The sequence below is a fragment of the Lathamus discolor genome, chromosome 3 (genome assembly GCF_037157495.1).
Source record: "Lathamus discolor isolate bLatDis1 chromosome 3, bLatDis1.hap1, whole genome shotgun sequence".
In the NCBI taxonomy this organism is placed as follows: Eukaryota; Metazoa; Chordata; class Aves; order Psittaciformes; family Psittacidae; genus Lathamus; species Lathamus discolor.
This window is the reverse complement of record NC_088886.1, coordinates 118,343,098-118,410,398: the sequence shown is the minus strand read 5'-3', so window position 1 is coordinate 118,410,398 and position 67,301 is coordinate 118,343,098. Positions and strand designations below refer to the sequence as shown.

Sequence of the window (67,301 nt, the reverse complement as noted above, 5' to 3'; positions counted from 1 at the left end):
GGGGCCAAATCACTTTTCAAGACCAGGCAGGGGTACAGTAACCTTTGGTGAATCAGTTTAGGATGCAGAGTGCATCCAGTACAAGCCATGAACAGTCCCTCAAAACTGCTGCAATAGGCAGAATGCTCCTGAATGCAATTATTGCAAATTCTTTCTTCTTCTAGGGAAATAAGTCTGTACCCAGTCCATTCCAGAAGGAACTTTCTTATTCCTTGCATAATTGAAAAATTGACTAGTGACTCTTAATGAACACTACCTCCTTTCTGTAAGTCTCTCTACACTATTGTGTATTCTTAAAACTCAGAAATCAACCCAAGAGTAAAGTGCCTGGAGATCCCTAATTCCTTTCTTTAAAAGGAGGTGAAAGGGGTAGGTTTGCAAATTATTTGAAAGAAAACAGCAACTAGGAACTGCAAACCACAAGTTTTAAACTTTAGTATGTTCCTTTTTCTTTCTTTTGGTTGTTCTCAATTGCTATTCTTACATAAAACTCTGTCTGGCAGAGGCTGCAGCTGTGTCTATTTGTATAAATGCTATAGTGTTCAGTCTATAGCAAAGAATATGAGGCTTGCAAAGAGTATTATAGTTTCTTTAAATGACTCTTCAGTGCTTTCAAACATGGCCTCATGTGAGAAGGAATATACTCTCCATTTAGCAAATACAAATTCAAAACATTAAGCAGATCCACAATGAAGGGCCTTTCAGACCCGACCATTATTCGTATAAGCTAGCTACTAAAAGCAGAAAGACTGCCATATCATAGCAGCTGGAAGCTGCTTTCCAGCATCACCTCTTATTTCTCATGACATGTCTTTAACTCAAAGTATATTACTTTGGATAAAGATACAGGACTAGGGTTTTAAAGACATGGATCCTGTTTTCCAGCTCTGTTGGACTTCTTGTGTAGGAAGCCTGCAGGCAAAGTCAATGGAAAGAAAAAGGCCTGATCCTAATAGCTATGTTACTGTATGATTCTATTTCTTGGCCCCTCAAAATCCTCTTTGTTAGATATGAATGACAATCTGAAATGCATTTAAAAAAAAAAAAAAAGGAAGGAGCCACAACTCTGCATTCAACCTAAATAGACTGATGCCATCCAGTATTCTGGCTGCTGCAGAATTAATACACACATGCAAAATTTTGTTCTTGGTTGGAACTGCCTGTAATTTCCATAATATTTTGGCTTCCAGAGAGAGGTGATTCCAGAAAGGATGGAGGTTGTTTGCACCACAGCAACCAGCAACAACAAAGAGAACTTATCTTGGTTTTCTTCACCTGTATTTTTTCTGTGGTATCGTTTAGCTGTGGTTATTTGTGGTGGTTCTTTTCTCTTTTTTTTTTTTTTTTTTTTGTGCTCTTCCTTCTTCCTTCTATTGAATGAATGAAAAATATTAATCAGATTTGAGATTCTTCCTCCAGGCCACCCTAACTGTCAGCAATGTCAGAGAAAGAACTTCAATTACATTTGATGAAAATTCGATTAGGTCCGTAATTTTATTCTTTTCCAAGGTAGACCTTTTCCTGAGGTAATAAGCAATATCTGGGCAGTAGGTTGGGCTACTTTCCTAAGTTACAGTCCCTTTGTTTCACTTAAAGGTTATTCCTGTTTATTCACCATCATGGAATGGCAAAGAGTAGTATGTTGCAAAGTAGAGCCAGTGGGCGAGAGTGGCAAAACAGGTCCTGGTCCATCAGTGAGGGAGTGGTCACTGTATGAAAGTAGAACATTGGTTGTTCCTCTTCAGTTTATGTGGAATAGAAATAAATCCATTTTCATTGGGTGGGATGGTTTAGTGTGAGGTGTCCCTGCCTATGGCAGGGGGGTTGGAACTAGATAATCTTGAGGTCCTTTCCAACCCTAACTATTGTATTGTATTATATTGTATTGTATTGTAAGCAAGTTTGGATATGTTGGCATTAGATGTTCATTTGTCATTCTGAATATGAGAGCTGCCTCTATTCTGGACTTTCTGGTTTTCCTTTTTAGCACTACTGACTCGAATGTTTTCCCTTGAATTAGCAGAACACAGTGGTGTATTCAGAGGCTCCTGATGCTTTATTTCATTGATGTTAACTAGTCAATGTTCCGTATTGACCATCATCGTTAAGTGCAGCACTTAATTTAAGAGAAGTGTTGCATATTTGGAAAGAGTTGATCAGCTGGCCCAGCAATCATTTTTTAGTAAGTTTAGAGGCATAACAGCAAGATAATGATACTGTCACCAGTCACACAAAACTGCCTTTTTCTGGCAACAAAATGCTATATTTGTCTCTGGCACTGTATTGCAGTATCAGGGAGTGCTAGTGTAAGACGGCATGGTTTATTAGTTTGGCCTATCAGATGTCTCATGCCTGACAGAAGAAAATGCTTACTTCTTACTTTTATCAGTATGCCTTTCATGGAAATACAGAAGGAGGTAATGGCATCCCCGTTCAGTTTTACAGGAGATACATCCAAAACAAAACCAAGTACCAATCCAATTTTAAATGCATAGGCAGCCATCAGTCATGTAAAGGTTATCATTATAGATAATCTTCAGCGTTAATCCTCTAGGACCAAAGTCTGAGATTGATTCAGAGTGTTATTTTGAAAAAAGAATATGATAATTCAGTATCTTCTCCTTCAGGCTATGAAAAAGTGCCTATAATATGATTCCCAGAGAATACAGCATGAGGTGACCTTGGTGAGTAATTGATGACACCTCAAATAAGCACCTACTCTTCCTCTGTATGATGTTGTTCTAGAATCATATCTGCAAAGAATACCAAACCTGGTAAGAGCCACAAGCATTAATAAACTCCATTGTGACAACAAAGGAGGAGTAAAATCATAGAATGCAAAATATGTAATTTTAAAGTGAGGAGAAGATCTTGAAAAAGATTCTTCACAGTGAGCACTTTCCATCTTGAAAGTATTTTAAAGGCTGGTTTTGTTTCCCATATTTACATGACAATTTTTACTCAAAAAGTTTACCCACAAAAACTAAACTTACTAGTTTGTTCAAAGAAGTATTATGCACTCGTGCAAGACTGCATGACACTATTCCAAACAATGTTATTTCTTCATATCACTGAAGACGTTTTGTTTCCAGTTTTTATGTAACTGAGTAAAACGGACTTATTTGACAGTGGCTTTATTTCATTGCTAATATTCATGAGTATTGAAGAGGAATGGAAGGGAAAATGAACTGAATTTTAAGGCGGTATCAACCTGTTAAGTAATAATTTTCCTCCTTTTCCTTTTTTTTTCCCCCCCTTCCCATGTTACGTGGAGAGATCTTTCTTCCAGTGAGAGACTAACCATAGCCTAAAAGATGACATAAGCATAAACAGCTGAGATTTCATTTGTGCATCAAAGAAAAGAAAGAAAGCTAGGAAATTCCTAGGAAGCAAAAGTCAGTGTAATTTTATAATAAACCTATCTTGTTACTTAAAATAACTTGATGATAATTCCTATCCAAAAGCTTCTTAATGGCCAGACACTTCCAATGTATTTGCATAACTTCATGTTTTCTCCTGTATCTTTGTAGAATTTATACACAATTTTCCATTAAGTTTATATGAGATGATGTGAACTACAGAAATCACAAAACTACTAATTATTATTAGTATTAGTATTTACAGATTGGGTCACTTTTCCTTTTGCCAAGCCAATGACCATTCCTCCTGATGTGCCTGTCTATCAAGGCTTTTTCCCACATGTCAGACCTAAGTTTCATTAAGGCTGTATGCCATAGTAGACACATCTTCATTTCCTAGTCAGGTTAGACTCATGCATTTATGAAATATTTATAATTTATAAATTTAACCTTATGCATTAAAAAAAAAAAATTAACTCTAATCCCTACCTTGAAGGTAAGGATTTAATGAGAAAAGGAACTAGTTCGATTTACTTACGGAATTTGCTTGTGTCAGAAAACAGATCTAATAGATTTTATGGGGAATAGTACCCAACTTGCATCTATTTTCTCTTCCAGTATTTTAAATTGTAATTTGTGATTTGGGTTCTTATCTTATTCCTTGGTAATTAGTGTCAACAGCGGAAGAGTAATTTTTTTTTTCTTGCTGTATTTTGATCTTTTATCAAAAGACCAGGTAGCAGTATTTGAGGGACTGACTTTTTCTACTAATCTATTGCAGTAAGATTTATATTGCTTCTACTCTACTGGTAACTAAGTACTCCACAGCTCACTTTTCCCGTGAGTTGTTTGATAATATTTGTGATGTTTTGAATACCAAATCCGTTGTTTGATGAGTTGGAAAAGAGTATCTAATCCTTTTCTTATACCAAGTTAATTGTCACTAGGGTTCTGTACATTACAACTTGAGTATTTAGCTAAGATGATTATAGAAAGTGTTTGAAAAAAAAAGAATGATAGCCCCAGCCAAAATGCGTATTTTGCAAAATGTGTTTTTCATAATCAGGAAACTATGCATATTTTATTATGTGCTAGTTGGATTTATTTTTTTTTTATTATTTTTTTTTTCTTACATCTGCTCAAGCATATGTTTGACACTTGAAATCATTTAACCCTTCTAGGTTTTGATGGACATGAAATCATTTAACCCTTCTAGGTTTTGATGGACATGAACTCTCAAGTACTTAGTTGAATCTGTTAACCACTTAATGTTCTTTGGTTGGTTGGTTAGTTTTGATTCTGCTATTTTTTTTTATTTTTTTTTTCCTGGAGGAAGTAGAATTAGTTTCCTGAGTTCTGGCATGCAGTTGAGTTTGAATACTTCATTTTAACGGAAGATTCTGTAGGTAAAATGATTAAATTCTTCAGATACTAATTTTTGAGAAAGGCAAAAATAACATCATCAACATATACAGTAGCCTTAATAGGTGTCTGCATCCTTTATTGTCATTATATATTCATTGTTTCTCATCCTCTTTGGTAAAAATTTTCAGTGGGCAGTGGGAAAAATACAGAGATGGGGACAGTCTCTTTTGTAATTTTAAGAGAGTGAATCGTAGAATTCACGGCATTCTTCTTGTTAGAAGGACTGCAAGTCATTTTTCTTGTGGAATTCAAACACAAAAGTTTGCACCCCATTGCAGCCAAGCCTTTCTCTGTGTGCAGCAGTAGCAAAGGCAGCACATCTCTGTTTGATCTAGCATGATGAAACACGCTGTGAGTATTGCCATTTTTCTATCCATAGTGAATGATATTTGATCTGAATTTATAGAAGATGGATATGGTAGTTGCTTAATAAGCCTACTAAAGCATTCAAATTACGTTTAGCAGTGATGCGGAGTTGTGCAAGGCTATTGGATTTAACTAATTTTCAAGGAAAAGTAGCATCTTTAGGAAACTGAGGCAGCACATTTCTCTGTAGAATGAAAAGTGTTAAACATACTTCACCTCTGAAAGCCTTTTTAAGCAACCAGTAAAATTCAGATTTAAAGGCATTTGAAGTTTCGAAATGTCAGTGAAATTTTGAACCTCTATTGCGATAAAATTGTCCTGTAATCAAAAATAAAGAGGGAGACATCAGCCATATGATTTAATCAGATTATGATAAAATTCAATTTCTGCATCTTTCAGATTTTCTCTAAAACATTTGTGGTGCCTAAAAGTAACCAAGGGACAGGCAGTCATATAGTAATGCAGGCAGCTTCCTCCTCACCATTGAGACTACACATATTTTCAGTATTGGGATGCTTCAGTAGCCACAGAAGTGTCACTTGTCACATCGTTTTATTAGAAAATGTGTATTTTGAGAGCTTTATTTTACTGATTAAAATTTATGTGCTTGGATTCATTTTAATTTATCCATTCACCATCACAGCTGTCACTGGACTATGCAAATTAAGTATAGTTGTACTTCTGAATTTAGGCAAACTGAGGCAAGATTGTAAAAAGAAATAATATGTTTTATTAAACCAATTACTGTAATTCAATTCCAACTAATATGCTCAGAAAGTGTAGCTAGGTGTACAAGAAGGTTTTGTGTGTCATCAAGCTCTGGAGTCCTCAGTACAGGAAAGGCATGGACCTGTTGGAGACATCCAGAGAAGGGCCACAAAAATTATCAGAGGGATGGAGCACCTCTCCTATGAGGGAAGGCTGAAAGAGTTGGGGTTGTTCAGCCTGAAGAAGAGAAGACTTTGGAGAGATCTTATTGCAGAATTTCAGTTCTTAAAAGAGGCATATAAGAAAGATGGGAGGAGACTTTTTAGCAGGGCCTGTTGCAATAGGATGAGGGGTAATGGTTTTAAACTAAACAAGGGAAGATTCATGCTGGATGTGGGGAAAGAATTCCTTACGAGGGTGGTAAAACACTGGAACAGGTTGCTTGGAAAGGTGGTGGATGCGTCATCCCCTGGAGACATTCAAGGCCAAGCTGGATGTGGTTCTGGGCAACCTGTTCTAGTTCAAGATGTCCCTGCTCATCCTGGGGTTGGATGAGATGACCTTTGAAGGTGCCTTTCAACCCAAACTATTCTATGATTCTATGATCTTCTGCACTGCTCAGGGTGGTCATTAGCAGTCGATGATCTGAACTGCTAGAACTGATGCAGTTCATGTCGGAGCTGGGTTATGGGTTTTGGAAGTTCAAGTCTGGAATTGTAGTAGAGTGTCTGTGCCTCGTCCACATCTGTACTCCATGCCATCCATGTCAGCAACCGTGCAGATGGAGGTGAGATGAAGATGCAAGGGGTAAGGTGACACGTTATTTAATTAGCTGGGCTTTTAACAAATAGGCTAACATGATAGCACAGACATGTGAAGAAGATAATGGCCTCACTGTGTCAGTTCCAGCTGCAGAGTATTCTTACAGATCCACTGAATGCTTCAGGTAAAAGAGGAGCCTGGTTTCTGCTTTTGGAGTAGCCAAAAGCACTTAAATCAGGCAATGCTGTCAGAGGTTAGTAATGTTTGAATGTAGTTGTTGCTTAATTCTAAAATAGATCTGGCTTTTTGCTTCTTAGTTCTTACGCTTCTTCAACTTTGTTACGCGTCTTTGTCATGTTATCTTGGCTGATTTGAGCTTTGCATGGAGACTGAGAATTTAGACACACACAATCAGTTCATGCCCGTAACATTTTTTTTTCTGTTATTCTTCTGTTGAAAATCTGTTTTCTTCAATAGAATTGCATGTTCTTCCCTTTTCAAAACCAAAGAGGAAAAATAAGCAGCAGCATAAGAATGGATGGCCTGAGCCAGTGCTCACAAACTGTGACTTGAGGGGTTCGAATAGGATATTAGGAAAATATTCTTCACTATGATGTTAGTGCACCACTAGAAGAGGTTACTGAGAAATGGGTGGAATCTTCCCACTTCCAGGATTTCTAAATTCAGCTAGCAAAAAAAGCCACAGGTAACTACAGCTAACCTGGTATAGTGATGCTTATAGTCCTCAGAAAAGAGAGAGTTGAATTAAATGGTGTCCACAGGTCCACAGTTGTATGATTCACCCAATATAGACATCAGGGGGGTATATAACTCTAAGGTTTTACCTAATAAACGATAAGCTAAGTAACATCAAAATAGGTTGATACAAAATGTGCAGAGGTCTAGAGACAGTGCTAATTCAGGCCTAAGAGCAGGTTATTTCACCAATAAAGGGCAAATGCTATGTTTTTATGAAGGATAAAATTTTGATGACTTAGTCCTCTTGAAATATTCCTTCCTGTGGATTTTAAAAGAGCTATTAGCGGAGTATGTTACTTATCTGGTACAGATAGTCTCTCTAGGCCCCTTATTCTGCTCTAATCTTTTTATGACAAACCCATTTCCTTTATATAACTTTGATTTTTAGAGCCTTTTTTCACTGTTTCTTTTTTATCTATTGGCATAGAAAACTGACCTCATATTATAGAGACGAAGATCATTAATTCTGAAACTCTGAAATTACAGGTTGTTCTGGCTGATGTATCAATAAACTTCTTTGAATTGTCTCCCTTATCATCTTGAAGTGTGTATAATTCTGTTGACCAAAAAATTCAACCTCTAAATAAAATTTAACTGGGGAAAGAAAATCCAGAGCCTTCCAAGGTCTTTTTCATATCCCACAGTCATGATAAATACAAGTTCACTCTGATTGTTTTGCGTATCTTAAGTTTGAGAGTAAAATATCTTTGGAAGATACTTAATTTTCAAAACATCCGTAAAAAAATTCTTCCCCAAACTTAAGTTATAGTTCTTTTGCTTTAAATTCAATTCAGTAGTAAAACTATCAGGTGGTTGTAACACTAATTAGATTCATGTTGCATGGGATATCCAGACAGACTTGCTGTATCCATGCTTGTTGATTTTTCCACTAGATGGCATTATGCATTAACGACAATTTATGAGCTACATTATAATTGCAAATGCTAAAGATATAAAAAATATGAACTTATCTATTGTGCTTGCTCTTACTCTGTTCAAGAATAAGAGAACGGTGGCTTCAAATCTCTTGACTTCCTTCTAACAGTAACCCAATCCACCCTTAATGCATCAAATATGGATTTACTCAAAGCAGTAAAGGAAGTCAGCCATGGCAACAATATCTGATCCTGTGTGAATGCACATTTTGGAATAAAAACTGCTTTTAACATTTAAAGAGTGACTTCAGTGCTGCAAATTGCTTCCTTTCTGTCTACATGGCTTCAACTGAAGTGATAGGAAGTATCTTAAGTAAAGCTGCAATGCTAAACATTGTTTTTAAATAAAGAGCCCCCATATGAGCATTTTTTTATTCAGTAGCCAATGAGGATAGATTATCAGAATAATAAATTGTTGCAAACTTGGATATAGATATGTTGTTGTTTTCTCCACCCAGATGAAATTAGCTATTAGTGATCCCATACAAAATTTTATGGTGGAGATTCTGAAAGCATACGGTACATAGCTTTTATATTAGGCAAAAAAAACCAAAGTAAAAACCACCCAACAGCCCAATAAAAGGGTTAAATATAAAGTCTCCATGGGAACATAGAACAGCATCCATCTTCCTGTAGTAGCTCTCCTTTGCTATTTCCTGGCCAGCTCCCTAGCAAGCAGGTGTCTGAAAGAGGCAGTACGCACAAAGTATATTGATACAGATGAGAATGAAACAAATTCTGAGACTTTGAGTGAGCTGTGGAGAACCATATAAAACAAGTAATTTAACTATATTTTAGTTGTATTGTTGAAGTGCCTGCAAACTGCAAGTTCCATTAAATTAGAGCAATTATTTTCCTTTTGTCACTTGAGATGAAGAGATTGAGTGTAGGTTTTAGTTGGTTAACAATATTAGAAATTTATTACTGTTAATTGTATTATTGGTTAATTTTTATAAGCATGTGTATTTTGTTACTAGGATCCAAAACTTCAGAGCTTCACAGGTGGTATCAAATCTTATTACTAATTAGCAGATTTTCTTATGAGAAAGGTTAGTGATAAGGACTTCCTTTATTATTTGGTAAGTGGTGAGCATTTACTGAAAACTGACACATGAACCCCACTATCTGAAGTGGATATTCTACATTGCCTTCCAACTGGTAGTGATCCAGGCCCCCAGGAGATTTTAATATATGCAGTTTAAGAACATACTGCAGAGATAAGCAAGCATCTCTTTCTTGCTCAAGTTCGAAAAATGGATATTTGGAAGCACGTATTTTCTTTCTGTTCCTAAAAATGCTGTACTGGAGACAAAGGAATTTTAAGACCCATTCGTCAACCAATGAATTATATGAATGTGTAAAATATTCATTGCAAATCCACCGTACTTAGCAACAGTTCAACCCAGTTGTACTTTGACATTGCTGTGTCAGCCACAAAATCAGACAGCACTAGCTTGCGTCATTTACCAAAAGGCAAAATCCATTTCAATCAATATGAAATGAGTGCTCTATGTGTATATCGCAATCATTGTCTGGTGCTCTGTTTTAATACACTACAAATTGCAACCTGTAGTATTCAGAGTGAGCTGCACAAACATTAATAACAAATTATAACAGAGTTCTCTTTTTTTGAGGCACCATACTGACATGGACAATCGGATGTAATCCAGAACTGGAACTCTGAGCTGCCCTTGCACTTAATTACTGAACTCTGGGCAAAGTTTACCTCATTTAAATTCTTCATTTAAAGTGGTCTGTCTTTACAGTGGCTCAAAACTACTTTTTGAACCATTACTTGATAGATCTTTTCTAAAAAGACTGGATTTCCTGATGACTTCAGTGAGCTTTCTGTTGGGTTCAAACTGATTAATTATAATAAATTATTTCTAAAGCATCTGCAATATTTTTAGATCATAGGAAAGTTCATATGAAATATTAGTTTAAGATGAGTGGCAATGCCCTCAAAGAGAAAATACACCTTGATTAGGAAGTGGCTTTGTTTATGACCTTCACACTCAGAAGCGAACACAGATATTTTGATGTACCTGCAGTACAGTCCTAGCTGTAGCTGTGACCAAAAAAGTGTAAATTTCTTAGTATTTTCCAGCAAATAGAGAAAAAAAACCAAGAAAATAAGTAAAGTACACTTAAACACAGTCAGAAACTTATGGAGCTTTTAGTAATTGTGAAGAAGGTTGTTCATCCTGAGAGAATGTTGTTAAATTCAAGCTGTTGGAATTAAAAGAAGACAGGAAAACTAAGTATGATAGTTGAGAAAAGAATTCAAGTTACAATCTTAGTGCTACATAAATTGGCAGTTGCATTGTATTAAGTCTTCGGCCTGGATTTTTTATGGCACACACTGTAAATCAAAGCGCACTTTACAAGCTCTTCTGTGAAAAGAAGTTTGGGGTTTTTTTAAGTGGCTCACATGATTGTTTAGCTGTGATCATAATATAAATTTGCTTAATCATTTTTGAAAACACACTTTTAAGATTGTAACTTGGTGGAGCTTTTATGCTTGCTAAAGCATATGCAACCAAAATGACTCCTCAGTGGAGTCTGAGTTAGTGGTCCGAACTCACTACGGACTGCTTTCAGTAGAAATCTTCAAGCCATTCTTTCTGTGCTGTCTTTGTGTGCACATAATTATTAATGGAGCTTGTTGCATGTAAGTATAAGCAGGACTGAGATGAACACTCGGGTATGAACGCAGCAATTAGCATTTGCTTAACTTAGTAGTGCTACCAATTCCAGTGGTCCTACTGTGTTTTAAAGTTAAGCTCAAATATAAATATTTATTAGTGAGTGTGAACCAAAGCACATCTTTCTGTTTAGAACTGACCATTCCCAGGAGAGGCAATCTGGAGGTATATTACTGAGGAAATAAAATTCTTTCTTAAAAGCCATGGTAAATGTTAATCAGTAGCTTTGTAAAGGAGAAAAGACAATACAACAGATAATATTCTTTCCTATTCCACTTGTGAAACTCACAGGCTAAAATAAGATGACCAGAGCTGGGTGACTGAATTCAATCATGGCCCACCATAATACACAGAGTTTTCTAGTCAGTGATGGATTTGGCTTTGGGGTAGTAATTATTTGTAAAAGTAACCGGGACTTACAAACTCTTCTTTTAGTTGAAGTGTTATTTCCAGAGGTGTTCTGTGGTATTAATACACAGTCATGTTGCTTGTCATGGTTGGTTTACTAAAGTAATCCAATTCCTAGCCACTGTCATGCTAGAACTTGAAATAAGTGGACACATTAGCCATGTATATAATTATACTTATTTACCTGTTATGTAAATGTCTTAACTGCATATTTCCAAATCATTTCTTAGTCAACAACAGATTGAAATGCATAAAGCATTTTGAAATATTACTAATTTGATTTTCTGTTTTGGGATGGAGCTTTCATTTGGAAAGCAACTTACTATTTGTACCAGGCTTTTCTTTTTGAGACCTCTAGTGTAAAAAAAAAAGAAGAAAAGGAAAAAAATTCATATGTTGACATTCATTCAATGAGTTGAGAGCCATGTCTAGTAATGATGAGGTACAGCTTTCAGACAGAAGATTAGTGATAGATTGGATATTAGGAAAAATTTCTTCACCAAAAGGGTTGTCAAGCACAGGAACAGGCTTCCCAGGGAAATGGCAGTGCTAGGTTAACAGTTGGACTCAGTGATCTTAAAGGTCCTTTCCAACCTAAATGATTCTGTGATTCTATGATCCCATTGCATATATTCACATATCAAAAATCTAAGCATTTGTCACTTTAGCTGAAATTATCAGATAAATTGCAAAATAAATAGGTTCCAATTTTGCTGCCTGGTTAACACTTATTAGTCAGAATTTTGCAGTTTGCATATCACTTTTAAATCAAATTATTTTAGCTAGTAATACTTGTTTGTGTTAAAGGTTGCATAATGTTGAACAGTCACTCGTTAAGTTATCTTAACACAATGAACTGCTAATAAGATACTCTGGAAACCTCTACTGAATAACAGTTCTGTGCCTGTGGAACAGCAGTATGGCCTCTTCTGCATTACAGAAATATAGTCTGACCTATATGTAGTATCACCTTCTGATTCAGCTGTAAACTCAGTTGTGACCAGACAATGCATCAGTACTTCCAGCAGTGTTCATATTAGATTTGCTTGAAGCACTGCTAACCATCACATAAGCCTCCACAACGCTAGTCTTCACTCAAGGACAACACCAGTGGGAGAGTTGGTGTGTCATGACTGACTCATAGTCCCCCAGAAACAGACAGGTTTTTTTCCAACTGACACCATTTTCTGTTAGATGTTTGTATTAAGGTGACCAAAAGTTGGCTTTGATTGCTGATATGGCTTCTGTGGAAGAAGTGGAATGAGTAAAAGCTTTAATATATTGTATTTTTCTTAATTCTTGTGATAATCTGTATTCTCACTCTGGTCCATAATTTTAATATTTTTTGAATTTCAAAAGAAACAATTTTGAGGCATAAATTCTATCTTGGAATTAATGTATGTGGAAAAGTAAATCCTGAAAGTTAAAGACAGAAAAATGTTTGCATCTGAACTCAGCGAGTGAAAGCAGGCTCCAGAAATCCTCTGTGGAGGCATTCCTCTGCCAAGCTCCCTCCTCCAAATGAATGAATAAATGCAGCTGCAGTACTAAACCCTAAATATTTACATCATAAACATCTGCATAGTTGGCATGGTCTTTGCTTTGGCACTCACTGCTGTAATCTACAGATAGCAACATTCCTGCCTCTCAGAAACTCAGTAAATGCATCATCAGTTTAAAGCCATGGCTAACTACTTGTACAACGTTTAGTGGGAGCCAGGATTTCATCTCTAGTCCCTTGCAGAAGATCTCTTTGGTGAGAGGGATTTATAGCTACTCAAAAATGATGAAACATAAAACCTCATGCTCAAGCAGACCTTGAGGACCCAGGAAGAAGCCTGTTTCATTAGCCTGGACCTAGTAGCACAGAGGCGGCATAAGCACACTTTTGCAGAGTTCAAGAGGCAGGTGTAGGAATTTGTTGAAGCAGCTGAACAAATTTAGAAACTAGGTTTTTCTCTTGGTTCCTTGGCTTCCTCTCCTAAGTAGTAAAACCTCTGAGACCATTCTTATCCACAAAATTCAGATACCCCCTGTGGCACAGAGAGGCCTCTGCAAGCAGAGAAAGGTGGGGATTTGTGTATCTGGCACACAGGAAAAAAAGTCATTAAGAAAACATTTGGCAACAGTTACTACTTATTTATTTCAGACACCAACCTTCTAAATATTTGCAACAATCTCAGATGTTACCATGGAGTATCAACCTGAAAATTATGACTTTTTGATATCAGTATCTGTAAACTTTATTCCATCTGTTGTTTCTGGCCCACATTTATTCTGCTGGTATCTGTCTGGTTGCTCCCACTGCACAAGAGTGACACTTGGCCTGATACATGCTTAAATGAAGCTTTTTTTATTTGTCTGTGTCTACACATAGGAAAAAATATTCTATTTTATTTGTACTCACATTTTGGAAAATATCTATTTAATTAGCATTTCTGATAGAACATTTCCATTCAAGATAAATGGTAATTGTAAATTTCAGAATTGCAATTATAGTGTATAAGAAAATAGTTAAAATTATTTTCAAGATAGCCATATTTTTTCTTTTTATTTAAAATATTAGTTGAGTTTCAACAATGTAATACTTTCTAGAAACCTGAAAATAAATGAGGATTTATTACAGCTTAATTTATGCAGCAGAGAACACTGTAATGGTCAGGAATTTGGCATAGGACACATTGTTTGTTTTCACCATGGTGTGATTCATCAGAACTCTCGCTAGGCTAGTACTCACAAAGCAGTGCAGTGTGCTGCCAAAAGCGTCAGCAATCTTGGCCACTTTTACACTACAAATTTTAGTGACACAACTGTGGCAGCTGGGGCAGGTCTAATAAAGAGACCACCCAATGAGCATCATCCTGAGCTTGTACAACCATGAAGTTTCACTATGCAAATTTAATAGTTTACCTCTTGTAAGCGTCAGAGATGCATCAGTACAGCATCACATCTAAGCTAAAAAGCCAAACTTCTCAGCAAGGCTAAACTGGCTCAGGTACAGACCAGCATCAGCTCTTCTGTTTGTCTAAACAGAGGCTCTTTCTGTAATTTGTTTCTGCAGAGGTTTTTGAATAACAAAATGAAAACTTTACTTGTCTTCAGTATTTAATGATGAATATGCCTGCGCTGCTGCCATCTCTGGGATACACCTTTGTTAAGGACTTTACTGATGTAACTGTAGCTGGACATATCCTCCAGGTGTACTTGTGCTAGGTATACTGATGTTTTCCTGCAAAAATAGCATCTTGAGATGTAAAGCACTTGAGATCTACATATTCCCCGTAGAAGGGAAACCATACCACCTCCACTAAAGTCTGTGTTCTCTGGGATCCCAGAAGAGGATGAAGCTCCATGATTACGTTAATTTAATAGGAGATGTTCAATTATTTGATACCAAACAAAAAAATTGACTAATTACTGACTTTTGCATCCTTTCCAAATATGACATTTCCAAGCAGGTCTGTAGTGGCAGTCTCAAAGGACCAGTGCAGTCCCCAGCACAGCCAAAGGATAACCTGTTGCTAAGCAACCAATATAAGTGCACTGCTGAACATTTATTTCATTTGGAAAGGGACATATTCTTCAAGTACTTCATCTTAGCTGCTGAGCACAAAGAGTTTTTCACTTGTTTTTCCAGAGCTGTGTGCATGCATAAAATAGCCAATTTGCACAAACAAATGTGCAATTTAAAGAGCAGGTGCCAGAGAAGAACATGCAAAACTGAAGGTTTGAAAAACTGACACAAGCATTTTAGCCCTTTTTGACATGAGCATCCTGAATGGTTGTGTTCTGTGTTCATCCTACTTGAAAACGGGCTGCCTGCATAGCATGTTTGTGCAGACACATGCTATGTTTACCACTGTTTGTTGATGCACCCTCTTCCAAAGAATGCTGTGCCATGGTTTTCCCACTGATGTGAGGAGATACTTTCTCCCTAATAAACAAAGTCCAGAACTGGATCCCCGCTTTCCAGCCTGAGACACCAAATCTCGGATTCTGTGTAACTGTTTGAGAAAAGCAGCTAAATAGCTTTGGAAAAGAGCATTTAATGTTCTACATCTAACACCATTTTCACTTTAGTGTTTGTCCCTTTAGGTAAATAAAACTCTCTAGTTCTGCTAGACTTGTGTCTGTGTACCTAAAATCAGCCTTGGCCTGAATAGTCTTTAGTTAAATTGTCCTGAAGGAGTTGTTCATTATGTTCACAGCCTAAACTCACACAAATAGAAAACAGATAATGCACAAAAAAAAAAAAAAATTATGGAGCTGGTCAAAATCAAGAATGCAGTTTGGTTTCTAATGGCCATAATAATGTGTGTGATCTTAAAGACATGTATGCTATACATTAAGTGTACTGAGGCAGGTGGGGCATGCCATGTTAATGTGTGGAGGAGGCTACTTTTGTCTGGGAAGAAGTCTCTATGCATTTTAGTTCTCCTCCTTAGCAGATGTAACAAGTATGTTCATTGACTGATCTCTCTTTTTTTTTTTTTTTTTTTTACCAGTTTTGTGGTCTCATCCAAATGCTCTAGGATATAAATTATTTGTGGACAGCCCAAGAATGGGTATAGTTCGGGTCTGATATTGGCCCAATACAACTTTCTGCTGCCCCAGACACTTCTGTGCCCCAGACATGAAAGTTCCCATCTGGTCATGACCTCCTGCTTACAGATAGCACAGTGAATTTAAGCTGAGTTCTGCCGGTGTAGGACCATCTGACCCAGCTGCAGGTTTTCCTGGATACTCTTGTCAATTCCCGCACCTCTGTGTCATACTCCAGAATTTCACAACCAGGTGGAGACAGATAGCAAGCTCCATGCCAAAAGCCATCATGTTGCACTAGAACAAACTCAGCAAGGAGACTGAGAGACGTAAGTCACTGTTACCAGACACATTGTACAGAACTTCAGTGAAGGTATCCTGTTTTCCAAACCCGAACACAAAGTAGGTGGGGGGTGCCTGGGTAGCTGAAGATGCATTTGTTCATAGCCACTGACGGTCTTTCTGCTGCTGATCCAATGGATTGTATTGGATATAGACAGATGTCTTACTGTCACTTTGATCAAGTGAAATGGATACAAGTTTTGCCTTTACTGGTATTGTTTCCAAATTATATGCTTTGTTATGTGAAATGCAGTGTGAGAGAACTTCACTGTTTGCAAGCTAATCTGTGTCTTTGGAGCAGCAGCTAACAACTACATCTTTTTTTAGAGCTGAGAAGACTAAAGCACAGTATTGAAGAAATGCTGCTGATCTCTGCATGGTAGTCTGCAGCTATGATGACTTAAGAGAAAAAAATAGATGCCTTAGGCTATTCAGGTAGACCGATTTCTTCCTGCACCTCTCCCCTCTACTTTCTATGGTTAAATAGAGAATTGTCTTCCAGACATCACTGTATGGAAGGACTCACCTGAACTTTTTGCCTTATGTCTAAGGATTCATCGGATTCACAATGCAGAGTTCCCACAGCTGAATCAATACTTCTTTCTTACCTCTGCTACTGTATTTATAGCAACATTGCTTGCCAAGAGGCTAACACTATAGATGTGCTTGGTCATACAACGTAGCTGTCACATTTGGGAGCAAGAATGCAAATTTGCTGCTTAACCTGGCAGCCTGGTCTTGAAAAGATTTGTTTTGATTTCAAGATGGAAATAATTGCAATTTTCAATCCCATGGTTTTGATCTGTCAAAGTGAATTATTGGCTGTCCTGCTTTACTTAAGGAATACTCTCACAAAGCTGCTGCTTCTCATTTCTTTTGAACTTTAGTCTTCAGTGATCTCACATGGCAGAAAAACATGCAATCAAGAAAAAAAACAATCCTGCCACAAGGAACTGACTTGAAGAATAAATAACTGTAAGAAGGTTAACTGACCAAATCTAAAGTAAGCAAGCAGGGAAATATAAAAGTCCTTTTTTTTTAATTATTTTTTATTAACTCCAAACAAAATAACAAGATCAGAAAAAGGATGAAACAAAATGGGCTACTTTTTTTTGAGATTGCTTGATTTCAAGTTGCAAGACTCACAATAGCATTTGCTTTTGAAAAAAAACCCATCATTTTTCACTAGAAGCAAATTAATCAAGAAATGGTTAACCAGCTTTCATAAGATGAGTAGCGTGTGAGTAGCATACATTGAAATAAAGTTACAAAGGACATAACTTACAGGGAAAAATACAGCAAAGGGTATCTTGAGGAAATAAGTGTATATTAATAAATTGAGCAAAGAGCAAAACATGAGATGTAGTTCACAGAAAATCTGAGCTAGCTCCAGTTAAGCTTGACTTAGGATGCATTCTCCTTCCAGATCTTGAGCTAGATCGAGAGTCTGTAAGCACTGTTTTGCAGTAGCATGTGTAAATATCCTAAGTGAAGCAATAATGAAAAGGGGGAAATAAAGTGCAGAGCATAGATGTGGCTACAATTCAATATTTCTGTGATTTTTTTAATTTTTTTTTACATAGTTTTAAAGAAATTGGAATGAAAAGACAGTAGATTGTAGAATCATAAAATAGTTAGGGTTGGAAAGGACCTTAAGATCATCTTATTCCAACCCCCCTGCCATGGAGTTATGACTGTCTACCAGGGGTAGGTTATATGCACTCTACAAATTATTGTAGATTCTAAGAGGGAGAAAGAAGGAAATTCAAGTCAGCATGTTCAGTGCAGTTACTCTAATTCAGGTTTATTGAATGATTTTGAACTGCAAATAAGCTTGCATTTTAGATTCTATGTAAAATAAATCCCTTTCTAGTGCCAATATAAACATGTATTTTCCCTTTGCCTTCAGTCAGCTGTAGTTTATGCATTAACGGGGACTTTCTGCTAGAAGCTTTTGTTCTTTCAGATAGCCACTCCTCCAGGATTTAGGCTCCCTGGTTGGCCACTATACCCTAGCTCTCCTGATAAAACAGCAGATGGATCACAACAGCGGCCAAAGTTAATAACCTGCTGAACCAGGCACAGGAAGGATAGTAGCAATTACACAGAAAACATTTTCATTGAAGGAGTATTTCTCCTTTGATACTTTAAAAATGAAAATTGATATTCATAGCCACATTCTACCTAAGGAATGGCCTGACCTAGAAAAGGTAATAAGAGTTTAGATATTCAGTGCCTTATGTTATCAGAAACCATTTCTACCAATGTAATTTTGAAAGAGCAGTGAATGAAGGGTTCTGTTATAAATATCTCTAGGCTTTTGTCTAATTTGAATATTTTATTTATTTTTTTTATGTAAGATGTTTGTATTGCTTTATTTGCAAAGCAAGAGTCCCACTAAGAAAGGGATGAAAACCTGGGCTCTGTTCCCCACTCTTTGTTTAGTCTGAAGCAATTCTTATATTTTAGCTTGGACTTTTTTGTGAGACCTAAAATTGCCGAATAATCATGTGTAAGCTCAACTTTCTTGATAAAACCAGAGCTTTCAGGTTCCCAAATGGTATTCCCTTTTGGTTTAAATAAGAGAAATAAGCAACTATTAGACAAGATTAATGTTACCTAAGACAAAAGTCATTCACATCTTATAACCACAGCATAAAGGTCATTAACTTCAGTTTGACTGGGGTCACTATAAGTACAGTGAATTGATGATGATGACAGTTTTATTAATACCTGGGGGGTTTTCAGTTACTGGAAAAAAGTAGCCTATTGTATTAAAAATACAAAATATCAGGTGTTAGAATATTGAAGCTATAAGTCAACTTGAATTTATTTAGAATCTTTGCATGTTGTTGTTGTTGTTACTATTGTTATTGTTATTATTCTTAATATTATTCAATGGAAAAAATCATTCTTGTCAATAATAATTTTCATCAGCCTATGAAAAGTATTTAAGAATGGAAAGTGAAACTATAGTATATATAGTTTATACACAAAAATAAAATTATTTTCAATTGAACTTTGCATTCGGGTTTCCAGGATAGATATGTTTTGTAACTCTTTAATGCTTCCATTCATGATAAAAAATCAGAGTTGCAAAGACTTTCATTGTTGCTTCTTTCCTTATTGTAATTCTGTGCTGGTTGTAGTTTGAATGAACATTCCATGTGTCTGACAGCAGTATGGAACCATTGGATTTCATTGTGCCTCTCTTTGACAACAAAAGAATGCCATTATTTCAGCCATGTGCTTAGGCACCTGACACAGTAGCTGAAACTGTTTTATCCTGTACATTTCTTTCATTGAATTATTTTAGGTTGATGATGGCAAAATCTCAGTGTTTCATATGTATTACCTCTGTGTTTCTGTGATTTTAAACATGACAGCCCAGTGTCAGTTCAATATTAGCCAGAGAGCAGCTGGAAAATGTAAACAGCATGTTAGAAAAAACGTCATGAGAAAACTTGGCATTAAAAGCATACATAGGATCATTTCTTCATTAGTAGTGAAAAATAACATCATTATTCATAAAACCTCCTGGAAAGGAATGTTTGTTTCTCCATTTACCAACAAAGGCATTTTTAAACACCTATTTGAACTTCCTATTTGCAATAAGAAGAGCTCCTCAATGAAAAACAAATATAGGCTGGATAATGTAGGTGAGATGACAGATATTTTTTAGAACAATTATGTCTGGTTTAACTGAGTAGGAGTTTAAATATCCATACTACAAAGACAGGTTACTCTTGCTTGTTTCAGATTTTGCTGTCCTTGTTTGTGCAATATCCATATAAAACCACCTATAAAATTCATTCTGATTTAATATGATTTAAAAAATTATATTTTTCTGTATGTACTTTAAAAGGGCAATAAATTTGCTGAGATAAAATCATCACAAGAACCTCATGACATTCACGGATGTACATCAAGACTGAATTTGCTGCTGTTAGTAGTGTTGCATTTATTTAAACACTGATAAAAAGGCAAACAACCAAATTTTTAGAACTTAATTTCCACCTGCTAGATTTTGTTTCCTCTGTTGTAAAGCTTGAGTGATTCAATGGTTTATTAATGGGCCCAGAATAGAAAACAACTCTCAGAATTCCCTAGAGTCCTCTAAAAAGTCAAGGCATTAACGTAGCTTTCTACATCTCATGCATGGAAAAACAATGAGGCAATCCTAACGTGTACAGTAAACTTTTCTTTTTTCTTTTTTTTTTTTCCCCAGCCTTATAAATACTGAACCCTCAACCTAGAGAATTCTATTGTCAAGATACTTACTTAAGAGCTTAGGAAGCCATAGGTATGACATTTCATAGAAATAAATGAAATAAGGAATACATCCAACTAGGAACTGAGGGGAAGAAAGAATAAGTTCAAAACCAAAGCAGTGAGGTTTTTTACTGCTTAAATGCTCCTTTAACACCTTTAAAGTACTTGTTTTCTGCGCAGCTTGCAATTGCAATTAGCATGGAGCTAGGGAAAACAAAGTTCTCATCAGGTGTCATTCACAAAATGTTCCATAAATTTAAGCATTTTTATATATATATATATAAAGCTAGAAATCTATGAATTTAAGTAATACAGAGCTACATATCTAAATAATACACAGTCTCAGTCATTAGCATCCCTGATTGGCTGAAGCCAGGAGGCTTGGCTCTGCATGCTTACATTAGGAAAGCTCACAGTAGCATTACATCATGATTTGTTACCACAGGAAGTTCAGGACTGTATTCAAATTGTTTAGACGTCAGTGAAAGAAATGCGTGCTTTTATGTAGTTCCCACTGAAATGTTTCTTTACAGAAAAATGGGAATTCTGAACATTGTTTTCAGTCTATTACGGTATTTCAAGATTTCATTTCTTTCTAGTCTGATAATTTATGAAAGTAAAAGAAAATTGGTACCTTTTGCAGGTTTTGATGTTGGGGTTCTTTTGTGTAATCAATTTTGAATCTCTCTGGAAGAATCAATGAGCGTCTAAGCTTCTCCCTTTTAGCTTCTCCTGGCTGTTTAAATATTAATAGCCAAGAGTCTGACCTTGATTCCTACTGCTGAATCATGGAAGCTTGAAAGTGGAATCAATACAATTTTGTGCTAATGATTAACTGATCACAGATTGGAAAATTGTCAGCTCAATTTTCATATTGACAACTACTTGATTTCATTTTTTCTGTGTTGCAAACATGCATTACAACCTCAATATAGTAAGCAACTTTAACCATTTTGAAATCAATTGTAAGACTTTAAAATGTTGTTGAACTGGGAGCTAAAAGTTCAGCTCTACGAATACCATTGGTCCAACCCAGTTAAACTTCAGGACTTCCGCTGAAGTCTGGGGCTAATCAGAGTCTGAAAGCTAAGCATATGTGTAAGTGTTTCTCCTAAATGAGGTACTGCTGGATTGTAAGAACTGAGATTTTTATTATTGTTATTGCAGAGTGATAACCAGCACTGGCTTTTTCTTCTTTCTTTCACAGAGATACGGGTATGGTGGATGGGTACAGCTGGATCACCACTGCAAGGTTTGGGCTGTTTGGTGCTCTAAGCTGATCTTGGAGTATCTAAACTGATCCTGGAAAATCTAAGCTGAGCATCAAGAATACATGCTCACAGTAAATGTATTAAAAAGCAAAGTGGCAGTAAGATGAGCTATGTCTGATACAGATTCCCTAGAGGTCTATCTTCTATGAATTAATATCACTCCAAGTCCTAATATGCCTCAGTAGAACTTTTTTGAGACCTGAAACTCACATTCTCTTGTATGAACCAGTATTCATTTTTCATCATCATCTCATCATGGGTAGCTCTTCAGTAAGATAGGTCAGCCAGCCTAAAGTAATGTAGTCATCTGTATGAGAAGCAAAACCAAAAGGAACTGGTATTTCAATAGAAGTTAAAGATGAGAACATGTCTTCACATCTGAGTGAAAGAGGAAGAGTAATTTCTGTAACTTCATGAGGAGGAGAACAGGTAGCAGAAGAGTAAGGACAATGCATAGATTTTGGGACCATTATGTATAAAAGTAGGAGTGTGAGGGTTATTGGTAAGTAAAAGGCATGCTGGGTCTGATATTACCTCCCTTTTTATCACCACCCACTCTATTAACTTTGCAAAGGCACGTCTGAGCTACATTAGTACAATTGGAACAACATGCCTCCATGTACCATGAGTCTGTGATAACATTCAGAACCCGTCTTGCTGGTACTGAAGTTAGCAAAATACATGGATTTACTCTAATGCAGACAAAACTGGTTTCTTAAAGGCTTGATTCTGACCTCACTCAGATTAGAGCAAATCAACAGTAATTTTAGTGACACAGTGATGCAAAAATGTAAAATTTCTGAAAGCAAGATCAAAATGTTGCAGTTTGTCATTTGGTAAGAGCATTTAAAAAATAACCAGCATTACTGCTTTTTTTAGAGGAGGGCACAAGGACCTAAGAGAGTTAGGGCTGGTATGGCAAAATAATTCCCTTTGTACATTACTATGTGTGTTAACTGTACCAGACTGTTTTAAAGATGTTGCCTCTGTTACCACAGAATCATAGTATGGTTTGGGTTGCAGGGACCTTAAAGATCATCTAGTTCCAACCTCCTGCCATGGGGAGGGACACTTTCCACTAGAGCAGGTTGCTCAAAGGTCCTTCCAACCTGACCTTGAAAAATTCCAATTATGGCACAGCCACAGCTTCTCTGGGCAACATGTTCCAGCTTCTCACCACCCTCACAGTGAAGAATTTCTTCCTAATATCTTGTCTAAATTTACCCTTTCCCAATTTAAAGCCATTCCCCCTTGTCCTCTCTCTACATGCCCTTGTCAAAAGTCCCTCTCCAGACTTCTTGTCAGCCCCTTTAGGTATTGGGAGGCTGCTCTAAGGTCTCCCCTGGGCCTTCTCCAGGCTGAACAAGCCTGGCTCTCTCAGGCTGTCTTCATAGGGGAGGTGCTCCAACCCTCTGATCATCTTGGTGGCCCTCCTCTGGACTCACTCCAACAGGCCCACATCCTTCTCATGCTGGGGCCTCAGAGCTGAACACAGTACTGCAGGTCTCACCAGAGTGGAGTAGATTATATAATCATTTCAATATATCAGTCATATATCCCTGTCTGTCTCAACGCTGTCTCACATCAAGCCATCCTGAGACCTGTCAGCTCCCCACTTCTAGGACTCTTTTGGAGAGTGTGTCACTGCAAATAGCACTGGCTTCAGGAAAGAGGGAGATTAGAAATATGGCATTAAAAAGAGGTCTCAGGAGACCTCAGTTCACTTTCCATCTCACTTCTTATGTACCTGTTCTAACTTGAAAAATTTCATCTCTAATTGCCAATTGTGAGTTGTACAGATACAGAAGGGATAAAAGAAATGTGAGGCATTTCACATTTCCCAGATAGCCAGATAGCTAAGATAGCTAAGGAAAATATAGCCAGATAGCTAAGGAAAATATAAGAAGCCAAGAGGACTTGTGTACATAAAAGCAGAAAGAACAATGTGCATATAGTAAGCTGCAAGACAAAAGATGCAAAACTGAGAGCATGAATAGCTCAATGCAGAGGGTGAGCTCATAACCCACCTAATGCATGTGAAGAGTGCAAATAACTGTCTAAACCCAGCTATGTTATATAATGGCAGGCTATATGCAGGGGTTAATCTGTGTCTGTCTTCCGAAATTCAGACATGATATCAATGTAGGAATTCTGTACTGGAAACTAGAAGGATAAGTGATAAAAAGATTTAGTGCTTAACATATTCAGGATGGCAGTGCCTCTCCCTATTTGGGTAACCTTATAAAAAAATAGTGCCCAGTCTTCTTTATTGCTTGGTATTTTTGTGTATGATTTGGCCAATTTGTTCATTCTCTATAGCGATTCAACACTTTATTTGTCTTTAAAAAGCAAGACTTGCATCTTCCAGGTAATCAGAGTATTTAAATATATAATGCCTGTTAATTTCAGTGCATCTAGACATTCTCTCATCCTTTTGCTACTTCACAAAATAATACTTCTCTGTGATTGTGTATATGCTTATATTAACTGGAAAAAACTGATAAAATGGATACAAAACCGTGTCTGTTTATTGCAATATAGTGATATACACACTTGTCATTATATAACATGCAAGGCTGTCCCATCAAATGTCTGACAACCATTTATGAAAAAGGATGACAGAATATGAAGATTGGGAACAAAAATGAGAAACAAAGAAATACTATGCTGAAATTTCAAATCTGAATATAAGCAGGCCTAGGAGGGGAGAACAAGCCACAAGCTGAACCAAAGTGTGGATGGCACAGCTTCTGAGATACATGGTAGGTGCAGGAAGGAGAGAATTGTTGGAGACACTTTTAGTAGCTTAGCTGTTTTTTACAGGTCTGATGCTAAAATTCCTTGCTAAAAATAGTTTGCAAAGGAGCCTTGTGGCAAGTCAGTAATAGCCTTATGAACTCTGCAGAGAATTCTGTCTAGCCTACTTCTGTCTGAAAATGTTGCATGGAAAAAGTGCATGGCAAAATAAATTCCTGTTCAGATACATGGAGCTGGGGAAGTTAACTCTTAAGATTAAAAAGAACCCTAAAACATTCTCATATCATTCTGTGAAGAAGCATCAGGGCTGAACTGGAAGAAAATAATTAAATGCATTTTTAAAGTACCATTTTGGATGTGACTGAGTAGTTTAGTGATGGGATAATTTTAAATGTAGTTTGCTGAACCAAATCAGCCTGCTGGACTTAATTCTTAAATATCTCTCTCTTAATTGCCACATAAATTAATTAAAGCCTTAAGTATCAGACAATGTTTGGAATGGAATGGAATGGAATGGAATGGAATGGAATGGAATGGAATGGAATGGAATGGAATGGAATGGCCTAGAAATAGACTGACATAGAATAGCATAGAATAATAGGACTTCTTCAGCTGTGACCTTAGAAAATAGTGTTAACCTTGCAGATAGAAATCTCATGCCTTTTATGACATTTTCAGTGCTGCATCCATGAAATTTTTTTTCCTGATCAATGTTTCATTCTTACTAGTGCTAAAAGCTCTAAGAATTGTTTCCCAGTGGAGTAATATCTCCATTTAAAAATATCAGGTGCAGATTAGCGGCAGTGTCTTAGGGACCATAGCAGTATGACTCATTATCCAGTCGCAGTGTTGCTGGACCAAGTCTTTATATCCTTACATAGACAAGCATGTATCTATTCAGATGATCATGTTTTGCTTTACTGCATAATCAAGTTTGTTGTTGCCAACATACAACACTGTGTGCTCAGCCTCGCCCTTAGTGTATTCACAAAAAATCAGTTAATACAAATGAAAAGAGCCAACATTTGGACTAGTTCTTCAATAAGAACAGCACATGGCTTTTTAGAAACCTTTCTTATATTGAAACCCTGTTGCAGGTTTATCTGGTATTTAAGTACCAGCACTGTCAAAGTTGCTAGTAAAGTTACAATCTATCTAATTTTGCATTCAGTATTAGCAGAGGAAAGTATGAGCAGGTAAGCTGCAATGCCTTACCTAAGTCTGAGGAAAGAATGAAGTTGCCTGTGTTCACAGATATACTCCCAGTGGTAATTCAGTGAAATCCACACAATCTATTCATATGTGATGCAATGCTCCATTCTACTCCATCTTTTTCTCTACTCACACCAAAATATTTTTCTATTAGGCAATTTGCACCAATGCACTGATTTTTTTTTAATGTAGTTAAAAAATGTTAGAGTTATGGTTAAAGTATCTAGTTATGGTTAGAGTATCTGGTATGGTTAGTGTTATGTAGTTTACTCTAACCATGCTAGGAGAGTATAGTTGGAGTAAACCTTTCTGTCAGGTTGGAAAATCAATTTTACCAGAACCTGAAGTATTCTACCAGAGGATTAGGACTATGTAGTTGTTATTACCAACTCTAATATTTCACAACCTGTGATTCAGCTAACAATTAACTTGACAGTTTGCCAAGGCAGCACCCTTAGGTTTGTTGAAGAGAGCTTTAAAATATTCATTAAGGCAGTATATTTGTGAATGATGTATAAAGTTAATAAAAAATTCAAGGTTAACAGCAGTCTGACTTCTCAGAAGGAGGGGACATAAACCCAGCTCTGAGAGAGGTAGGGAAATTTTATTAGTTATTTCTGGTTTAGCATACTAGTAGCAAATATTCTGATTTAACAGGGTTTTTATTTAAAAAAAAAAAAAAAAAAGAACCTAAATAAACCAATTTTGTGAGTTAAAATTAAAATGGGCGTTGGAGAGAGAGAATTCCTTTTCCAGAAGGGTCAGACTACTGCCCTGCACTTGGCTTCTGTTTACTGTGAAGGTGAAGGAATAGCTACTGTGTTTTCTCATGTGGTTTTCAATTTTCAGCTGCAGATGCAGTGTGTTCTCTGTGCAATACATCTGCCACATGACCAGGTCCAAATGACCCTGTCTATTTGGGATGAGTATCATCCCAAATAGACAGGGTCATTTGGACCTTATGAGTTTCATCCATTTCTGTTTATCCTTATACTAGCTTCAAGCAACCAAGAGATACTCAGGCCTTGCAAGTACTGGTGAATTGTATCCCATCAATTTCTGTAAGTCTAGGCAAACAGAAGGGCTGTTTTGTCTGTTTTTACAAGTCCATAAAGGCATGTGGATGCCTACAACTGTAACAATTTACTTAGTTAATGTGATGACACTGCCTACTCAACCTTTTTTGACAACTGTCAAATCAACAAACAAACAAAAAAAAAAAAAGTTTAAAAATGAAGTTTTCATGCCCATAGTTAAAGGAACACTTTTAAATATCATGACCTCGGTAGTGTTTTGAACTTTGTAAGTCTGGGAATTGGTGGCATATGGACATGGTATTATACTAACCCAGGTAATGGCTTTATACTGCATTTAGATTTTGTTTAGTTTTTTCTTTTTGCAAATACATATTATTCAATAATTCTTCTTTTCTCAGGGAGAAAATATAATCTGAAGACAACATAATAGGTCTCCTTTAGTCTCAGTATTACTGGTAATATGAAAAAACTGGACTTAAATGAACAGAGTTGCACAATTATTTCTGTAGTTACTGGAATCACTGTGAAGCTATTGACTTTAAAAGAATACACACATACCCAAGGGGAAAATTTAGCACAGATTTAATTAGAGCATTATTTTGAGGTCAAAATTTGGTTGGAGGGTAAAGTTGGATGAAGGTACCAGATACCTTTTCCAAACAAATGTAGAATGATACACTTTGCAAAAGAAAGGAGATTGTTTTATTAAGAAGAATTAAATCTGAGTTATACATTTCTGTTTTATTAATGACTATTTTAAAATCGTATTTGATTAAAATTACCCACAGAATAAAAATAAAATAACAAATTCTGTCACTGAATTTCTGTAGGGAGAACAATACACTCAAGAGACTATAAATTAGCATGTACTACTTTGTCACATTTATAATATATGAAAATGTCATTTCACAGGGACAGGCAAAGATGATGAAGGATGGAAAGGTTTTTAGAATTATTCAAGAGAACTGCTGGGATCCAGAAGTACGGATTAAAGAGATGAACCTATCAGGTACCTCCATAAAGGAATTGAAATAATTTTGTCTCATTTACCGTAATAGTGCATCTGAAAGTGCTCAATAAAAATATAAAAATGAAAAGGTTTAGCAGGCTGATTCATTTATAGAGGCATAGAATGGTTTGGATTGGAAGGGACCTCAGAGATCATCAAGTTCCACCCCTCCCTACCTCATTTGCACCCTAAAGCAGTATTTCAAACTCCATCAGGGACTGTAGTGATAGGACAAGGGGTAATGGGTTTAAACTAAAACAGGGGATGTTCAGGTTAGATATAAGGAAGTTTTTTACTGTGAGAGTGGTGAGGCACTGGAACAGGTTGCCCAAAGAAATGGTGAATGCTCCATCCCTGGCAGTGTTCAAGGCCAAGTTGGACAGAGCCCAGGGCAACATGTTCTAGTGTGAGGCATCCCTGGGGTTGGAACTAGATGATCTTAAGGTCCTTTCCAACCCTAACCATTCTATGATTCTGTGATTTAATGGGAATGCTAGAATGTCTTTGCAACCTCTCTGAAATAGGCTGCCTTGACTAGATTGTAGTCATTCTCTGAGTTAGCGTAGGGATTTTGAGGATTACAATGTCATTCAGCCATAGTGCAGATCATAAATAGCCTTTGGGCATCCTTCCCTTTCAGATATTTTCCTCAGCACTAATACCAAGTTTCTACAAAACAATTCTGCCCCATCTATTTGCTGTAGACAAAAAGAAAACATAGAAGATTTTTGATGGTTTGTGGGTTTTTTCCAACAGCTCTACAGGAAAGAAAATGTCATACAAAGCCAACACTACAATATTTCTCCACAAACTAAACAGTGCTCACTTGGTTAAAAAATAAATAAAAATCTAAAAGTGTGTGTTACAGCACCATCTGGTGACTTGTGCCATAAAAATGTCCCCTTTTATTTCAACACTCCAGAGATACAGACAACAGCCAATTAAGTGGCAAAAAAAGGTCTTAGTGTTTTCCCTTCTTACAGTTCACCTAATGATACAGACTATGGGCCCTGTTTACTCTTTTTGGTTTAGAAAGCTGTAGGTACTTAATTCAAAGACCCTTTTCTGTAACACAGGCCAAGATAGATTATACCCCAAAATTTCACCTCCCAACATGGCACAATTTTGGAACAAAGATGCAAGGAGCTGAACAAACTAGTATCAGTCACTGTAAGGTATCATTAACTCAGAGGGATAATTTACAACTTGGTTGCTAAAAGGCTTGGGTGAAAACCCAAGAAATCTTGCCAGTAATAACAAATGGCAGCCAATGTACCAAGGAGACTAAATTAGCTGTTGTAATCATATGTCCTAGCTTTATTTGGTATACAAACCCACGTCTTGCTCTACTCAATAAAACAAGCTATCAAAGTAACCAACATCACAGTTCTGTGACACAAATAATTACAGTTTTGTTGGAGAAAATCTTTCAGTTAATCCTAACTGCCTTATTATTTTCTCCCTTGTAAAACCCTCTTAGAGGGTATATAGGAGTTTTTCTGATTCTTCTTCTTCCTAAAGCTAGTGTCTAGGAATGTTCAGCTGGGAAATCTACCTTTAAGTTTTATGATAAATGTGCTCAGAAGTGTAAAAATGGATTGAAACCAGATACAATGTTTATTGTGGAAAACATGGTGGATGTTCTCAAACATACTAATTGTGTCCAGTAGCATATTGGTGGATAATACAACTTAGGCTCTACTTTGATACATATGTAATTTTGTAGTCCCTATCCTTAACCGAAAACCATTGCTGCTGCACATTATATTAATCAGATCTTGTAAGAGAGATGCCTGAGGCAGCTTCCCCTCTTGTTTCCTACTTAAAATACTAAGAAGGAGGATAAATCATTTTGTTAAGCATTTGAGTGTTTTGGCAAGGTCACTGTCTTGGAATAAGTTCTCCTATGGTTTTTTTCTGGCATCTTTTACATTAGTAGTTTCATTACATGTAACTATTTAATGAAAAATACTTAAAATACTAAGAAGGAGGATAAATAATTTTTAGCATTTGAGTATTTTGGCAAGGTCATTGTCTTAGAATAAGTTCTGTTACGGTTTTTTTCTGGCATCATTTGCGTTAGTAGTTTCATTACATGTAACTACTTAGTGAAGTCCTAATTATTGTTTATTGTTTCCTCTGTTGTTAATCTGCTGGATTTGTTGTGTTCCTTCCTGTAACCCGTCACACAAAAAGTTATGGTATAGATTAGTACCATGATGCTTAGTTAGCAAAAAAATACGCTATCCATGTCACTGTTAAATCAGTCTTTCTTACCATTAGAACTTTCACCTTCTACATTTCAAATCAAAGTGCTTTTTTATTTTCAACATTTTACCTAAAAAAAAAAAAAAAAGAAATATTAATAACTGTTTTTTCTTCCTCAGGAGTCACAGTCCAAGTCCTTTCCACAGTCCCTGTCATGTTCAGCTACTGGGTAGGCTCCTACTGGCATACTTCGTAATTTTCATGTGTAGCGAATTTTTAAAAAAATAAATGCTTCCTCCTATGAATTAGGTGATTGAAGCAGTCACTGGAGCACTGAAGTAGATGGGGAGTTGTTCTGTTGTGAAAAAAAACAAACCCAAAAGACAAAAAAACCACCCAGGTCGGAAAAGCCGGCAGGGTGTGCTGGCGAAACTCCATTCTGGAGTACACTCAGTAAGAAAGAACAAGACAAGAACAGAATTTCTTCTGGGGACCTTATTGGGGTAGTTGGAAACAGGGAGAGAATTTACACAACATGAATCCATGGTTAGCAGGTAGACATATATGTACAGATTCCATGAAAGCTAGACATTAATCAGCATTTTCTCATTAAAAAAGGAAAGAAAGAAAAATAAATATTTGTGGTCTTTTAAATGTGGCGTGGGACTCACTGACCTAGAAGAATGCTTTGAATCTCAAAATTCAGTACCAAATTTAAATCAATGTGTTCCCCGAATGGTGATCTTGAATACATCAGAGAAATAAAAGCAGTCTGAGAAGACAAATCATAGCAAAATGTTTTTCTAAATACATTCTAAATTTAACTATTTAGCTATATGTACAAGTCAAGCTGTTACATGTAAACCGATACACTACATTAGAAATCACTGTGTTAAGCCCACATATAAGTAGTACCACTGATCTTCAGAATTTCTTTTTGAGTGACATATCTTTAAAATTTTATTCTGCTATGCACGGAAATATTTTCCATTAAATATGTATTAAGAGGGGAAATGGGAAACTGATTGTATGGATATTACATTTCCCTTATTCAAATTATGACTGTTATCTCCTCCTAAATGTTAGAGAGATTGGCTCGAGTTTTCTGTGTAGAATTCTCATGCTCCAGCAGCTCACATTTCTTATTTTTATCTCTCCAGCTCCAATAATAGGAGAGTAAATATTTCATTGCTATGTTAAAAAAATATATGCTGAGGTTTTTGCGTTGGGATAGAAGAGAACAGAGTACTGGTTTACACAAAAGACCAGATACTTGCGTGCATCAGCAACCTGGGCTTTATTACACTCATCCTGAGCAGTAGAAGCAGCAGCAGTTGATAAAATATTCAAGATAAGAAGCAGAACTGCACCCAGGGGTTTTAAAATGAGGCAGAACTTAGCCCTACTGATTTCTAGCTATTCAGAACTGTAAATTTTAGGTTCAAAACCTGTCTCTGAATTGTTTGCAGTGACATTTATCCAGTATATTCTAAAGGTGATAACATTTGAGAACTATATTTTAATGTATTGTTCTGCTTAATATCTTACCAGGCCAAACCTCAGGATACTTTAGATCTAGCCCAGATATTAAATAATGACTTAGCTGCTACAGTAAAAAAATACCCCAAGAGGTTTATCGGCTTGGGTACGTTACCTTTGCAAGCTCCAGACCTGGCTGTGAAGGAAATGCATCGCTGCGTGAATGAACTTGGATTTCCTGGAGTACAAATAGGATCTCATGTCAATGAATGGGACCTGAATGCACCAGAACTGTATGATATTTATGCTGTGAGTATAAAAAATATTATGTTTCTTTCCTTATTCTCAGGAATTCTGTGGTATGGAATTCTGTGTAAAAATACCATGAGACATATTCAGTCATCAACTAAATTTATAGAGCCATTAAAACAAGTGAGCCTTCTAATCCACTTAGTGATCACAGACATGTAGCTTTAATAATATATGATAATTCATTATAGGATATAAGGACAATAATGCAATATAAAACATTCTGAAAACTGTTTATGATATGAGTTCTCACTGTATAGTTGCTTTCTTGATTTGTGAGGATGAGTACAGTATCAAATAAAGTATTTCTGCACTGTGGTTTTGGGTTGAAGTTACAGTATCCAGTCCTATTGATGTAACTGATAAAAATCCCCGAGATTTTCAGAGGTAACTGTAGAACCAAAGTACCATACAGAATTATGCAAATGGACCAAAATTCCAAACTGAATGTATTGATAATAAAATGAACTTATAGATTGCATTTCTTAAATAGCACAAGTTATTATAGTTGTCAGCTTGAAACTGATCCATAGAGGTTATTTTTCAGAATGCTCAATTTATTCAAGAATTCTGTTAGCACAGCATCCAGGATATATTTTTATGCTCATATGCAGTCAGTTAGCAACCTCCCCTGTTGGAGATGCGTGCGTTCACAGAGTCACAGCAGGCTGAGGTTGGGAGGGACTTCTGGAGGTCACCTGGCTCAGCCCCCTGCTCAAGCAGGGCCACCTAGAGCCCAGAAGCATGTCCAGATGGCATTTGAATATCTCCATGTACAGAAGCTTCACAACCTCTCTGGGCAACCTGTGCCAGTGCTCGGTCACCCTCACAGTAAAAAAAGTGCTTCCGGGTGTTCAGCAGGAACTTCCTGTGTCTCAGTTTCTGCCCATTGCCTCTGGTCCTGTCACTGGGCACTACTGAAAGGAGCCTGGCTTCTTTACACTCTCCCTTCAGGTATTTATATACATTGATGAGATCCCTGCTGAACCTTCTCTTCTTGGGGCTAAACAGTCCCAGCACTCTCAGCATTTCCTTACAGGAGAAATGCTCCAGTCCTTTCACCATCTTTGGACTCTCTCCAGTAACTCCATATCTCTCTTGTAGACACTGAATCATAGAATCATAAAATAACAGGTTGCAAGGGACCACAGGGATCACCTGGTCCAATTGGCAAAGCACAACCTACACTAAATGTCCCAGCACCCTCTCCAGATGAATCTTAAGGTATCCAATGTAGGGGAATCCCACCACTTTACTGGGGAGATTGTTCCAGTGATTGATTCCTCTCTCTGTGAAAAACGTTCCTCTAGCATACAATTGGAATCTCCCTGGGAGTAACTTATATCCATTACCCCCTGTCTTTTCCATGTGACTCCTTGTAAAAAGGGAGTCTTGATCTTTTTTGTAGCCAGCGTTTAAATACCAGAACATGATGATAAGGTCTTTCCCGAGCCTTCTTTTCTCCAGGCTGAACAAACTCAGCCTTTCCTCACACTGCAGGATTCCCCCTGCGTTGATTATCTTTGTGGACCTCCTCTGAACCCTCTCCAGCCTGCCTACAGCTTATTTGTATAGTAGGGACCTAAGCTGAACACAGGATTCCAGGTGTGGCCTGACAAGTGCTGAGTACAGTGGGATGATGACATCATTATCTCTGCTGGTGATGCCCTTGTTGGTGCAATCCCACATCCTGATATTCCTCTCTTATACTGGGATATCTTTTATACTGTGCATTCTTCAGCTTATGTATAACACATGTAGGAAGTAACCCCTACCACTTTTAGAAACATCACTGGATAGGAAAATTGTGAAATTAAGCCATATTTGATAATGAACATTATAAATCTACCAAGCCATTTATTGAATTGCTATTTTTACTTTACAAATGTAGATGGCAATTACTCCCTACAGTCCAAAAGCTGCAGCTTTATTTATGCATGTATGGGTAAATAAACCTAAATTTTTCAAAACTGTGATAATCTCCTTAGCAACAAGAGGGGGTCCAGAAATACATCTCACAAAATGAAGATGTTAAATCCCAGTTAAGCATATGAATGACTCGATGACTGTATTTAAATTTAAGCACATAGTTAAATTAGTCAGAATCAGCATCCTATATTGTTCTTCTGTTTTCCTTTCCAAAGATATCAGTAGCTTAGGAAAAATGTATATATTTGAGACAGATTATTGATCAGATTTCAAACTCTTAGGGTGGATTAGGAATAGTTTTAACTTTTTTTAAGCCAGGTAGAAAGCCTAAGGGGGCAAATGTAGTGCAACTGCAATGAAAATTCGTGAATGCAGCTGGAACAGTTCTGCAAAACCATCCTGAAATGGTTCTATAAAACTTTACAAGAATTCATCCTCATATGTGTAAATGAAACCAAAAGAATGCTAGTATGAGCCAAGTTTTATATTGCAAGATTGCTGACAAACACACCTAAAAAAGCATTTTTGTACCATATCAATCTGAGGAACAGTGGCTTATGTTGCAGTTTAAACCCAGCAGCAACTAAGTACCATGCAGCCACTTTTTCACTTCCCCCCTCCATGGAAAACCAAAATGTCCTTGATTTAGAGTAAGCACTACTTAGCAACAACTAGAACGTTGGTGTGTTATCAGCATTATTCTCATACTAAATCCAAACCACAGCACTGTACCATCAACTAGGAAGAAAATACATCCCAGCTGAAACCAGGACAGCTGACTAAAAAGGTATTATCAGAGTTTCCAACCCTGTAGTCTCAAAAAGAACTTTGAAACTGAGTGAGGACTTCATGATATGGCTCAGAGGAGTAAATGTAACTAACTATTGCTTATTGTTCTTTTTCTGGGCCTATTTTCATTACTAGTACTCATGGTCAGTACAATTTTGCAGATAATCTTTAAAGCACAGCTAAGAACTAAGATGCATTTTGGTATGAATAGTAAAGATTTAGGTTTCTTTTTGCTACAGGCTGCTGAACAATTAAACTGCTGTCTCTTTGTGCATCCCTGGGACATGCAGATAGATGGAAGGATGTCCAAATATTGGTTTCCCTGGCTAATAGGTGAGTGTATATTTACTTTGCTTAATCTACATTTGTGAATTGTCACTATATTATGCCCAGAAGATTGTTACAAAGGTACTAGTACAGAGAAAATCTACATTATTTTTCTATCAATCTTATATTTTTTGTCAAGTACTATAATTAAGTCTGTTGTGTAAATTCAGCAGTCATTTGTTTTTAAGCTTGTTTAGTTTGTCTAACTTTCAAATACCTAGAATTAAAATTATTCAGACTAGCAACAGAATCTAGTATTCTTTTTTGTCCTGAATACAAAGAGCAGATGGCTAAGGAAAACTGAATTTTCTCCGAAATGGGATCCTCAAAAATAACATGAGTAAATGACGGAGTAGGCAAAACCAAACATCACTTCCTAGCATTTCTCGTATCATTTTGCAGAAACAGGTTGATCAAAGAAGTTCATATCAACTCGAGCTGAAACAACGTGTACTTTGAAAGCTCCCCAAAGATATAGGCAATTATCTAGTTCCTGGTTTTTTTCCCCATCTTCTAGGTAATTCAGAACACTGAATAACAGAAGGCAGGTTATACTGGTATCTGGAAATGTTTAGATGTGATTCCATCCTCCCTTATTCTGTTTTGCATTGTTTTGTTTTGCATGGTTTTGAACTGCATCCAATAGAGGTGTTCTGAAAAACATACACAATATACATACGATATATGTTCTGCATTATGCACTGGAAAATCTTTGTGTTCCAAACACCAGTGCATTATCTTAAAACATACCACTTAGTCTTAATCAGAGCAGGTTCAATAACACAAGAGACTCAAATTCTTGCATTTACTTAATGAAGTGTAATTAAAATATTTTCCTACTAAGCCTAATAAGGCTTTGCATCTAAGCATATGGTAAAACATTCATAGGTATTGTTTCCTCCACAAATAAGGGGAACTCATTTCCTAATTTCAAGCTGGATGTCTGAAGTTAGGCACCTAAATGGCATGATACTCTAAATATGTTAGGTGTGCTCAGAAACCAAGGCCCTACATAGCAACCTAAAGTGCTGTTATGTTCCTAACACTGGGCACCCAAGTTACCTCATGGCAAAGAGAGAGGCTATTTCCAAACTGTAGGAACTGGCACGGTGTCATAACTAAACCTCAAACCTGTGCTGGAATATCCACCAACATAACTGCCCTACTTTCCATACAAATGAAACCCAGAAACACAGGTGAGAGAACCTGGCTTATTCCAGACTTGTCTTTGAGCTAGGATAACTAAGTAATCAAGCCTGCAGTGTGCATTTCAGGACATACACCACTAGGACAGCTAACAGGCAGACTGGGTAAGGTAAAAACTGGGCTTAGAATTCAGATCCTAGCTTCCAGTCCTGTGCCCTCATTTCAGTTAATTAATGTTCAGCTCTGTGTTCCTCTAACAGAAATAATGCATAACCTTTGGCAGCTGCTCTGTAACTATCATTTTTTCAGTAGACTCAAGGCTAATTGAAGAAAATTAAGATAACATTTCAAACTCAAATAAGAAAATAGAAAATAAAACTCTCATATAGTAAAACTTATTTTGTTCTTAGGCATGCCCACAGAAACAACCATAGCCATTTGCTCCATGCTTATGGGAGGAATTCTTGAAAAATTTCCTAAACTGAAAGTTTGCTTTGCGCATGGAGGTAAGTAATGCACCATGTGAAACCTGTAATTCAGTTGAGCATGGTACAGTTGTATTTTCTGGCATGCCAGCTAGTGGTAACCCTAACATGCTAGGGTTACCACTTAAACCTGCCACCAGCTGAGTACTACTACCCTGAAGAAGATAATCTGCCAGATTGGCTGCTTGTATGAACACTCTCTAGCCTGTTTCAGCCAGTGTTTGAACTGTTACAATACTGTTTAAGGGAAGCAAGGAGGAAGAGGAGACAGGACATGATTTGGGGAAAGGGACAAGAAAGCAGCAGAAGGCATTTGGGCATCACAGGAGTGAAGAAGTGAGGAAAACAGAAAGAAGCTAATGGCAGGGGGGTTGGAACTAGATGATCTTGAGGTCCTTTCCAACCCTAACTATTCTATGATTCTATGAAATCAAAAGAACTAAAATTTGCTGGTGTGGAGCACTTCCTTTCTAAATAGCTAACAATAACATTTCATAGAATCATAGAATGGTTAGGGTTGGAAAGGACCTCAAGATCATCTAGTTCCAACCCCCCTGCCATGGACAGGGACACCTCTCACTAAACCATCCAACACAAGGCTTCATCCAACCTGGCCTTGAACACTGCCAGGGATGGAGCACTCACAACCTCCCTGGGCAACCGATTCCAGTGTCTCACCACCCTAACAGGAAAGAATTTCTTCCTTATATCCAATCTAAACTTCCCCTGTTTAAGTTTTAACCCATTACCCCTTGTCCTGGGGTATCTATTTGATCTGTTGATAAAGTGGCTTTTTTCCCTCCTGCATATTTTCAGGTGCTTTACTAAAAATTTCTTCTTGCAGGTGGAGCTTTTCCATACACAGTGGGGCGAATCTCCCATGGATTCAATATGCGCCCTGATTTGTGTGCACTTGATAATAAGGTGGATCCAAGAAAATACCTTGGTTCGTTTTACACAGACTCCCTTGTCCATGATCATGGTGCACTAAGACTGCTGACAAGTGTAATGGGAGAGGTGAGTTTTAATGCTTCCAGAAGTAGGCGAGTCATTTTTTATTTAATTCCCTATGAAACAGCAAAGGGAGAAGAGAAGAAAGCAGGAAGAAGGCAGCATATTCACCCAGTAAAATCAGAACCTGAGCTACTATAAACCAAGGAGCTTCTTCTATGTTTATAATGTTGTTAATATACAGTTATTAAAATGGTGTTTTTAATCAAGAAAATCATGCACTGTGAACCTTAGATCAGCGAGGCCAGTTCCTTGTGCAAGGTCATTCAGGATGAGACTGCAAGTAAAGATTGCTTCATTTGGAGCCTTGTTTTCAAATGCCTTAATTTTAAAATTCAAATGTATACTTGATGAAATCAAATTGTATTTCCACTTGCGAAGCTATAGACAGAAAAAAAAAAAGTCAATAATAAGTTTTTTGTGAGGATTCTGGAAAGAATATTAAACATCATGGGGTTGCAAAGATATTTTAATTGTTAAAGAGTAAAGAAATCTTTGTAGTTTAGCCACCTGTTTAAATGGGATTCAGCATGGGACTGAAAAAGCCAAAAACATTCCAATACTTCCTTCTCATTAGTAAATGCCTAGGAAGGGGTTGAGAATGGCATCATTCATGCCAGCTTCCAGTGGATCACTGCAAATCAACAAGAGACCCGATATTTGTGTCTTGATCTCTGGACCTCCATGAGTTTCTGTACTTAGCAGACAGATACTTACCAGGTGTCAAAAACAGAAATGCAAGCTCTGACACTGACTTCCTTGTCTCAACAACTGTATCCCTGTTTTCTGTACATGTTTTTTTGGCAGTGCTAGTCCTAGTGAACACTGACTGAGAGATCTCTGTGTCAGGAATGAAGTTTTAGGCATCAGCTGGGTTACTAACACAACACTAGGGAACCAGACCAATATTGATTTCTTTTACTTTCTGTTACCAAACTCTAAACAGTAAATATATCATGGTCAACAGCCCAGGACTTTTTACTATTTATTATGCATTACCTTTTGAATCTAACTGTAGCTTACAGTAACCAAGTGGCTTTAAGTAGGTTTTACATTAGACGTAAAGATTTTACTAGATGTGATGTGCACATCCATTTTACAAGACACCCAAAGACTTACAGAGTAACAGTTCAGCACTTGCCTTCAATTATCTCCTTTTCTGAGAAATCTTCCCAAATCTAGACCATGTTCATACTAAGTATATTCTTGTTCTACATAGTATAGATGGATGAGTCTAGCTCTTGAATTTTAAGTTGCCATAACCTTGGTAAATTAAAAGCTGTGTGACTCAGCATGGCTGAGACCCACAAATTGTTTTTCTGGTCTGATTTTGTTAAGCTGAGCCATGCATGTCAAGAGCCGAGCAAGAGAGAAAATACAACAGGATGCCTAATCCATTGCTGACAAACTTAACTTTTTCCTATTTAAAATTCTGTAAAATGGAAGTCTCAGGGCAGTTCTGCTCTAGAGTAACAAGTTAGCTTTGCATCTCAAGTCTGCTCTAAGCAGTGGCTGTTGTCTTTGAACCATACTTAAACTATAACTTCTATAACCTTCTTCCTAAGAAGTGACAGAGACCCTGACCCTTAATTAGCCTTTGCAAAACTGAAATTTAGTTGTTTGAGGAGAGAGAGGTTATGGACTGTAATCTGATAATCTAAAAGTCACTCATCAATAGCCTCTCTCGTGTCTTGTGTATTTTGCCAACAGACTTCTGAAATTAAGTTCCTTAATACAATAAATTTGACCAGCGTACTACGTGGGATGTTGGTGTCATCTTTAATACTCCTCTGGGTATTCTGAGCTGAAGTAATGTGACATCAGGTACAACCCAGTGCTGAAGAGTCATGAGTCAGATCCCCAAAACACAGATGTTTGTACCCACTCAGGAAAACTCAAAAAAAAAAAAAAAAAAAGTACATTTTCTTTCTCTTGTTCAAAGCCTAGGACATCTTATCCTTGAAAAAAACATTCACATCACATTTTCTAGCTTTACTTTATAAACATGAAGATTAAAAAGTGCCCTCTTTTATCAATGAAAATTGATGTTCTCCCACAATACCATTTCCCTGAGTCAAATGCTTGAAAAAAAGCCAAATATCTCCATGTTCTCAGTGCAGTCATGTATTGGCAGAAAAACACTTATAAGATGGATAAATGCTGGGCTAAAAACAATGTGATTGGGTCTTGAGGACGGCATTGTAACTTTGTAAGCTGAAGGTTTGAAATAGGACAGCTCTCCAGAGTACAGCTGAGAGCTGTGCAGGAAGGGCAGTAGTGTGTGTAAAGATGTGCACAGACATGGCTTCAGGTCCCCTGGGAACAGCCAGTCCCTGGCATCAGAATGTAATGTGTTGGCTTTCAGCTTATGAATATTAAAATCCAGTGACAGCTGTGATGAGTCATATGCATTTAACTTCATCCCTTCTTAGATTTGGGTGCAGGTTAATTGGAGCCTATCCCAGTTCAAGGAAGCAGAAATACACATTTCTGAGAAATAATTTTGTAAGACTGCAAAATTGCTGCAGTCCTTCACTCTCCAACCATGTTGAGGCAGCGTAAATACAAATAAACACAAAACTCCTAATGATGCTGGCTATCTAAAGTGAAAAACTGCACTGATGGGGATGAAATGATTCAGTGTACCTCTACAAAATTTACAACACAGTGATTCCTCAAGAGCCATCACCCAACGGTAAAACATGCTCTGGCTAGAGCTGGAGCTGAACTGGCTATAGCAATCTGCCCTTTTTTTGATAGACATCCTGACAGTAGGAAAGAATGTGAGATTCAAGGCAAATACAGTTTTTACTAACATAAGAGGATGAACTCAAGCCTGATGCTCTTTGAGATTAATTTTAAGATTCAGGCCCCTATCATAGTGAAAAAAGTTGCCTTGAGTAGGAGGCTCTGATTAACTGACACTAATCATTAGCCGTATACACCTTTCTGAAAGGAGAGATGTGCTAATTAACATATTGAACTGTAAATCCTCTAGGGAAAACTGCCCTTGTTGATACACTTTGTAATTATATAATACTACATCCATTATGCTAGGAGTATTATTTATCTGCAGAGACTTCACAGGACTTCTCTGAGGCTGGTTGCTAAAGACAAGTATTGTAATCCCTATTGTATAGGTGGGTACAAAGCTGAAGCTCAAAGAGTATAAATTCATAGCCTAGTATCACTAGTAGCAGAGCAATAATGTTGTTTTTAAATTCTTGTTATTAAATTACAGCTCTTAATTTTACTGCTAGTGAATAGATAACACAATTAGTTGTGAAACACTTTAGATTAAAGGAAAAGAAAAATACAATGGAACTAATACATACGTATTATTCCAGTGAGGGCATGGGATGTCCTTCCCATTTGGTATATAGGAGATGGAAACAAGAACATAAATATTCCTGGCTTATTTAACCTTATCATAGAACCTTGACTAATAAACAGCTGGGTTTCCTTCTCCTTTACTTAGAAATACATTTTCTCAAATAAATCTTGTATGTCTATTGGTTGGGGTATTTTGCATATGGCATACATTTGGGTTTTATCTCTAACAAAAATGTCTTGTTATCAGATTGAATATTCTAAACGAGAATGTATGCAGCTTCTTAAAAGTACACACATCCAAATCTATTTTGTTCAATCTACACTCAGAACTTCATCTAGTAGACAGAGGGTATAAGCTTTTCTATTTGTATGGCAAGACTTCTTTAATAAATTCTAACACAGAGATACAGGCCAGAACAATAGAATGTGTATCGGCTGTTCGGATTCAGGGTAAGGTTTTGTTTAGGTTTTCAGAAACTCTCCGGTGACATCTACTGGAGGTAAAAAAATTTAGAAAGCACCATATGACGAGAAAACCTAATCATTCAATAACTGAATTATGTTTTCTTCATCCTATTTCAGTATTTGTAACTGAGTGCAAATATTATAAAATGTGCCCCAAAATTATAAGCTTCACTTCAAATTCATGAGACCTTTAAAACCATTTCTTTTTAATGAAACCTCTGGGTTTCAAATATTCAAGTCTCCAGGAAGTGAAGCTTAAAGGAAAACAGACTTGATAAAATCAAGAGAGTTAGCAGTGTGTGCTCTCCAAGGCAGATAAAATGGGGAAATATTCCTGTATGAAAATGAACCCATAACCACAGGGACCTATTGAGGATATGGCTATTTCTTTTCATCTCTGATAACAGGAATGTTGCATACAGGTTTTTATTGAATTTTCTTTTCACTGACTTGCTTTCAGAAACAAATCATGTCACTTATATTCTCAATACATGTTTCAAATGCACAGCTAATATCCAATGCCAGTTAAAGTCAATGACATTTTAAAAAATACAGACTTCCAAAAATATATGCACTTTTGTAAATGAGATTTTTGATTTATCTGTAGCTGAATATTAGTTAATTTTTTTGTTTGTAGTAATTCTACATTGTAACATGCTATAAGTAGTATCATATTGCAATTATCACACCTTTCAAAGTATTGCACAAAAGATAATTTTAATTGGTTTGTATTTTTTGTTACACGTTCTTCTCACATACATATCATTTTAAGTTTGTGTGTGTCTATGTGTGTGTGTAGTCAAGAATTTAAAATTCAGGAATGCATATCCAAGCATCTTTTCTGAGTTTGGTGGAGAACCTTCTGAGATTCTTAAAGAAATGTGTCAAAACCACTCATACTCATTTTGGATTGCACACCATAGTGCAGAGCACACAGTGAGCATAAAAAAGAACCAGACAGTAAGTCAAGAAACAGAAGAATAATCCTGTGTATCCTTATTGAACATTTAATTATGGAAACACTTCATCAAAATTAATCACTGCGTTTTAGGCAAACTACTTGCAGAAGCAGTATGAGCCATGTAGGAGAAAAACAGATGCCTTTTTGTTACATTTCAAACCAGCAGTACAGAAAACCAATCTGAGGAGGAAATTACCATTTATGTTTTATTCTCCTGAGCAATATACATTCATGCTCACGGGCCTGGGATTTGCATTTTGAACTTTCTGTCAGAATAAAAATACACAAAAGTTTTGTCACACACCACAAAAAAAAAAAAAAAAACGGTTAACAAATAACCTGTACTTTTTTTCCCAAAATTTAATTCACCAAATAAAACCTTAAGCTGTCATTTTCAAGCTTTGTTTTCTTCCTAATGAAAGTTGGAACCCAAAGATTATCTTCATATTCACTTTTGTAATTAATCAGTCCAATATACACATGTAATTTCCTGTGGTTTATTAAAAATTCCAGAAAAAATGTGCAGCTACATTGTTTAATATAACTACGTAGGTACAACATGTTTTTTTTTATTGCCAGGACAAAGTTATTCTGGGGACAGATTACCCTTTTCCACTTGGCGAGCTGGAACCTGGAAAATTGATTGATTCAATGGAAGATTTTGACAATAAACTGAAGGTATGATCTTTACATTTGGGGTTTTCTTCCCCTCCTTTTAAGCCTCTGGCTTTAGACCTGAGACTAAGGTCTAAACAGTAAGACCTTAGTAATTTGTAAGTGAAACACTTACAAATCAGTGTAGCACACTGATTTATGCAAAGAGGCCCTTTAGTCTTTTTGCAGCAGTTCATTTTAAAACACAAGTATATTTTAAAACACAGGTAAAAGCATTTGAGTAAAACAGGAATTAAGCACACACAAATGTATGCATGTGTTATGTTTTAACAGGATAAACTCAAGGCTGAAAATGCTCTGGAATTTCTGGGTCTTAGCAGAAAACAATTTGAATGATTATAAAGATATTAAAGAGATCAAACTTCGGAAATAATGCTGAATCCTCCCATTTGCAAGTACAATTATACAGGTGAAAAACAAGTCTGACAAGTACATTACAGCCTAAACCAAACCCAGAACAAAAAGAAGTGTCCTGGAAATGAGTATGCGCAGGTATTTCTGTGCATTTGAGGATTTAGGTTGTATTTTAAACAATTCTGAAATTCTAGCTTTTATGGAAAAAGAAAGATTTCATCTTTTGCAGTTGTAATAAAAATCTCTGAAAGATAATCAGTGTTGTGGTATTAGGACTTGACTCCCAGGAGAAAGAACAGAGAAAATTATGACTTGAATCCATTACATTTCAGTTTTGTTATGCCCAATAAACAGAATTTAAAAGAATCTCAAACCAGAAGTTTTGTTGGTGCCCAGTAAAATGTGACATTTGCCTTTACCCACGGATTGAGGTGGCAGCATACACACTGCAGCTCAGCACTCCAAGCACACACACCAACGCTTCAGAAATGTTGTGATAGGATGAAAAAGGTCTGTGTGTGGACTTGTACTTTGCAGCTGCCACCTACACCACTGGCAACTTAACTCATCTGATGCAATTTGATCAATGCAGTTGTAGGTGTAGAAATAATGTATTTGTGTGGGTAATACTTTGTGCATTGCTGTCAAAATAAGTACTAGTGTTTAGCAACAGTATGGTTTAATGTTCCAGTCCTTAAAAAATTACTTCTTAAAAGTAAGTTTGGCTACTTTAAATGTTGAAATGTTAATGCTCTATGTAGTTGTAGTCCTGCTAGAGGAATGGAAAGATGGTTTACTTTCTAGCCTATTGACTGAAATAGGTTTTCATGCTTATCCACTGAGTGCACAGGTGTCTTCCTCCTGAGAGGATTTTATATTAGTCAGCAAAATACTGATGAACACTTACAGTCTCCATTCTCATGGGATCCTTTGCTAGCTATGTGTGCTGTTGCCATTCGTGTTTTGCCTTAGAATGCTCCAGGAAAAACAAACAGCATTTGGGTTCGTAGCTGTGTCCATAACCATCCTTATGCCACAGCTGCATCCAAAAGGTGATGAACATCAGCAGTTTGTGCTGATACCAGCCTCTGCTGGACTACAAAGCAAGCTTTGTCCTTCTTTAATGTCACAAAAAAAAAAAAAAAACAAAAAACAAACAAACAAACAAAAAAAAAAAAAAGCCAAAAAAACTCCACAACAACCCAAACTAAAACAAAAAGTGGTTTGTGAGGTTAATTATGTTTTCCTAGTGTACTGGTTTTGGCTGGAGTGGAGTTAATTTTCTTCACAGTAGCTACTAGTACAGAACTATGTTTTGGATTTGTGTTGCAAACGGTATTGATGACACAGGGATGTTTTTGTTACTGCTGAGTAGTGCTTGCACAGAGTCAAGATCTTTTCTGCTCCCCACCCCACCTCACCAGTGAGCAGAGTCAGGGTGCACAAGGAGCTGGGAGGGGACACAGCCAGGACAGCTGACCTCAACTGGCCAAAGGGATATTCCATACCGTATAGTGTCACGCTCAGTATGTAAAGCTGGGGGAAGCAGGAGGAAGATGAAGGACATCTGGAGTGATGGCATTTTGTCTTCCCATGTAACAGTTACACATGATGGAGCCCTACTTTCCTGGGGATAGCTGAACACCTGCCTGCCCATGGGAAGTGGTGAATGACTTCCTTGTTTTCCTTTGCCTGTGTGTACACAGCTTTTGCTTTACCTATTAAACTGTCTTTTGTCTCAACCCATGAGTTTTCTCACTTTTACTCTTCCCATTCTCTCCCCCATACCACTGGATGAGAATGAGTGAGCAGATGTGTGGGGCTTAGCTGCCAACTGGTGTTAAACCGCAACACCCAATTATTGCATTTGGATCTTTACTATATTGCTTCTCCACATACAGTCCATAAAAGAGTACTGGATATCAGAAGTTGAAGTAGCCAGCAGCTCACAGGCTTAGGCTCTGGCAATACCAAAGTTTTCATGTAAGAAGAGAAGAGGAACTAGATAAAATAGCTTTAACAATAGCTACTGTCCTCAGGTTCACAAGATTTCTTTTAACCTTTTTTATTTAAATATCTATATGCAAGCACTGAGCTACTGAAATGTACATTAAATTTCAGAGCTGAAGAAAGGCAACTTTATTCTCGTATTCTCTTTCTTTGGCATATTCTATTTTCATGTTTGAACAGATATAAAATACACAGTGATCCTTCCAATGCATTTGAATTGGATTAATTATTCCACAGTGAAGTTAGTGAGAAGGCAGTATTACATCTTTGAGTACCAAGGTCTGGAACCTTTCCAATAGCAAAACCAGTATTTAATTACCTTAGCCTGTGACTGACTGGGTGATTGCAGAGCTCTGCATGGCAATTAATTAATATGCATACCCTGCATAAATAATATTCACTATGCACTGTCAATACTTAATGATATTCTACTTAATCTCAAAGTATTAAGATTTTTATGACTGGGATATATATATATTCTTCCCTACATCTTCCTTATTTGTTCATTAACAAAGCTAACATAAAATTCTAGTTATAGACAAGAACACTCTCAATACTCTTGTGCCAGTTTCTGAAGGAATACAAAAAAATCTTCAGTTGAATGCCCGAAGTCCCTCAGTTTTATATAATGATTTAAACAATGAGATAAAACAATGCATTGTAACATTATTAAAGGCACAGTAATAAGAAGGCAAAGATTAGGTCCCATTTCCAGCAGAAGTCTTTGTAGTTAAATTTCCTCTGCACATACAAAATCTTATTTACCTTTGGGAGGATAAAGACAAACAATTCATGTCTGTCCATGCTTCATTATGCAGCTGTGTATTTTATTAACATTCTGTTGGGCCTAGGTGTAAGATTATAACTCCTTGTATGTAATATGCACCAAACTTGTACACGAACTAATTGTAATTTTAGGTGAACAAGACCACTGCAGAGTGCTAGTGGCGAATGCTAAGCACAAGAGGGATGTCTGGAGCTCTCATTTTGATCCACGGTAATTAGAACTTTAGACTAAATAAAGGCTATTTGTCTCAGCCCGCCAGACTTCGCAAAGGAACGCTAGCAGTCGAAGCAGACACAACCAAAGCAGCACGGCGGAGCTCTGCGGGCGGCTCTCCTCCCACACCTGCTCCCCACCGCTGCAACAAACCACTGCCGAAGGCCGGGACAGCCATACAACCGCGGCCCGGGGCTGCTGCCTCGCCCACAGTGACACCACTGTGACACCAGACAGACACCGCCGGGGGCGCGGCGCCACAGGCGCGGCCTAGTGCGGTCAGACCTGCCGGACGGGGGAAGGGCTGCGCCCCAGCACCTCCCCCGCCACCGCCCGCGGGCGGGCGGGCATTACTGAATCTCCTCACCACCATCAACCCCCACAGCGGAGGAGCTGCCCCTTCCCCGCCCCGCCACCCCGCCGCAACGCAACCAATCAGCGCCAGCAACCAGCCGGCGAACAAGCGCCGCAGGCCATCACTTCCGGTCGCCGGAGCCCCCAGCTGGTGCAACGGTTGGTTACTCCCCGAGTCACGTGCCAGCGGAGGCGGTGTCCGCCCGCCACCGCCCTGCAAGGCCACGTGACCCTCCCCCTGCGCGTCCGCTCTTGCTGCGCTGCCGAGAGACTCTATGGTTCAGTGCGTATAGGAGGGAGGGCGACCGCGCGCCGTCGCACTAACTCTCGCGAGAGTAGCGATGAAGGGCGGGGGGGAGGGGCCGGGAGCGGCGCCCCTGCCGGCGGGCGGGGCCGCGGAGGGAGGGGGAGGAAGTGTCATGGCGGCTGCGGGTTCGGGAGCGGGCTCTTCGGCGCGGGGTGGCGGTGGTTCCTCGGCGGCGTCGCGCTGGTTCTTCAGCCGTGAGCAGCTGGAGAACACGCCGTCGCGGCGCTGCGGTGTGGAGGCCGACAAGGAGCTCTCGTACCGGCAGCAGGCTGCCAACCTCATTCAAGACATGGGCCAGCGCCTCAACGTGTATCCGAGCAGGGCCTGTGGGGCGGCGGGGCTGGGCGGGAGCGGGCCGCGCGCTGCGCTGAGGGAAGCGAGGAGCCGGGGCTGGCTGCGGGGGTCTTTTACCGGCCGAGTGGGCACTCTCCTTCCCTGGGACGCTCCCCACTCCTTCGGCAGCCCCTGAAGGGCGCTCTCGTGGGATGGAGCCGCGGCCGTGAGGCACAGAATGGGAGGAGGAGCCTCGCCAAACCCCCGCTTTCGCCGCCTTTGTCGGCGTGTGAGGGAGGCCGGGGTCGCGGCTGGCCGCGCAGGCGGCGAGTCGGCACCGAGCCTTCTGGCTGCGTTCGTGTCGGTAGCTGCCGGTGTAGGCACTTCTGAAGTACATCCCGGTTGATTGCAGTCTCGTTTTCCTTCAGATGGGCATCTCCTCGTTAGCCATTCTTAAATTTGATTTATGAGGAAAAAAAAAATCGGCGTAAGACTAAAACCTCAAATAACTACAGAAATAGTTGAATTGGAACAAAGCAAAAGCACTCGAGACAGTATTTCAGTATATGTCGCCCAGTGAGGAGTTTCCATTCAATAGTATTATTTTCATTCAGTGAGTTAGTAGCAGTTAAATTCTGAAATGTCATGTCCTTAATTCGTTTTCAGCTGAAGCCTGTATGTTAAAAGTAATGATTGATGCAGAAAGTATGTCACTTTCAGTCCATGTAAACAATTTTCTTAATATGTAGTGTTTCCTTAGTTTAACCTTCCAGATCTCAGCTTACGATAAATACTGCAATTGTTTACATGCACAGGTTTTATATGCATCATTCCTTTACAAAATTTAATCGAAATGTAAGTATGATTTTACATGTGGTAATAATACACACATAATTTTGGCAGTCTAACTGACAAATGTTATGTTGCTTTGCTGGATTGTAAAGTTTGGTCTGTTTATAGGAATTCTTGCTTCATGTTGGTGGTTTAGAAAGAATAATGATACTTCTTTTCAACTGTGAGTTATTTTAACTGGTGGCAATTAGATTGTACCTTCTGCCACCAAAATGAAAAAGTAGGCACCAGCAGCAAACAGATATGGATGTATGAAGAGTTCATTGAGATGCTTTGAAACTGGCTAGTGCTCATGTGTTGTAGTTTGCAAGGCTGATGTGTAGGAACACATGTTTTTGTTAATGAAGTCAGTGGTAGTGCAAGCATGGTGTGTCAGACAGTTATAATACGGTTAAGTACAGATCCATATGGATTATGTGTCTGGTCTTGAAAAATGGTGTAAATTCATTTCACTAGTATATACTTAAGCAGTATGATGATAAGTCATGTTAGACAAGAAAGATCTTTAAATCTGATGAGACAATGACAGCTCTCCTGTTTTTAACTAATTAACTAGATATGCTGAATCTGAATACTGAATGTGTTAGGAGGAGCTGAATCCTTCAGTAAAAACACTGCCTGTAATTGGGGTGCTTTGTGACAAGTGTGGAACTTGAGATAGGAACTTGAAAATTTCAGGGCTTTTTTTTTTTTTTTATGGCCAGTATTGGATGCAATAGTTAGAAAACTGATAATATTCTAGAGTTTCCTGTGGTTTTGATGTGTGCTTTGTTTTGGGTTCTTTTAGTACTTTGAGTCAATATCTTATACTAAATTTGCAAGAGCAGTTAATAAGAATGGTGGCCTGTCACCAAGTGGTGAGGATGAGTTTTCTCAGATCTTGACTTTTCACGGGTTGAGACTGTGACAGATATTATGGTCTAGAACAGACCAGACCTTGGTCTGTCAGGGGATAGAATCATGCAGATCTTGCACTGTCTGAAATTTGGGCAGGTACAGAGTGGGTTACGGTGTTAGTCACTCTCTTGTCTCACAAGAATTTATCACTGTTGGCTGAGCAGATGGATGTGTTATTTGGTGTTTATTCGTTAGGAAATAGCTATTAGTTTATAGGTGCATTTCAGAAGTGTATTTCATTATTTTTGTCTAAAATCTGAGGCAAAATTCAAACTTCCAGCAAGGTTGTTACCAACACTGTGGTTTTACAGGTCTTAATGTAAAAAAAGCTAAGTGTTTAATTACAACTTGAGCTAAGTGCGCGTAAGCCTGAAACACTCTTAACTGGAAGAAATCTGTAATGTAGGTTTTGTTTATGTGGTGACAGAGAGCCCAGAGTATTGAATGGATATACATATAAATCAAAATGTACTTCCCTAAAATAGTTTTCTAGTTTTAGAGCAAGAGTAGCACACATAAGGATCAAGTTCCAGCAGGCTTTGTGGTGGAATATGCTCTTTGAAAGTGTTTCTGTAATATATCGAGTGAAGGCAGTAAAGCAGTTGTTCCATCTCTGCTCTCTCTGTGTACTGGCCCATGCAGCAGGATTCTGTAGCCAGTGGAAGAGGATCAGGTGAGGCATCCAAAGTTTTCTGTGCCTGTGGATGTTTTGCAGACCTGATACAGGCAGAGCTGCTTGGAGTGAAGAGCTCACTCTATGTAGAGCTGCTGTAGCTGGGACTTGTGTTAGATGCGTTGCCTGCTATATTACTGTTTGTACTGTCATCTGGGAATCTAGGGTAGAGTTGGGTAGCAAGAAGCTTCAGCTGCTCTGTTGGGTTTTCATAAGACACTGGAAAACACTGGTCACTTGGAACTGGAGGCACAGTAGTATTTGGATACATAGTGCCTTGGTATGAAAACTCTGCCTTAAGTTACATTTATGAATCTTAAAATGCACAAGTAAGCTATGTAATTGCTGAGTGCCATAGAAACTGCAGCTATTACAAGAGAAGGAAAGTATATTGGTAAATTAATTCTTAGGTAATACTATTAAAATATGTTAAAGGTGAGTGTACTGCAAGTTAGCACTTGATGGTATGGATTCCTGCTGAATTACTTTATGTAGTTCTTGGTGAGCATAGGGCCAGACAGCAGCTTTGTGTGTGTACTGGTGGGCAAATGCATGTTCTTATTTTTCTATAGGGTAAAGAGGGGTGGTCTTACAGTGAATGTGAGTCACTTTTAAAATAATTCCAGACCATCTGGTGTGCTCTCTGTAGAGAAAGCAAAAGCCAAGGAGTGTAATAAATACTTAATATCAAATCTCCAGAGTACTTGGCAAGCTAAAAAATGTAACACTGTTTATCCACTGCAAGAAGAAACTAGTCCTTAGAAATTAAATAGTAAGGTACTGGCAGGCTTGAACTAAGACCGACCTAAATTTTTTGATATTATATGGAGTATATCTCTTAATATTTCATTGTTGTGTGCATGCAGTCATGTTTATCCGTGGCAAGAAGGAATCTGAAGGTTGGGGCTAGAAAATTAGATGGCCATTAGTCAGAATGCCTTGTGATGGCCAGCTGAAAAAAATATAGCCTTTGTTTTCTTGCTTTATTGGTAGGTTAATGTTTTTAGGCCAGTAATAAACACTTCCATTCACAATTGCTGGGTTATACAAATACATACCTGTGTCTTACGTATAAGTCATGTGCACTTAATTGTTAATAAACAGGTCTTCTAGTGGAAGGTCATTTACTTAATAACTGTTTTCTAATTCTTTATTTTTTTAATTCAGTGTTATTGCTAAACCATTTTACAGGCTTTCAAGATTTTGGGTCAACTGTGAATAGGTAACAGAATTCTCAACAGCATCTTCAATCTGTAGAGCCACAGGGGTGCACATAGCAGTTAATGTCATCTGGGTTCATTCTGAATGTATTACATTTGCTGCTTTAATGACTGAGTATCCCTATTTTTGCACAGGCTAGCAAGCAGCTTTTGAATTGCAGGGGGCTATCTACTAAGTGCATACATTTAGGTGCAAAGAAGAATGTATTGAAGTTTTGATGTCGCAATCAACACAGATTAAGACCTTGCAAGGTTGCTGTTCCCCAGTAACAGGGTGGAAACTTGCCTTACTGAGAAGAAATTAGGCAGAATTAGGTGCACTGACTACTCATTTTTCCTTGCCATGCAAATGATTTTTCAGGAACTAGTGTGAATTTCTTCAGCAGTAGTACAAATTATTCTTTCTACATTACGGTTGACCAGGGCATAGTAACTTTGGTTCACTGAGTATAGCATTAGTCAGTACTAATATCGTGGTGGGGAGGGAACTTTCTGGCTTTTTATAGGAAATCCTAGCCTAACTTAGACTTTAAGATATCTTTAACATTTAAATTCCTCTGGAAATAGTGTTTCCATAGTACTTAGTGTGTTTGATGCTATTCTATAGCAAATACCTCTTTTAGAGTCGTATTCTTCAGTACACTGTGATGTGAAGAGCAGAGAAGGGGGAAAAATCCTTGGTATGCTGGAAATGAGAGGTAAGGCATCAAAATGGTAGCTGTATTTTTAAGTATAATCTTTAGAAATGCCATGTGGAATACCAGACAACCAGCTGGAAATACACTTGTTGGTCTGAAGGGTGTTTTTTGTATGACGTGCAGTGGAACTTTGTAAAGTGCCTAAAGAAGGCTGCAGGAGGCATTTTTTCCCTGAAGTGCAAGGTAGGTGAGTTGTGTAGAGCGTTATTTTGTTTTCTGTCCCTCTGTATTCCTTTCCTGTCTCTTGTTCCCTGTCCAGATTGCAGTATTGAACAGTTGACTTCACAGTTATGCAAAGTTCTTAAAACTTTCATGATACACCCCAAGTTTTAGTGAGGCTGTTTTGGGCACTTCAGTTCTGGTTTTGATCTTGCAATTTAGCATAGTTGCTGGTTTTATGCAATGTGAGCTCCTGGCTATAATTAAAAAAAAAACTCCAACAAACAAACAAAAAAAAACCCAACACAAAACCTTGCAGCTCTGTGTGTTCACACTTGAAAACGTGTATCATAGACTGGAACCACTTAACATCTTAAGCTAATTTGTATGAAGTCTAAAAATGTACTAATACTTGTGTTAAAAGGAAAACGGAATTCACAGAAAATAGGTACTGCAGCTGTATTCTGAGATTATTCCAAGTGCCTTCATTATAATAACACTTTTTACAATATGTTTTGTACTTTTTGAATAAAAAAGGGTTTGTATCACACCAGTAGAACTTGCTGTATAATGCTCTTGGACTGTGATAATAAGGCTCTTATGTTTTGGTTTTTCTGTTTCAGTAGGACTTGGTTTCTGTGATTCTCAGCTAGTAAAAAAACCTGGGATTTCATAAATCACATGTGATCCTCTGAAGATACTTCTCAAAAGTTTAAAGTGTTTTGGGTGCATGGTAGATAACTTCTTTGAATTATTTAGGTTTATGTCAAATGCAGATGCTTATGTATAGGAAGCTTAGAGTTTTGTCAAGTCTGTGTCTTTTACTTCTTTATTCTGTTTTGCTTTTTCTGCTATTTTTGAGAATTGGAAAGGAATGAAAGCATTTGAGTAACTTCCAGTTATACATTTAGCAGGTGTGCTGTCTTCACTGAGGACTTTGTGCATGCCAAATTTGAAATTTTATTAGTATGTCTATTTTCCCAAATAAATGCTATGGAAGACAAAAATACCAGCCTGCTCTAAACTGGGAATGAGAACCCTCATCCTAGACAAGACAGAGACTTGAAATTCTTTGGCCAGAAGCCAATGCTGTTATTTTTTTGTTTGTTTGTTGTTTGTTTAAGGAAATAGATAATTGGGGTGCACAAAAATTTCTGATGAACCAGAGTGACCGTTAATCAGTTTGATTTAAATCAGCCTCCAGAACTGTTTTATGTAAGTTCTTAGATATCAGGAATTGAGTGGAGAGTCAGCATAAAAAGGACATGGAACTGTTGGAACAAGTCCAGAGGAGGGCCATGAGGATGATCAGGGGACTAGAGCACCTCCCGTATGAAGATAGGCTGAGAAACTTGAGGCTGTTCAGCCTGGAGAAGGCTGCATGGAGACCTCATAGCAGCCTTCCAGTATCTGAAGGGGGCCAGTAAGGATGCTGGGGAGGGACTCTTCATTAGGGACTGTAGTGATAGGACAAGGGGTACCGGGTTAAAGCTTAAACAGGGGAAGTTTAGATTGGATATAAGGAAGTTCTTTACTGTAAGGGTGGTGAGGCACTGGAATGGGTTGCCCAGGGAAGTTGTGAATGCTCCATCCCTGGCAGTGTTCAAGGCTGGGTTGGATGAAGCCTTGGTTGGCATAGTTTAGTGTGAAGTGTCCCTGCCCATGGCAGAGGGGTTGGAACTAGATGATCATAAGGTCCTTTCTAGCCCTATTCTATGGTTCTATTCTATGATTTCTTGGCGAGAACAGATCTCTTTTGGTAAATTGAAAGATAACCTGAAGTCAGTTTGATGAAGAAGGTGCTTTTTTTTGGAATGAAGTACAACTTCAGTGTAATTAGACATATAATAATAGTGAGAGAGAATTTGCTGATGATTTAATTGTGCAAGTACTGGTGGCTTGATTCGAATAATGTCTGTGAAATGGAAATATTTCTAGGCATGATAATTGTTGGAAGTTGATTCTTCAGAAAGGTAAATTGTGAAAATTCCATGTAACTATACCCACAAGCTGCATAGAAATAGACCTTGTGCTAGGATGTGTTTGAATTAAACTTGCAAATGAAACAAGGGTCTGAATGTGGGTACTTCGTTGTGATGCTTGGTGGGGATGGTAAGGATAGAGAGATGGAGAGAACAGCAGGGAGCAACAGTTCATTGCCCACAGTGCTGTTGATTTCTATATTGTGTCTTAGTTTTCAGTCCATGGTGGTCAGCCTCATTGTTTAAAAAAATAAAATTGAACCAGTTCTAGTCTCTGGTGCCCTCCATTAATACCTCTGCCTCCTTGTTTCTGTGCATCGTCCTCTTGTCAGACTTGTTTGTTCATAATTGTTGATTCTTAAGCATTCCTAATTTCCTTTCCTCTCTGTCGTTGTTTGGCTTCCTGGCTCCATCTCCTAATCTATTTTTTCTCAGAAGCTCAGGATTATGTCTGAGAAACTAATCCTTCCTCTTAGGCTGGCCCTGGTGCAGGAGGTGCTGGCCTCAGACCCCTTCCTCACTTATGCCTGCCCTAAGTCATTGAAGTACACTGGGCTTAGATGGATGAAACAAATATGAATGAGAGAGATTTGCATTGAGTTTTGCATTACTGGGCTGAAGGAAGGTTTGTCTGTTCTGTGAAATATCCTTCATATGGCCTGCATATGTTGCTTCATACATGTGCATGCTACTGTGTATCATCTGCATCTTCTAACACTTAAAAGCTGTTGATATTGTAGCTTTCTGAACTTCAGAAAGTCTTTCTGTCGCATTTAGTGTTCAGAAGTTTATTTCCCAGCATAAGTGAGACTTATTTCAAATAATACGTCCCTAGCAAAGGGAATTTCTCATGGAATTTCACATTGTTACTTCAGGTGATGTGGATAGGTATTTCTCAAAAATCATCAGAAGTCTTAAATGACAGTGTTAATATGGCATTGGTCAGCAGCACCTGACTTCAGGTTTTTGTTTCATTCATTGGTAAAGCTTAAGTTACAAGCTTCTTGAAAAGAAAGCAGTTCTTTTGTCTCCTTTGTGGAAGAATTTGTTCCCTGTGAGTTGGTTTGGGTGGTTTAGTATTTTTTAGCATATTAGATTTCTTCATGGCATGTTTCTTAGCATCAAAGGGTATCACCTTCCCAGGGTGTCAGTTTTCCTTTAGTCTGCCAACTTAAAAGTTTTACTTAAGATCCAAGTGGACATTTCAAAGTGATTTAAGGAGGCAAAAAGTACTCCCTCAATACATTTGAAAGCTCCAGGAGTGTCATTACTTATGTGGTCAATGCTAATTAGCTGCAGTTTTTCAGAGGCTGCAAATTTTTATATTAAATGTTTCACTTTGGCATAACGAAGGGCTACTTACTTGCCTATTTCTCCCCCCCCCCCCCCAAAAAAAAAAAAAAAAAAAACCAAAAACAAACTCGCTCCAAGGGGGAGTACAGCTGCTATTCAGTTCGTTCAGTCTAGTTCTATTTGGGCAATGAATGAGAAACCCAATACCTGCGGTGCTTACACTGTGCACTATTTAAATACTCAACAAGCAGCTATTTCAATCCTTGAATAAATGCTTTATTTTGGCTAAAGTTTAACCAGTTTAATCTGCTCATGTCTGCATGAAGATTTCTGCTGTCATCTTCATTCCTGTTTCACATGGGCAACTTTTGCATACAGAGAGAAGCCTGATTCTTTATGATCTGTATTTATGTATGTCAGCTGTTCTAGCTGACAACGAGGCATCAAAACTACTTCATAGTAAACTCCTAGGTGATGCTGAAATGCTAATGGGTGCTTTGCTGCTGGCTTGTGACACCTAGAGTTTCATAAAGTTTTTCTTCTTTAAATATAATTTGTAGTCTTTATTGTAACTGGTGTTTAACCCCTGTGCTTTGTTCTCCAGATACTGCTGGGTATAAAGTTTCTAAGAGTTAGCTTTTACTTATCCAAGCTGTGTTTATGTAACAAGCTGCTTTTAATAAAGTTCTCTGCAAAGTTTCTCACTTTTTAGGAGAATCAAATCCTAGCAGATCTTTTACCAAAAAGACTGTGTAATGGCTCGCTACTGTGCAAGAAATTGGGTGAACTTTCTCACAAAGTGTATTTAACTTGAAACAGCCTGTTCTAGTGTGACTAAATCTTCTGAACCAAATCTGTTCTTTTCATGTTGTACTAGAATTAGTTAGACCTCAGACATCTTACTCACAAATGTAATTTAACATATACGCTACTCCTTCCCTGTGCTGTCGGGAGGATTACATCAGTTATAAAATAAAACATGACTACTTATTTTGTGTTGCCTTACATGATTTCAGAACTGTCTAAAAAAAAAAAAAAACACAGAAAAAAAGTCCAATTTCTTCAACCTTTTCTAACTATCCATTTAGGCTCTCATTTTGAAAAAATTCAAGTCCTATTTGTAAAAAGTTTGAATAAATACATGTATGTTTGGGGTTTTTTTCTTTAGATAATATCTCCTACGGCATTGTTTTTGGCTGCAAAAGTGGAAGAACAGCCACGGAAACTTGAACATGTTATTAAAGTGGTAAATGCCTGTCTTCATCCTCAAGAGCCACAACTGGATACAAAAAGCGATGTAGGTGGAAGTCATGGTTTTACTGATAAGCAGATGACGCTTCATCTAATGATATGTTGTATTGTCTCGACTGGATTATTGCAAACTAGAAAAAACATTATTATTATACCATCTAAGTCTTTTGTATTACCTAATATAACTTACTGAAGTCTCAAAGATTTGTGTTATGAAACTTTAAGAGATTGTTTCATCTTGAACTTGAATTGTTTTTAAGATGTAAGAGGTTTCATGCATGGTTCCATGGATCACACAGTTTGTGCAGAGGGGAGTTCAGGACACTATTTGTCTTTCTCAGCTAGTGGCTCACTGCACCATTATCTACATTCATTTGTGTGCTGCTGCTTCTGCTACATATTGGTCTTCCTTTCATTTGCCAAAGCTTGTACGCTTCCACATGCTTTATGTTTCATATATTCTTTCCTGAGATGATTCATCCTGAAACCAAACATAAGAGGAAGTACTGTGGAAATGCACTGGAGTTGTTCATCTTGAAGGTCAGGCTGAGCTTGTTACAACCTGCTGGGCCTCAGCTGACATATGAAAGTATTTGAACACCTTTGCTATGCTCCCAGCTCTCAGAATGAGGTGTATAAATTTTGGTGTGGGTATGTGTGTGTGTGTGTATATATATATATGTGTGTATATATATATGTGTGTGTGCGCATTTGAGCCTGTTTGCTTAACACAGGCCAACTGAGTATACCCAGCTGTACTTTAAAGTACTTGTAAAATGGATAACTGCCTAGAGATACTTGAATGGATTAGAATTGGCAAGCCTTAGCAATTCTTATAGCTCTCCTCGCAGAATATTTTTGCTAGAATAGATTATATAAGATCCAGACTAAAGAAATCTTACTGTGAAAGATGTTTAGGCTGCTTACACAGGTGAAAGAAAGTATTACCTCAGTGAAGTGTTGGGAGTTGGTTTTAACTGGGCTGAGTAGTGGTCTTACCTTCTGTTGCTAGTACCAGTATTCAAGTAAGAAGTGTGTAATTAAAATCTTGAGACAATGCATAGCTACATCTTGACCTTTTTGCTTATTTGTTTCAGGCATACCTTCAGCAAGCCCAAGAGCTGGTTATACTTGAAACAATAATGCTTCAAACTTTAGGTATGTCTTTCTAAATCTCTCCTGTTCAGCCAGACTTACCATGAAGAAGTAATGGGACCTGAGTAACTGGATTTTGATGTGCTGTTTGTACACTAGAATTTTACTATTTTGCATACAACGATTTAGTTTCGTATTAGCAGTTCTGTTGTGTTCATTTAGGATAAAAAGGTGTATCTGTACTTGCAATTGGATGTTTCTGACAGCTTGATGGAGTAGAAAGGTACACCCTTCCAGATAAATTTTACTCCAAAGTAGTAACTACCTTGATACTCCTTCATGTGAGGTAACGTGTTATACTACACTAGCTGTGTACATGTTGTGAAGCAACTGGGGAGAGCTTTATACCAAGTGCTCTTCCCCATTTTGCCTTTCCATAGAACATTACATAACTGAGCAGGATTGCTACCTCTGAACATCAGAAGTGATAGTGTAACCGTTTAATGGATTCAGGTGATTCCAAAATTCTAAATGGAATGTTCTGATAAGAAGCTCTTAAGACTTTAAAGTAACCTAACTACAGGTAATTACAGCTGGGCAAGCCTGAGAACACTGACTTACTCAGATATTCTTAAATACCACTTTGAGTGTGTTATTTGACCTCGTTCTTAAAATAGTGTCATAAACAAATAAAGGTTTCTTAAGTCACTGACCTACAAATTGACTTAATTTGTAATTTCATAGGTGCGACATGTTTAAGTCCCAGAAATCAGTGGTTGAAGTGTGTGCATGCACGCTTTTACTGACAACTTAATGTACTAGAAACTATTCAGATACATTCAACTTTAAAAATACAGTATCTTCCAGGGTTTTTTATATATAACTTAAGATTACTGAAAGAATATTTTACTAATTGATCTTGAAGTGGCTCTACCATTTGCCTTTCAAAAGTATGAAAGGGTGCAGAATAAAAGGCAGTTAAATAGTGTTGCTTGATCTGCAGTGCAGAGGCTTAGCAAGAAAGTATTTTAGTGCTGGGGGGGGAAACAAAAGGGGGTTGAGTTTATATTTTACAGATGCAAATACATAATTCTAAAATGTATTCATACCCCTTCAGGTTTTGAAATTACCATAGAACATCCGCACACAGATGTTGTGAAATGTACACAATTAGTGAGAGGTCAGTGACTTTTAACGGCTTCTGTAAGTCCTTTTTTATCTTTCTAGTAAAATGTGGTGTTTTTCTAACACGATCTTTAACATCTATGTTATCTAAAAAGTTTGCCTTAAGCTAATTACTAAAAGCTTCATCTTAACATTTCGAGTTTGATAGAGTCCAGATCTCTGTCCTTTGTAATTTTTTTGCTTTCTTTAGCTTTGATTTTAATAATGTGTGTTCCATGTTTTCTCAGATGACAGAAACAGTTAGTAGTTGAATAGCCTACTTCTTAGTATTGTTCTGGGTTGATTATTTTCACTCTGAAGTAGTTTTACGTGAAGTTTAGACTGCAGGTTTGTTGATGGCTAATGCTTGTTTTCCGTTTTAGCAAGTCTTTTTAGGTAATGGAGAGGGGTAAAGTGCATAGTAGGTGTGCTGTCACATGCAAATACTTAAAGATGTGACTAATTGTTTTTCTGAGCAGGGTGTACTTTTTATTTTGGGTGGTAGCACAAAACCCCAAACCTTTTGTTAAATAATCATATCCTCTGACTTGTATGGAGCTCATTAATGTGACTATGGCCAGGAATCTGTTTAGTTCTTTAACATTTTTTGTTGTGTTTTGGCACACCTTTAATTCTGAAATTGGTTTCCTTTAGAGCTTTAAAAAAATAACTAAAAAAAAAAGGAATCAGTTGTCAAAGCACCTAAAATAAGCTTTTCACTTTAATTATGTTCCTTAATTAAAAAGTGTTTGGAAATGCTTAGACCATGGTTGTTAGTCATTACCTGGTTTTGCAGTGAAAATGTAAAGTGCTTCAAAGGGTTTTTGTTGTGGGTTTCGCATCCCTTCCCCCCGTAAAATACAGGAAGGTTAGGTACAACTTCATCAGATAAACTAGATTTGTTCTGTAATAACTCTAGAATTAAAACTTTTATTTGAAGGAAAGGTCTCTCTCATTTTAAAGTAGCTTACTGGTGTAGTGTCTTCAGAGTTTGATTCTGAGCAGGACCAGTGCTGTTACTTATTTGCATATAAGGTAGCTTTATTTCTGTTCTTGCTATAAGATAATAATTTTGTTCTATGTCCAGATTTGCTTGTGACTCAGTGCATAAATCTAATTGCACCTGAAGTCTCAATAGTCTGCGTGAGCAGCCCTGTGGGGTTTTACTTTGGATTTTTTTAGCTGTTGATCAATATGAATATTAGCACGGATTTGACTGTTTTGTGTGAGCCCCTCCCCTTCTGCTTGGTTTTGATGGCTGTGGGGAGGGGTGGCAGGTAGTATTTTTTAACTGCATCAGGATTTCCACATTAGCAAATGTATTTGACTTGAATGTGCTAGGAGAAAAGCATACTGCTACACAAGTTATTTCTTCTAGTCAAGGGTAGCTACCCCTCTAAGACAGTTCACATTTTCCCTTTGTTATGCTACTTCTGTGTACTGACAAAATTCATATCTTGAAGGTACATGCTGATTTTTAACTTTGACATTTTAAAGCTAATATTTAGTGTCAGCAGAGATTAACAAAATACTTAGAATTCTAAAATTAGGGGGCTATAGGGATGCTGGGGATGGACTATTCATTAGGGACTGTAGTGATAGGACAAGGGGTGACGGGTTAAAACTTAAACAGGGGAAGTTTAGATTGGATGTAAGGAGGAAGTTCTTTACTGTTAGGGTGGTGAGGCACTGGAATGGGTTAACCAGGGAAGCTGTGAATGCTCTATCCCTGGTGGTGTTCAAGGCCAGGCTGGACAGAGCCTTGTGTGGGATGGTTTAGTGTGAGGTGTCCCTGCCCATGGCAGGGGGGTTGGAACTAGATGATCTTAAGGTCCTTTCCAACCCTAACTATTCTACGATTCTATGATTATACCAAGTCTTGAAATCTGAAGACTCCAGTGAGGGCTGGAATCCATGTACCTCCAGAACTGGTACAGAGTCAATGTAAATACAGCTGAGGCTTGAAAACCTGCTCACTTCAGTAGGTGTGCTCCTTGGTATGCGTGTATGCAAATGGAATTCTTATCGGCCTGTGCCCCTCCTAGGGGTTCCCAGGACTCAAGTACCTCATATTTAAAAAAAAAAAAAAATTCGCAAACTAAAAACATTAAGCATGAAATCTGTAGTCCTGCATGCAAGTCAGGCAAGTAGAGAATAATTGCCATGGAACATTAGTCTTGTATATTGAGTGAATAAAGAGATGAGCTTGTGGGCACAGTGATAGATCTTCAAAGATGTGGTGGTATGATTTTAGGTCTCTATCTCTTGACATCTATTTAGTGGACAGTATGTTGTTGTGAGTAGGTGCAACACTTAGATCTCAAGTCCTGAAGCTTTAAAAATGTATCTGAGACTTGTCAGTGTTAAACCTTTAGTGCTAAAGGGATTCACTGAGAAGTTGAAATGAAATCCAAGGTAGCTTCAGCCAGTTCTGGTAACATGTCTTCTTGCACGAAAAGCACTTTCAGAAAAGCAGAAATACCTTCCTTGTTGAATACGATTAACTTATCCAGGACTGTTGTGATTAAAACCTCCCAACTGTATGTTCAGGGAGAGAAGGAAGGGAGGAATGTTAACAGGGCTATTTAAGTATCAAGAGAGGCAGCGAGGTTAGCTGAGGTATGCAAGTATACTTAAGATTTTGCTTTAACATGTGTGCACTGAGTTGCCACGTGGTGAGAAGATGCCCTTTTGCTGCCTAAACTTAAATGGCTAAGAGGATGGCTGATTCTCTGTATCACTTTTTGTTGCCTTGCATCCAGCATAACGTGCTTTATGCTGTCACTGTTACCTGTATTAATCTGTAAGCTTCCCCTTTTAAAAACAAAATGGAAAAAGAACAAAAACCAAACCATGTTCAGTTGGTGGTGGTGCTCAAGAGATTCAGCCAAGTCCTTTGTCAGAAGACTGTCTAGTCTCGTAATGACATACCAGAATCAGTTGCTGGAAGCTGAAGACGAACTAGTAAGTGGGAATTGGTGCAAATAAACATAATCATTTCAACGTACAAGTAAAGAAAAAGTTGAATTCATCATCTCTAAGATTGAAAGCCGTTCTGAAGGTAGTGTTTAGACATCACAGATCATTGCAGATAAGGGGTGACTGGATGGATACATGACTCATAATGTTCAGGTGTAAGATACCTAATTATTTCTTCTGGTTTTCAAAGGTTCGTGGGTTGATGAAATTGTTCCATCTTTTCAGTTTGGTCAGTATAGTAGAAAAGGAGAATGGGCTCAGTCTTTTTTCTGCACCATTCTTCCTCAGTGTCAAGAGACTGAGAAGAGGAGACAGGACCATCATTCCTTAGGATCCCACAGGTCCTCTAAGGAATCTGGAGGCAGTGGATCTGTGAAGGCTTGTCAGCAAGCTTCAACCAAGGATGGTTGGTGCTGAAGAGAGAAAAAAGAAAATAAAAACAAAAAACCCAGCACCAAAACACCAAAAACTGTTCTGGTATCAAACTGCCTTACTGGCTTGAATGCTAGTTCAGTGATCAGCAGTGAAACTGCCCTAGTGCTGAGACCATGGCATGGTCCTCGTCAGCTCTGGTGCAAATTGATTTGTTCCCAGCCTGCTTCTCATGGAACTTGAAGAAGAGGAATCTGTATCCTCATCTCCATCTCAGGAAGTCTTCGGTTGTTCCTTTTTCTGTGTTGGTACACAACCTTCTTTTGGAACTGAAGATTGGATCCCAAGGATTCTAGGATTGTTCTCACTACTCTGCAGGTTATCAGGTATCTTGAACACCCATGATCCTTATTAATCTTTTGTGGAAATAACACTGTCAGATTCTTCAAACATACCGTAGTGTCTGTGTGCACAGGTGCCATTGGTTAAATGGGGCTGATAAAGTCAGCAGAAGAGGAAATGAAAACGAATCAGCTTTTTCAGAGGGTTTTCTTGTGAGGAAAATGTAAACCTTAGTATACTAAGTGGTGTGGAAAGATCTTAAACAGCAGCTGCACTCCAGCAGTGCTGCAGGCGGCCATCGCATTTTGAACTTTCACCTTGGGATTTTTCAGGCCTGTTCCCGAGGTTTAAGTATTTTCAAGAAAGCAAAGCCACCAGGACTGCTCAGACCTGAATGCCTACACCACGGCCTCCTCCTGCCCTTTCCAGATACAACAGGCATCCACCAGCATTCCTCTGTTCAGAGCCTTTTTCCTTTTGCCCAGAAGGACTTCAGCAAGCTTTCTTCTGATGCAGACTGGCTTATCTGCAGGCCCATCTTTCCAGGGAATGTTGTATGTATGTTGCCAGGGTCCTAGGCATAGCCAGCTACCACCTTCCTAAGGGTGACATGGCAATCGCATTTCCATGATTATCTCAAGATCCAAGATAACCTGGTGTTGAAGAAAAGATTCAGAATTTGAACTGGTTGAATTGTGTGGCTACACCTAATAAAGAGCATTTTGGTTTCCACTGGGAATTTCTTGGAGACAGTAGCCTTTGGGAAGGTGTGTTGAACAGCTGCTGTTTCAAAAAATCTTGATTACTACTTTAGTAATCCCCTGCCTTATGGTTGCTTCTGCTGCAGTAAGACAGGGTGCGTGTTTTAAATCACTCTTGAGTGATAATATACAGAACTGATTATTAATGGCTGGCATCATAGTCATCAGTCCTGCAGCTTGTAAGTTGTGACAGAGAAGCTCTACTGTCTTGTTTTGGCCTCTGCTTCAAGATAATTTTCATTAGGAGATGCACTTTCCACCACTATAAAGGAAAACATATGAACCAAAATTCATGAGCTTTAATTTTAGTGATAGATTCTACTAAACCAAAGCTGTCCTTAAACGTAAGAGAAGAGTTTGGAATGGATCTTTTCAGTTGTTCTTTGTGTTACCGTAGGCTTTAGCTGTGAGCTGAAATTCCTCACTGGTTTTAGCAATGATAATTATTTAGCTGTAAATATGAAAACATATCATACTGCTTGTAGTATAGGTAAGGTATTTAGCACACTAATTTTTGATTGAGGCGAAAATGTGTGTTTCAAGATGTGATTCTTTTCTTCCAGGTATGTGTGTTGATTTACTCAACTTTCAAGCTGATGTTAATAGAAGTTTTCTGGCATCTGCTTTTCTTCCTTGTTCAAAAGGGACATTTCAGTGAGAGTAGAGGTGCTTTTTGGTCCAGTCCCTTGATTCAAACCTGTTGTGACTTTACAGAATATAGAAATCATTGAAGAGACTTTAAACAGTACTTTGAAAAATGAAGAGCAAGACATCAATTTCTGTCTTAGTCAACCCTTCTGTGTTTTCATTTATTTTGTTACAATAGTCTCATTTCGCTTTTTGGTGATACTGCCTTACATTTTTGTGATGGGAGGGAGAGGAGAAGGTTGATCTCCATGGTAATCTGGCATGCAGTTACCATTATCATTTCCAAACTAAATATTATCGTATAGCACTGTCACATCATCAGTTCACCTTTTGATTATTATGGATTGTAGTTCCTACACACGAGTGTATTATGTGTGTAGGAATGGATCCTGCTCCCTTGCTGCTTCCACATTCTTCTCAGATGGTGGCACTGCCTGGCTGTGGGTAGCATGAAAGCAAAATCTGATTTTTATTTCTTGGCAATCGTGAGAAATTAAATCACACCTTTAATACACTTTTTAAAAACTAAATTTGCAAAGCCATTGCAGGTATTCTCAACCTTTGTCGAAAGATTCTTATTGAAATAAACATTTCATAATATTCCCTTTGACATGAAATTCAACAATGCGCTTTCTGCAGGTAGCACTGGTTTCAAGTGATAGTGTCAAAGTCAGAATTCAATGAAGGCTGCGTTCAATCTTCAGTTAAACCCCTTGTGCCCAGCTATTCCATTATATGCATGTTACAGTAAGTTGTACTTCAGTTAGGAGCTTTGGGGTCAGTGCTGGAGGGCTGCAACAGCTGAAGCCACTAGCTATTTCTTTCTGGCACATTGCAGTCTTGTGTGGTTTTTTTAACTTGACTGTAACTAAATGAAGTTGTTTATTTCCTGTTGGAGCTTTGCCATAGGTTTAACAAACATGGAACAAAATGTTCTGAGTTTGGTGCTCTCAATTAAACTCGTTTAAATTTTTTGTTACCTAGCTTGGGAGCCTACTATGGTGTAGGGCTTTGGGGAGAGATGTGGCTGTTTGGGGGGAGGTGCTGGAGGGTGGAGGGGTGTTCTTCCACTGTCCTGCCATGCTCCTCTTCAAGAGCAGAACACGTACTGTGCTGTGAATTGGCTTTTACTGACTGCCTTGCTGCAGTCCAGGGTTGTGCCTGGGGGTCATCTCTTACTGAGGGTGGGAAGCAGGGCTGCCTAGAAGAGCCTGCACTCGTGTGTGAGGTGTTTGGGGATCAGATAAGCAAAAGCAAACTGTTCTGTGGGTTGTCCAGGGGATGTTCAGCGAGTGGATTGACCAGTCCATCTCCAGTTACCAAATATATTTCGGTATCTCAGAAATTATTATTTTAAAGGCTAGTTAGCTACATTCAGATCAATTCTGTGGTAATACCAAGTGGTGCTTTTTTGGAAGGTAAAACTGCTTTAATTTTAGAGTGAACCTGACAAGTTAGCACAGATCTTTAATCTCTCCATTTTTCTTTTCTTACAGCAAGCAAGGATTTGGCACAGACATCCTATTTCATGGCTACCAACAGGTTGTTATCCTGAACCTCTTTGTTGCACTGTTGTAGCACACTATAGCTTCCTTTACTGCAGGGCCCCCTATATGTGTCTTACCCTTGTTGCAACAGGAGACTGGGCCATCTACAGTGGTGGTACCTTCCCGTTTGCAGTGCGGTGTATTGTACAAGGGCCTGATGGCACAGAGGGGTTAAATGCACAATGAGAAGTGTAGTGGTGCTTTCTGATGACATTTTTCTCGATTGTGAGTGCATAAGTCTAAAAGTGGTAGCCTGAATAGCAGCTAAAGATTACAAAACTTAACCTAGAAATCCGAGCGTCTTGGTAAGTACAAAACTATTTCTAGTTTACACTTGTAGTTAATGGCAGTTTTCTCTTAACTTTAAATATATTGATTGAATCTTAACTTATAAAATTGTAGTGGGCCTAAGAGCTTTTCAACTAGCTGATTTCTCTTTTCAGATAAACTAGTAGTAGTCCAATGTTCTTCCTTTTAGAAACGGCTCTTAATACATAGTTTTAAAACTTGAGTGCTTACATAAATCTAAAGTTCTAGGATTCCAGACGGGGCTGTGTATACATATATACAATATATGTAACCTGTTGTACTGAGGTGGAATTAGAGACTTAAGTCTGGATTTCTCTATTACTTCAATTTACTCTTTGCGAAACAACTCTGAGCTTTATTTAAGAGGATTACATTACGTGTAGATAGTTCTTAAGCAATATCAGCTGGCTATTACAGCTCTTCCAAATAAATATTTCCTGGTGGGTGAGGTTCTTGTATTGGAAATAGGTGTTAAGAAAAGCTGTGATAAAACTGAGAAACTGAACAAATGTCTTGGAGCTGCTACCGGCTGAAGGCAAGTTCACAAATATCACAGATCCAGGCCTAGTGAAAGCTAAGCCCACAAGTAATTCACCTGGCTTTTGTGGAACTACTGGGTACCTTCTTCTGATTGTCTCTTTCAGACTACATAATCAGCTGTATGGGTTTTACTGTAGAATTTTAATTGACCATATTATACTTCTTTTTAGTGCTTAAGTGCAGTAGAAAACTGATAAATTTACTTATTGTTCATCGCACTTCTTATAGTAAAAACAAATTAATCTTTTCTCCCAGATAAATGCCCTGCCCTTTGTTTTCTTAAGACAGTAAGATATCTTATGAACTAATGTATAACTGTGTTGCTTGACGAGTTCTCTTATTTTATATGTTAATGGTTGATTTGTTTGGGCTTTCTGTTTTACATGTTTGATTTCTGCCGGTTCCTCATTACGAAATTTGTGCAACAGTCTTCACCTTACCACATTCTGTCTTCAGTACAAGCCCACAGTGATAGCATGTGTGTGCATTCACTTGGCCTGCAAGTGGTCCAACTGGGAGATTCCAGTTTCAACTGATGGAAAACACTGGTGGGAATATGTAGATCCTTCGGTTACTCTAGAATTACTAGATGGTAAGTAGGACTGTCTTGCCACATCTTGAAATTCAAGGGTTTGTTAATGTGAAAATGGGGGCATAGTATAGTAAGAGCATAGCTTTAAGCCTAAATTAAGTCTTGCTGACTCACCTACTGGATCCTGTGGTGAAAGAAAGGTACAGCAGAGAGGAGAACTTGGGAAGACAAGCTTGGTTTTGAGACCCTTTGTATTTGCTTCTATGGGCTGGGGCATCCGCATACCTTTTGTTAGGTGCAGGTTGGCATCTTGCCTTGAAGTGCTTCTTAGAACTGGGAAAGAGGGAAATCTAGTGCAAATTCATGCAGTCCTGATCACTATTACATCACTGGTCCAAGTTTATGGCTTCAGTGGCACTGAAACAACTGTTCTTAAAGCTGTACATAAAATTGCTGTGCTTACGAAGGCAGTTCAGGGTTAATTTGGTGTGGCTTGTGATTATCTCAAATACTGGTTTTTTTTTTTTCTGGTTAAATCGTTGCTTTAGAGAAGCAAGTGTATACCTAGAAGACCATATACCTAGAGGTTTACTATCCTTTGAAATAGTTCTTATTACAATGGAGTCTGAATTTAAGGCTTGCATGTGCTACTGCAGTGGAGGTGGTAGCTCTTGGGGCTTTCCGATCTATGTATGGGGCTTTG

At 38.0% G+C, this 67,301-nt stretch overlaps 2 protein-coding genes across 9 annotated transcripts in view; both read left to right on the top strand.

Moving 5' to 3' along the window:
- Positions 1-18,349: 18,349 nt before the first annotated feature.
- Positions 18,350-45,082, top strand: ACMSD (aminocarboxymuconate semialdehyde decarboxylase). Of its 3 annotated transcripts, none has more exons than XM_065671324.1 (10): positions 18,351-18,521; positions 21,791-21,835; positions 27,773-27,869; positions 30,257-30,306; positions 31,629-31,865; positions 34,823-34,916; positions 36,467-36,562; positions 37,386-37,558; positions 42,891-42,989; positions 43,260-45,082. In XM_065671324.1, exons 1-10 carry the CDS (start codon positions 18,465-18,467, stop codon positions 43,320-43,322), a joined length of 1,011 nt encoding a protein of 336 aa, XP_065527396.1. In that variant the 5' UTR covers positions 18,351-18,464; the 3' UTR covers positions 43,323-45,082. The 3 variants fall into 3 exon arrangements, with proteins under 3 accessions (XP_065527397.1, XP_065527396.1, XP_065527398.1); XM_065671326.1 differs by lacking the exon at positions 18,351-18,521 and adding an exon at positions 20,591-20,614; XM_065671325.1 differs by lacking the exon at positions 21,791-21,835 and having other exon boundaries at positions 18,350-18,521.
- Positions 45,083-47,045: 1,963 nt separating this feature from the next.
- Positions 47,046-67,301, top strand: part of CCNT2 (cyclin T2) — a 26,204-nt gene continuing 5,948 nt past the window's right edge. Inside the window, exons 1-7 of one of the 6 annotated variants that reach the window (XM_065671319.1) lie at positions 47,046-47,320; positions 48,058-48,139; positions 56,227-56,355; positions 57,407-57,467; positions 58,522-58,584; positions 65,167-65,212; positions 66,495-66,658. In XM_065671319.1, coding sequence (XP_065527391.1) covers positions 47,046-47,320; positions 48,058-48,139; positions 56,227-56,355; positions 57,407-57,467; positions 58,522-58,584; positions 65,167-65,212; positions 66,495-66,658 — 820 coding nt within the window. Of the gene's footprint in view, positions 47,321-48,057; positions 48,140-56,226; positions 56,356-57,406; positions 57,468-58,521; positions 58,585-61,846; positions 62,306-62,350; positions 64,418-65,166; positions 65,523-66,494; positions 66,659-67,301 lie in introns of those variants that run through there. The other 5 variants (XR_010610835.1, XM_065671320.1, XM_065671323.1 and 2 more) reach the window with 5 other exon arrangements.

Bases quoted from the DNA above. Each gene is read 5' to 3' on its own strand.
- ACMSD (XM_065671324.1), top strand. From the start codon at position 18,465: ATGAAAATTGATATTCATAGCCACATTCTACCTAAGGAATGGCCTGAC. The intron at 30,307-31,628 runs GTAGGCTCCTAC...ATATCTTACCAG, and splicing joins CTGTCATGTTCAGCTACTGG to GCCAAACCTCAGGATACTTT. The intron at 31,866-34,822 runs GTGAGTATAAAA...TTTTTGCTACAG, and splicing joins AACTGTATGATATTTATGCT to GCTGCTGAACAATTAAACTG.